This window comes from Lottia gigantea (assembly GCF_000327385.1).
Source record: "Lottia gigantea unplaced genomic scaffold LOTGIsca_18, whole genome shotgun sequence".
Taxonomy (NCBI): domain Eukaryota; kingdom Metazoa; phylum Mollusca; class Gastropoda; family Lottiidae; genus Lottia; species Lottia gigantea.
Genome location: NW_008708301.1, coordinates 158517 through 230605, shown reverse-complemented (window position 1 = coordinate 230605; position 72089 = coordinate 158517). Strand labels below are relative to the sequence as shown.

At 31.7% G+C, this 72089-nt stretch overlaps 6 protein-coding genes across 6 annotated transcripts; 3 read left to right on the top strand and 3 right to left on the bottom strand.

The window, feature by feature from the left end:
* Positions 1–2956: 2956 nt before the first annotated feature.
* On the bottom strand, positions 2957–3301 carry LOTGIDRAFT_113939 (hypothetical protein; the record flags this gene model as incomplete). The annotated part of the gene is made up of 1 exon (XM_009052113.1): positions 2957–3301. A coding segment is annotated over one exon (345 nt), but the record flags the coding sequence as incomplete, so codon positions are not given.
* Positions 3302–5756: 2455 nt separating this feature from the next.
* Positions 5757–18544, top strand: LOTGIDRAFT_231139 (hypothetical protein; the record flags this gene model as incomplete). The annotated part of the gene is made up of 13 exons (XM_009052112.1): positions 5757–6759; positions 7029–7115; positions 7446–7610; positions 8137–8271; positions 8442–8610; positions 9001–9049; positions 9646–9772; positions 13442–13546; positions 13660–13773; positions 14824–15048; positions 15282–15382; positions 16703–16789; positions 18449–18544. 13 exons carry the CDS (start codon positions 5757–5759, stop codon positions 18542–18544), a joined length of 2463 nt encoding a protein of 820 aa, XP_009050360.1.
* Positions 18545–33994: 15450 nt separating this feature from the next.
* LOTGIDRAFT_158663 (hypothetical protein) lies at positions 33995–35401 on the top strand (the record flags this gene model as incomplete). Its single annotated transcript, XM_009052111.1, has 4 exons — positions 33995–34154; positions 34372–34550; positions 34978–35088; positions 35348–35401. The coding sequence occupies 4 exons, from the start codon at positions 33995–33997 to the stop codon at positions 35399–35401; spliced, it is 504 nt and encodes a 167-aa protein (XP_009050359.1).
* A 1486-nt stretch (positions 35402–36887) lies between these two features.
* On the bottom strand, positions 36888–39412 carry LOTGIDRAFT_231138 (hypothetical protein). Its single transcript, XM_009052110.1, has 2 exons — positions 39349–39412; positions 36888–38919 (listed from the first exon to the last, which is right to left on the bottom strand). Exons 1-2 carry the CDS (start codon positions 39401–39403, stop codon positions 36956–36958), a joined length of 2019 nt encoding a protein of 672 aa, XP_009050358.1. The 5' UTR covers positions 39404–39412; the 3' UTR covers positions 36888–36955.
* A 2762-nt stretch (positions 39413–42174) lies between these two features.
* Positions 42175–60798, bottom strand: LOTGIDRAFT_231137 (hypothetical protein; the record flags this gene model as incomplete). Its single annotated transcript, XM_009052109.1, has 26 exons — positions 42175–42315; positions 43427–43492; positions 44802–44857; positions 45158–45274; positions 46199–46285; positions 46602–46701; positions 47087–47191; positions 47473–47631; positions 47844–48058; positions 49794–49898; positions 50483–50843; positions 51179–51286; positions 51629–51769; positions 52296–52401; positions 52612–52723; positions 52917–53034; positions 53213–53287; positions 53329–53550; positions 53631–53855; positions 55093–55231; positions 55379–55586; positions 55769–55935; positions 56726–56830; positions 57612–57723; positions 57917–58009; positions 58365–60798. The coding sequence occupies 26 exons, from the start codon at positions 60796–60798 to the stop codon at positions 42175–42177; spliced, it is 5877 nt and encodes a 1958-aa protein (XP_009050357.1).
* A 990-nt stretch (positions 60799–61788) lies between these two features.
* On the top strand, positions 61789–64407 carry LOTGIDRAFT_231136 (hypothetical protein). Its single transcript, XM_009052108.1, has 5 exons — positions 61789–61950; positions 62463–62578; positions 62787–62947; positions 63204–63350; positions 63661–64407. Exons 1-5 carry the CDS (start codon positions 61876–61878, stop codon positions 63813–63815), a joined length of 654 nt encoding a protein of 217 aa, XP_009050356.1. The 5' UTR covers positions 61789–61875; the 3' UTR covers positions 63816–64407.
* The last annotated feature ends 7682 nt before the right edge of the window (positions 64408–72089 follow it).

Here is a 72089-nt window from a genome sequence, read left to right as displayed (position 1 = left end):
TAAACATAAAGAAAACCACTAGCATCAGGCATAATTGTGCAAAAAAAACGTTGTATCAGACATAAGTAAGCAAAATCATTGTACTAAACATCAGTATGTCAAACCATAGCATCAGCATCAGAATATGAATCCATTGCATCAGTATCAGAATACAACTCCTTCGCAATAGACATCAGTGTGTAAAACAATCGAATCAGACATGAGTGTGCAAAACAATCGAATCAGACATCAGTGTGCAAAACAATCGAATCAGACATCAGAATTTCAAACAATAGTATTTGCATCAGTGAAAAACAATCGCATCAGATATCATTGTGCAAAATAATCGAATCAGTCATTAGAATGTCAAACCATAGCATCAGCATCTTAATGCGTCGCATCAGTGTCAGAATGCAAATTCTTCGCATCAGACACCAAAATGCACAATAATCGCATCAGATATCAGTGTGCAAAACAATAGAATCAGACATTAGTTTGCAAAACAAAAATAGAATCAGGAATCAGACTGTCGAACCATAGCATCAGAATCAGCACGTCAAATCATTGCATCAGCACCAGAATACAAAACTTTCGCATCAGACATCAGTATGCAAAATCATCGTATTAGATTTAAATATGAACCATTGCATCCATCGTAATATACCAGCGCATCTGAGTTGGAAGAAATTGCTCAATGCGACATAGTCAAATAGCAGACAATACGTTCAACCTAAAGAATAAATTATACAGTGACTCAATACTTACGTAGAATAACTTCCTGACTACATCCTTACTTCAATCATATTTCAGCTTTAATTTCTCCTAGCACACGTAATAAACAAGGTTCATCAAACTTGGATTACCAAACCAACGGAAATATTGTCTACTCGATCTTGTAGTTGCCTATATTATAACTTGACAATTCCACTCCGTTCAATAAATGTTCGTGTCTTTACCACACACTCGCTTCATAAACCCGTTATCTGAAGAGCTAAATTGAAAGAAAAACGTTGACAAAGCAGAAATTCAGAATTTAAAGTGTAGTATGGAAAGTATTTCATGACAATTGTAACCATTAACCAGGACATGTGGATGTAATCAGGTGAGGTCTGAAAAAAGCAAAATAATTGGCAGTATTTTTTTTTGGAAATATGCTCCAATTTATACACATTGAGGTAATGGTTTTGTTTTAAGCAAGTAAGCACGTAATGGATGTTTTGACATTTGTCGGCTGGAGTAGTGTCAGAAGAATAAGACCCTGTTAAATTTTTCACACCTCCAAAGAAGCGTTTTCTCTAAAATAATATTGAATTATTATATATTGATAGATTGACATGACATAAATGGTGTAGGGTGAAAATGGAGGTATGACTGAACTACAAAAATATTCATCTTTCCAAATATACCTGGGTTTTGCAGATAAATAAGTTCAAAAGCCCCGAACATAGCCTAATAGCTGTCAAAGGCTGGAATAGAGACAGATTTTTCGATCTACTAATGGAGCTGAAAGGTTGAAATAAAGGTTTTCTAAATATGCACCATTCCTATTTTTAATCAGTCCTCTCTTAAGCTAAGATTCCATATATACGGACATATATGCGGACATAAATGGCCCTTGCGGATCCGTCATGCGTCAAATATGATTCCATATGTGCGTTAAACGTATGCGTTATCTTTCTTTTGACGCACCGACTTCTAGACATATGGATGCTTTGGTGCATAATCCCCACAAAATACGTCACATTTGGGAGATCTCCGCACGGAAAGACGTCCGGATGCATCAAAAATCGCTACACCCGGCGATTTTTTTTTTGACGCATGACGGAGACCATTTGACGGATACCGCTTCCGCATATTTGGAATCATACCCTCTTAAACCAACCATTTCGATTTTTAACGCATGACGGATCCGCATGACGCGTATATGGAATCTTACCACAGATGTCTGATTGAAAATTGGAATGGTGCAAATTGTAACTATCTGTTGCCACTATACACAGAATTATTGTTCTTTAGAAAACCTCTTTAAGGATTCTCTATTTCATTCAAATTTGAATATTTATATGTGCGAGAGGTTGTATGAGACGGTTATTTGTTTAGACCGCCGGGTAACTATAACTGCACTAACCACTTTCCCATCTGCTTTGTTTACTTAAGTAGTATATATCATTTTCACATATTTTACTATGTACTACAGTCAGATTACCATCCTAATCTACTATCTACCGCAAATCATTTACCACATCTTTCACTATCTACCTCAATCAAGTTACCACCAGTTTTATTATCTACATCAATCAATTTACTACCTGTTTCACCTTACTTAACTATTTACCACAATCAGTTCACTCTTTCCTACCCAAGTTCACTTTATTCTATGACTGGAATCAATTTACCACTTGATTCACCTAGTTCACTGTCTTCTGCAAATAATTTACTACCTGTTCCACGAGGCTACTTAACAATTAACAACTTGTTCCACCTAGATTATTACCTATTGTAATCAATTTACCACTTGTTCACCTTGTTCACTATCTACTCTCGTCAATTTGCCACTTGTTTCACCTTGTTCACTATCTACTCTCGTCAATTTACCACTTGTTTCACCCTTTACTCTCGTCAATTTACCACTTGTTTCACCTTGTTCACTATCTACTCTCGTCAATTTACCACTTGTTACATCTATGTTCACTATCTACATTCGTCAATTTACCACTTGTTTCAACTTTGTTCACTATCTACATTCGTCAATTTACCACTTGTTTCAACTTTGTTCACCATCTACTCTCGTCAATTTACCACTTGTTTAAACTTTGTTCACTATCTACATTCGTCAATTTACCACTTGTTTCAACTTTGTTCACTATCTACCCTTTTAAATTTACCACTTGTTTCACCTAGTTCACTGTCAACTATTTTCAATTTACCACTTGTTTCAACTTGTTCACTATCTACTCTCGTCAATTTACCACTTGTTTCAACTTTGTTCACTATCAACTCTCGTCAATTTACCACTTGTTTCACCTAGTTCACTATCAACTCTTGTCAATTTACCAATTCTTTCACCTAGTTCACTATCAACTCTCGTCAATTTACCACTTGTTTCACCTAGTTCACTATCAACTCTCGTCAATTTACCACTTGTTTCACCTAGTTCACTATCAACTCTCGTCAATTTACCACTTGTTTCACCTAGTTCACTATCTACTCTCGTCAATTTACCACTTGTTTCACCTAGTTCACTATCAACTCTCGTCAATTTACCACTTGTTTCACCTAGTTCACTATCAACTCTCGTCAATTTACCACTTGTTTCACCTAGTTTTCTATCTACTTTCGTCAATTTAACACTTGTTTCACCTAGTTCACTATCTACTCTTGTCAATTTACCACTTGTTTCACCTAGTTCACTATCAACTCCTGTCAATTTACCACTTGTTTCACCTAGTTTACCTAGGTCACCACCTATTGCAAGAAATTCAACATCTGTTCCACCTAATTTATTATCTACAGCAAATGTGTTACCATTTGTCTCACTTAGTTCATTATACTGCAATCAATTTACTAATTGTTTTTACGTAGGTCACTATCTACAGCAATTGTCAATTTGCTGCTCGTTTCTACCCAGGTCACCATCTACATCAATTATCAATTTGTCACTTGTTTCACTTGTACAACAAATACAAAACAGGTTAAAAGTGGATACAAGGTGTTCAATTTAATCACTGGTCGCATTCATACATTTGCCACAATAGTGACGAATCTGATTTTGCAATTGTAAAAATCATCTTATGGTTTGAATATAATCCTTTCTACCAGGAAAGAATGTTAGTTTTAATTTTTTGTTGGGAAATTAGATTTGTACACGTTGTAACCAGTTTCTCGTAGCTCTTTCAAAACAGAATGTGCGATTATACGTGTGTTGTATTGTTGCCTGAGCACAAACAAAGTAAGTTGAACCTTTTTTCTTAATTATTTAAATAGACATTGCATTTCAGGAGAAGGAGTTTGCGCAAAAGAAAGATAATTCTTTTCACGAATTGGTGTCAGTTTTTGTAAAATTGAAGAAAGTATGAAAAATGTTACAACTATAATCCCGGTCTCCCCTAAGGTACATCTTCTAATAATTTACAAAATTTACTGTTTTCAAAGGTCTAAATCAAGTAATACAAATTTGCATGATATTCATCTACTTGGTCGTCTGTCTCTAAAATACGTAGACCGTCTTCATTAGCCCACAAGGTGCAGAAAAGTAGGACGTAAAACTCCATTCAAAATTCAAATCTAAAATACGTAGTACAGTCAAGTAACCTAATTTCGTGCTAACCTATTTTTCGTGCATCAGATTAATAATTTACATGTGCGACCTCGCGTGACCTCCGCATTTGCTTGTTTTGATACAAATGGGTTATCTGTAGAATGTCATCTAGTAGAATGAATTCAGTAGTTTCAAGCAAGGTAAAATGTATCAATGTATACTTTGACAGATACAAAATGGCGGATTTCAGTTATTACCAAACGTCTCAGTTTTTTTATCGGCCGAATTTCTTTATAATCCCTAGCTGTAATCGGAATTCCAAAGTGTCGTCTGCTTGAATATAGTCCAACGAATGAAGTCATGTGATCGACTATCGGATTCCGTGTCAGCAGAAAAATTCTATGGAACATAATGTGGGCCGTATTCTTATGTTGTTTCAATGACTTTTAGCAATAAATTCGGTGGGTTCGTTTTGCAGCATTGCCCAACTTGCCGCATCGTGCCAAACTGCACAAAAACGACTTGTAATACGAAACTAAAGGTTTCTGATAAAATCCGGAATGGTTCAAACATTGTACACGAAAATAAGTGATGCATTTTGCCGCCGTTGTTGACTTGGTTACTCATGAAATATGGGTCAAAGTGAGGGATTCATAAAGAGAATCGAAACAAACCAATTTTAATTTTTGTACGATATCTGAGGAAACATCTAAGACATAAAAAAAAATTCCGTTTTTTTAACTTTGACGAAATTCGGTGTTGAATCCTCATATGCACGAAAATAGGTTACACCACTGTCGTACTCCTTTGGTTTGAAATAATTGACTTTTATCATCCAGACTTTTATGCCATGTTACATTCTGTTGAAAATGTAGAAGTCTGGATGACTAAGACTATGTTTTGAATTAACCCAAAATTTAAAAGTCTTTCGCGGTTGACTATTTGATCATTTAATTGAAGGTATAATCAAAATCTTTAAACTGATAAAATGCATAAAGTTTGGTTCTGTAAAGGTCCACATCGGATATCTATCCTGACCAAGAACACAGGAATATATTCCTATATATAGTAGGCTCCTTTTGTAGAAAGTGTTCCGGCATGACCTTTTTTTGAGTTTGATGCGACAGTGGAATGACCATGATGATAATGATTGATGCACAGCAATAAAATGATGTTATTGCTATGCGAGCAAGCTGAATCCGATGCCTAATTATATTATTAATTGATGACGAAATAAAGCCCCATCACTGCCTTACTATTTAATAACAGATATAGGATAGTATAGCCTATTATGTTATATTGATATTGGTACCGGTATGTTGAAAACAAAACTGCTAGGCCTATATTATAAGTAAGATGTACAACGTATTATAGACTACATCACATCACATGAAAATGTGTCTCGAAAACCATCCTACTTGCTATTAATCAATAATAGTATAAATAGATGCTGTTTTCTTTATTTAAGGGTATGGTAAGGATAGTTTGATGAAGAGTTTGATTGAGAAGTGAAATTAAAATGGAAAATGAATTAGAGGTGGTAGATAGTGCCACACAGCACAGATCTATAGTGGAATATCTATCAGAAGTTTGTGGTATTAGAACAGACAAAAGTGCTAGACTTGCTGCTATGACAATGTTGTCTGACCTCCTTAGATCAGTTCAAGTTTCTGTGTCAACCAAACGCATTTGTATACAAAGTGGTATTTTAGAGAATCTTGATGATATTCTAGACCTACCCACCTCGGCAAGTTATATTGATAATATGAGTATACTACATATTAAATTAGCCTTACAGATTATTTGGGAATTGTCTTTTGCTCCTGTTTGTGTGCAGGAACCTTTGGTTGATAAAAAATTCCTAGCTAAGATAGTTAGCTTCATCAAGCTAGCAGATAGTCCATTGTTGAGATATGATAAGGCTGGTACACAGTTCCTCAAAAAACTTTGTGAAGGAAAGCAGATTATTGGACAAATCAGTGGAGAATTTGTACAAATGGAGATGTCGGTTATTGATAATGAGGCCAATTATTTTATGAAACAAAGTATGATGTTATGTCCTTCTCAAATTAAAGAATGTAGGTTGTTTGATACATGTGGAGAAGATGATGTTGATATATCTGATGTATTTATTACAGAAAGACATGCTATTCATAAAGAAAGTAAACTGACATTTACAGATGACTCTTGGAAAGACATTCTAGTCACAAATGTTGTTGCCGGACCTTACTTTTGGGCTCAAATTGGTGAGAAGGTCATTTTGACTGCTCAGAAAATTCAGTTGTTGCTAGCTTCTGACGATTTAAAGTTAACTACAGCCCATGTTGGTCAGTATGTAGCTGTTAAACATGATGATTCTTACTTTCGATGTCGAGTTTTGAATAACTATGGAGAACATGTAGTTGTCATGGCAGTAGATTATGGTATGGTTGTTTTGGTTGAAGAATCTATGGTATTTGCGTTACCAGAATCTGTTGGCATTATGGTTTATCAACCTCAAGTCAAATTGTACTGTCTCTCAGGTAAGCTGATGTTTAAAAAGTTATATTAATAGATGTCCATCCATGAACATTTCATAACACAAATAGTCCACTTAATTTTGTGACAGCGAAACTACCAATTTCCCCATCACACTATAAGGTTTGTATAAATATATCTTACCCAAAACAAACTCTGCGTTTATCAAAACGTTTGATCACATTTACTTAAATAACAGCATTTTATCTCTGCCTGAACAATACAAGCATTTGACCAGAAAATATTTTAGTCTTATTAAACAATTTACTTTCAGGAGTAGCTCCCCCTTTATTAGATACAGACATTCAACAAGTAGCTTTAGGTATACTAGTTAATTTAGCTAGACAGAAAGTAGTTATTGGTAAGAATGTACAATCTTTATTATCAGTCTAAAGTGGATATTTATTTAATGGCCTTTCAAAAATGAGGATAATAAGAGCCAGATAGAGACATTTAGAATAGACTTTTGCGTCATTTTTGGCCTCTTTCCTCTACCAATTCAGCTATAAATGGTTACAGAAAATACAGTATAGACTGACATCGATAATAGATTTCAGGAAAGGGAAGGTTTGATTCTCCCAAATGTACAGGCCCAGGATATAACAAATACTTCATCAAATTGATATACCTTTCTACATTCTTTTCCAGTAATTGACATACTTAACTTATATTATTTTAATGTTTGTTGTAGGAATTTCATTAAACAACATGAAGATAATGGAAGTTTTAAAGAAAACTTTATTCTGTAAAATACCCAGTTTAGTTCTACAGTCTCTTAGTTTACTCAATAATTTATTAAGTAATCCTAGAATGGGTAACAAACTACCAGTTGTTGATATAATTAAATGGGTATTAGGTAAGAAATAAATAACAGGCATATTTCATTATTGTTTTTTAGCTATATTATTTTCTAGGGAATATTTAACAGGATAAATTGAAAAATGAGAATTGTATATATTTAATCAAAGAAAAATGTACTTACTGGGCAGTCAGTAGGCCTATCTAGGTCTTTATTAACTTTCTTTCATGTAGATATTACAGATATAGTGAATCCATTAGTAATAATATGTGCATTATAAGGTTAAGAAGGGTTTGGACTTTGGTATTTTTTTGCTACTGTTGAGATTCTGAAGAGCAATACAAACTGAAATTAATAATGTCAACTGGACTAGTGATCTGGAATGGTTTCTTGTTCACTTGAAATTATTTTTTTTTCACCATATTCTGAATATCAGTGACCTCCCCTGTTTATTGCGTCTAATTTTCTAACCTAGAAATAGTATAGGGACGTATTACTTGCCCCTGATACACAAATAATACACAAACATTACTAGTCAAACCATTAGCTCATTATTAGATATTTTATTAAATTTGTGTTCCAGAAATTTGTGAAGATGTTGCTAGTTTGAATGTGAGTAAAGCTCTTCAAGAAAAATTATCAGCAGCATGTTTATCATGTTTATCTACATTATTATTTAAAAACAGACAGAAACGTAATGACTTCTATCTTAATCATGGTAAGTTTCAAATCAAAATAACAATATTTTAAAGAATTGAGATTAAAATGATTCAGATAAGATAACCGCATACTAAGGAATTTGATGCAAAAAAATTAACTAGATCACAAACATTCTGACAGAGTTCCATAGCTTGTATTGTTTATTTGGTAAATTGTTTATGTTTAAAGGTTTAGAAGTGACTGTAAGGCTAGCTGGAGACTATCCTAAACCATCTATAGTATACAACAGAGTTGTTCGTGTATTAAAGAATTATATTATTACCTTCGATAAAACAGCTAGAGAAAAAACACCACCAAGAAAAACACAATATGATGATATTAGTCCTATTCGATCCAGGTAATTTAGATATTAAGTGTTGATTGTTGTGAAATTTGCTGATGGTTGAAACTACTTCAAAAAATGAATAACAAATATGGTTTTCTTTATTGAAATGAAGCAAAGAAATACTTAATTTTTGTCATGCATGGCACTATTCAAATTTTAAAGTATTGATACAGTGTTTTAAGGAGGTTAATCACATTAAATCATGATATCCAAAGACCGAGTGATCATGAAATAGGTTGTGGACAAATTGAAATGCTCAACTTTATATTGATTATGGATTTGATTAATATAAGATTATATTCAATACTTAGATAATGATTGAATTAAAGTTGTTGGTTGATGTTAGTGTGGTATCAGAATTCATTATTTTAACATTATATTACATGTCAGATTTTCTTACAGACATTGTAGTAATGAGAATAAAGTTATATTTAAATCTATTAGCATTGAGGTAAGTGATTTATCATTAATTTGCGACAATTGTTTGATCCCTGAGGCTGTAAAACTTTTGCTTGATATAAGAACCAGACATAGTTAAGAAGCCAACTTACATCATTCTGTATTTAATGTAAGTTGGGATTAAAATAGCTGGTTGTTTCAATTGGAAGCTGTCCAGTATAGAGATCCCTTGAAAAAGTATTTCCTTTGAAAAATTTCTTTCATTGCACACTGCATTGAATTTTGTTGAAGAGCCAACAAAAATAGGACAAGTCTCTTCTCATTTCAACTCAAAAGCTCAAAATAATATGTAGAGATTAAAGGACTACTTAAATGCATTTTGTGATGCAGCTTCTTAAGTTTGGAACTGCAGAAAACTACATTGATATAATGTTATCATTTGATCAATAGTGGCAATACGAACATCATCGTCAAATATCGTGGTTTAGCGCTTATGGACATTTTTGTCTTGATTAAGTCATCTTCACTCATAATTCCAGTAGTAAATGGGTACGAATAATTCAGGAAAGATCCGTGCCTAGAGGTTTGTCCAAGGATCAGCTGGTGGAAGAATCATTTGTGAACCTAAGTTGTTATCTTTTTGTGCAGGACGAGAGTTCAAGTGATGATGAAGTAAACCATTCTGAACTACCTAGATTAAATATATCACATTCAGTTAATACAGCTTTATTTTATAATGATACTTCTACTGATACAGATATAAAATATATCAGAGGTTTGTTACTGTTTAATACTTATACAGACATGAAATATATCAGAGGTTTGTTACTGATTAAAATAGATACAGGTATGAAATATATCAGAGGTATGTTACTGTTTAATACTGATATAGGTGTTAAATATATCAGAGGTTTGTTACTGTTTAATACTGATACAGACATGAAATATATCAGAGGTTTGTTACTGTTAGATTAAATATATCAGAGGTTTGTTACTGTTTAATACTGATACAGACATGAAATATATCAGAGGTTTGTTACTGTTAGATTAAATATATCAGAGGTTTGTTACTGTTTAATACTGACATTAAATATATCAGGGGTTTGTTACTGTTTAATACTGATACAGACATGAAATATATCAGAGGTTTGTTACTGTTAGATTAAATATATCAGAGGTTTGTTACTGTTTAATACTGATACAGAAATTAAATATATCAGGGGTTTGTTACTGTTACGCTAGTTAGACTGTTAGCTAACCCTTTATATGACACGACAAACTAGGAGAAACACAGATCATTAAGAGAACGTTTATTGTATATCCAACATGGAGAACGAAATCAAGGGATATAATTACAAACAAAGGGAGTGAACTACAAACTGTGGTCTACGACAATACAAAGCCACAAACACCAAGGCATGACCACCTTTTCTTCTTAATTAAATTATTAATAAACTTAAAAAGCTTTATTAATGTCATAAGAAGATAGTACTAAAATAGAATAAAGTACTTAATGTAAAGTACTCAGTCTAGCAGAATTTTGAGATGATATGAGGTCTTTATCCAATACGGGTATCTGCTCGTGAGTTAATTGGTCACGTTGGGTCCACATCTATCTTGCGGACAATCCGCCATGGCGGAAGCGAGTATTTATTATTGCAACGACTACTACAAGATCTGTTGATGATATGGGTCCGCGTCATGGATCTATACGCAAGATTTCCAATTCCAATTCTTGTATAGCTCTTTCTGCAACGGGGTTTTTATTGATATTTTTAATCCTTCCTATTACGATACAAATTCTGTGTTTCTGCAGCAACGCGTCATTCGCTAGACTTTGAAATCCTGGAGCCGCATCAACACGTATGACGCACGGTGGACCGTCAAGGGGGCGAAGCACAATACATTGACGGATCAAAGCATTTCTGAGTGTAACGGCTTTCTCGTCCTCTATTAGGCAAGCTGTGGTGAAAGAGGAAACATATTCTCTCAGTGTCAGTATCATTTGACGATCCCTTCGTAGGACTTCGGCAGCAAAGGTTATTCCAATAACTTCTGGTGGCATGGAAGAAGACTATTCTGTTTTGGTCTTTGGAATCTGTTTAAGGGCTGCACAATGAAGAAGAAATTTGTCCAATTGTCTTATCCATATCTAGAGCGAAATAGTATCGGTGAAGCACCCTTTTCAATTGATATGCCAAAAGATGGTTAAGACGTAAGTGTAATGCAGTGATAATACCATCCAGGACCTGTCGAGGGACCACGATACATTCTCATGGAGGTTGTAAAAGGTCTGCATACTTCACAACCAGTATACCATCTTTAGAAATAGTAGCGACAGCGAGATATCTTTTAATGTCTTTCATGTTAGTGTGTTTTTTGATGGACGTGTCCATTGAGATAAATGTGCATGCGTACGTCTGAGATCGGCGCATTCTCCTTGTAGTGACCTCCATGTGCTTCTCGTCAGAAATGGTATGCGGCTTTTACCAGATAGGATATCATCTACCAATGTTTCTACGAAGGAACATTTCTGACATGTACTATCCGGACATTTCTACTTGAAAAATCAGACGGAATATTGGATTTCCCGGCCAAATGGCCTATGGTGGCTTGAAATTTGCTTGCCACAGATAGAAATGTAGATACACGTGGACTGAATGAGAATTCTCCTCTACATAATTTGCGATACGCTAGAGTACACGGCTTGCTGTCAGTTAAGATATGGGCTTTATGTCTGGACTGGATTATATACGGACTAAAATGCTCAACTGTTACAGCAATCGATAAGGCTTCTACTTCACACGGTATCCGTGATGCTTGGCGCGGCTTTAGCTTAGCTTTGAAGAAACCAGCAAATTTCGTTTTACCGCTGCGAACCAGGTACAATGTTGCACCGATACCTGGTTTATTTACTGCAACGTCTGTTATGATCCACAGTTGGTCATCGGGTCAGGGTAGCGTAATTGTTTTGTCGGGTGATAAGTGCCTGTATAGTGCCCTCCTGCCACAGCCATCCGAGAATGTTTACACTTCGTTGAGCTATAAGCGTTTTGGTTAGTGATAACTTTAAGTTGTTAGCTTTCAGTGCGGTTAACACCGAGCGCCAGTTTTGTTGTAGCTCCTCTGGTGTTGAACCTCCACAATAGAGATCATCAACTAGTTTGGCTACCGTTCCTTTGTCGATTAAATCACCCAAAATGCGGCACATTGGTTCCTCGAGAGCTGTTTCGCTGCCTGGCATTCCCATTGCAGATCGAGCGAAGTGCCCATATTGACTGATGCCTGGAATGGTCCAGAAGCACCATTGCTATCACAGATGGGAATGAAAACGTCATCAAAGTCTGTTAACATGTCCTTAAAATCTCTTCTTGTTTCTGTGGATAAGATTTTGTGTGGGTCAACCTGGACGTTGGCAGAATGAAGATCCGAAGGAGTAGTATAACTGGTTTTGACAAGTTATGAGATGTTTCGCGTAGGTCAGGAGTGTATACAGGCCGTACCTCGCAAAAAATGTTCATGTTGCTTCAAAGTTTGTGGAACGCCTAATTCGTTTGGGATCCTTACTTATCCAGCTAAACATGGGAGTAGACATGGGGGTGGCCATGTTGTAGTACTACTGTAGTTGATGTATTGTGGTGTCTGGTGTCCTGGCGAGGTTGGATAGCAACAATATTGTCACTTACATACTCAGATGGCACTTCAATTAACTCTTCTTTTGGAAAGTAGAAGTTTGATTTCGCATGACTTGCACCTCCTCGGCTGTACGAATTTCCTCAAGTAAAGAATCGAGAGCCTGTGAGATTTCGAGCTTAATAGAAGCTAAAGTTCTTGAGCGCAATTCGGCAATTCCACTAAAGTCTTTGTGTAATAGGCGTAACCAGGTAAGGACGAGCATTCATCTTCCTCGTGAATGGCATCACCGTGGTGAGTTATGCCAGAATCTCATTAGAGAAGATTATCTTCTATAAGTGCAGTCAAGCGTTGGTAGAAATCTTCAGGTCGTTCTTCGACGCCTAAACTGATATCATCGAAATCCAAGAAATGGCTTTCGGTTAACTGGAAACCATAGTGAAGACGGATTGACTGCCATGTAACGATGTAGAGTTCTGGACAATAGATTTCCTTGAAATCAAGGGGCAATAATTGGCAATTTGTCCGAGCATTAATTTTAATGTTTTAACCTTTTGTTGTGCAGTTTGTCGTCTGTTTTCTTACCCCCTCTCCGTCATTGTTGAATCCCCTGTTTGGGGTTTGTTACTGTTAGATATGAAATATATGAGAGGTTTGTTACTGTTTAATAATGATACAGATATTAAATGTATATGTTTGTTACTGTTTAATACTGACATAGACGTTTAATATATCAGAGGTTTGTTACTGTTTAATACTGATACAGATATAAAATATATAAGAGGTTTGTTACTGTTTAATAATGATACAGATATTAAATATATAAGTTTGTTACTGTTTAATACTGATATAGACATTAGATATAACAGAGCTTTATTAGTGTTTAATACTGATACAAATATTAAATATAACAGAGGTTTGTTGATGTTTAACACTGATACAGAGAATAGAATGTGTCAAAATTAAAGCTATATATTTTTTGACATTTTATGAATTGATGAATTACCAAAGTTTATGTTTATTATTTAGATAGTGATACAGGATTAAGAGATAGTGTTATAGTTGAAATTAGAGAAAATACAACATTAGAAACTATCTCTGTTGAATCATTATCAGAAATAACATGTGCTATGTTTAATTCAGGTAAGTTGGCTTCCCTTATTATCTTAATTCCCCAGAAAACCTTGTAGATCAGGCTTATAATTGGTATAGTGGTTTTTGGTGTTGGTGTGGCATATTGATATATTCGTATTGCTAAAGTGGTATGTTATTGTAGGTAAGGTGGTACTATATATATATATATATATATAATATACGGTACCTGAATATATAGTATAAACTTTACCTACATCACAATATATATTACTACCTTAAACTACAATAAAACGCCACAATGTACGATACCTCTTACATACAATAAAATGTCACAATATATAGTACAGTACAGTACCTGCAATAGAATACCACTTTTATAATATCATATATATATATATATATATTCGATATATATATATATATATATATATGATATTATAAAAGTGGTATGTCACAATATATAGTACAGTACAGTACCTGCAATAGAATACCACTTTTATAATATCATATATATATATATATATATAAAAGATATATTAGATATCAGGTACCGTATATTATTGTAGGTAAAGTTTATACTATATATTCAGGTACCGTTTATTATTGTAGGTAAAGTTTATACTATATATTCAGGTACCGTATATTATTGTAGGTAAAGTTTATACTATATATTCAGGTACCGTTTATTATTGTAGGTAAAGTTTATACTATATATTCAGGTACCGTATATTATTGTAGGTAAAATTTATACTTTATATTCAGGTACCGTTTATTATTGTAGGTAAAGTTTATACTTATTCAGGTACCGTATATTATTGTAGGTAAAGTTTATACTATATATTCAGGTACCGTATATTATTGTAGGTAAAGTTTATATTTATTCAGGTACCATATATTATTGTAGGTAAAATTTATACTATATATTCAGGTAGCGTATTTTATTGTAGGTAAAGTTTGTACTCAATGGTGTCGTATGTTATTGTAGGTAAAGGTTGTACTATATATATGGTATGTAGGTATAAGTAGTATTATATATAATGTGGTATTTTGTAATATGTAAATGTGGTACTATATATGTATCGTAATATGTTATTGTAGGTAAAGGTGGTACTATATATTTTGGTATCAATAAAGAAGGTATTGTAAAAGGACTATATCTAAATCGTGATGAAAGAGATGAATTAAGAATGGGTATAGATCAAATGATGAATGAAAGAATACATCCATCTATACTACATTATCAGTTTACAGTATCTTTAAAACCTGTTATTGATGTTGATGATAAAGGTGACCAAATTAAAAGAGAAGATCTATATGTTGTTGGTATGTTAGTTTATGTCATAATCAAGGTAAACCATAAATGGGGATTTTGAATGATATAGTATAATGGCATGAAATAAAACTTTATATCTGATATGACACTATGATTCGCTTTTTCATTGACTCTGGTAAGAATAAATATATTGGGATTTGACGGGGATATTGTGTGGTTAAACTTTTGTTTTATAGTATCAGATGTTCCATGCTTAGCTAGTCAGACTTTAGATTCTTTACAGAAATTTACCTAGAAAGTAAACCTGGTATGTTTTATTCATGTAATAGAACTAAACGATGTTTCTATAGATTTGGAGATAAAACAAGTCTCATACATACTCAGGTTAGTAAACATTGAATTTCTATATGTTTAAAGTTATCAGGCCTCAACAATAAGGCATAAAATTATTGAAATATGGATAGAGAAATACAATATTATCATTCAAGCAGATATGAAATGATATTGCAAAAAACCTATAGACAACTTATATGACTTGTTGGAAACAGTTTGTGATAGCTGAAAAGTTATATCACTTAAACACAATTATGCAATCGGATCAAAAATTGTATTTGCCTAAACCAAACTTTTAGCTTTGACAAGAACTTATAGTTCATTAGAGAACTTATTATCTATGACTATGAAGTCATCTCCATTACTTTATATGTTCAGAATTATGCTGAATTAGACAGAGTTACATTAAGTATATATTTGATTTTTCTTTCCATTTTATTGCATGTTTTAAATAGTGCTGGTTATCGCCAATCGATACAAATCAAGATACATACAATATAGGCTAATGGAATAAAAATTATTATTTCATCTTCAATGTTTTTATACATATATTAATTTATAACTTTGTAACTGTGATATTTGGTTATGTAGTTGCAAGGAGTGGTTAACGTCTACTGTTTTATGAAAAGATTCCAACAATTTCAGTCAAGTCAGTAAATAAAAGTTGTGATTCCATTCATCAACTTATAAATCCTCCCATTGCTTAATTATCCCATTTGACATTATACATTACATAAAAAATATTGTCTGCTTTATTATTTTTTTTATAGAATTTCTTGTTCAATAGAATACATGTTCCGAAGATTTTTTTTCGCATAAACAATATTTTAGAATATTTTTATTTTATTTTATTTTTTTAATTTATATATTTATTTATTTAAAATTATTGAGCTAGGTATAACATGAATTATTATAATTATTATAAATCTTGAAAACAGACCAAGGTGAAAATAACTTCTTTAAAGTGTTTGTAAAGAGGTTTTCAGAATTGTTCATGTGATTAGGGAACACTGATAGCATCAATTTGCAACATTCCAATTTTCAAACAGAAGTCTGTAGTTCCTGTAATTCGGCTAAAACTAACATTTTATGACATCACTTATTTGAGAAAGCATATTTGTTTTAGTGGCATTACACGAATCACAGACGTCTGATTGAAAATTAGAATGGTGCAAATTGATGATGTCGGTGCCACTGATACACATATAAAAGTTAGAAAACCTCTTTACAATCCCTTTAATGTCAAAAGATAGCATTACTTGTCAGTTTTACTTTAAATTTTGGATGAGGTAAATTTGATGGAAACTTTTTCATTGGAATGATTGTAATGCTCTATATAAAGTTTATCTTGATGTATTAAATATATTGTAGGATATCAGAGAACTAATTGTTTTAGAAGAAGAAAGTAAATATAAGAAAGAGATTACAATGTTAGAAAAGAAACTGGAAGAGTTAAAGGTATATACCTAGGTTTGAATAAATTGGCAAATATCTCAACATTCAAAATATAGACATGAGCGTTTATTTTATAGGTAGTTTAAGTTGTAGTATGAACTCAAAAGGTCTGGCTTGATAGTTTCAAATACCACGAGTTTTATCCTGATACAGAATTGGTAGACTGATCTTGCCTATGTTCATGAATACAAATATATGGATGTTTTGTCTATTTGTAGGTAGTCTCACATCAATAAGTGCTAAATTAAATACACTGTATATACGAATTAAAAACGTTCCATATCTCTGAATTTGGCAATTGTAAGACATTTTGTGAAATTAAGAGTGTCTTAAAGCTTACTCTGATCGAATCTGATATAAATATTGTCATTTTGTTTGTATGTACCAAATTTACTTTTTTCATTATGACGTGTGTCAACAGAGCTGTACCATTAAATTTTCATTAACCGTATATTTTCGTGTATAGTGCGCAGTTTTTAAAACTTTTTCACAAGAGCTTACCTGTCAACATAAGTTTCTCAGCGTTCTTTTAGAATAGGATGTGATTAATTGTGTTTGGAAGGTTTGGAAGGAACATTTGTTGTCTTATTTTATTACCTTGGTGCTACAACTGTTTTACTTGTTTGTTTCTACTTCAGGAAAGTAGAATATGTTTGAAGGGATCTAACCAATTAAGCATTTTAAAATGAAAATTTAGAAAAATGTCTTCCGTCCATGTTTAAGGTTTTTTTAATTTTATGATAGTGGTGCCCAAGAAGGTTTAAACATATCTTAACCAGTTTTGCAAATGGCAAAATTTTATATAAATTTTATGTTTGTTATTGTTTAAGAATTATTTTATATTTTAGTATATTATGCAAAATGATACATATTTGTGCTTTATAATTTTCTTTCTAACTTTTTGGAATATCATTTTAATATCCATATATTGTTTACAATTTTTCATTGAAATTTGCTTCAAATATAAGACACATACATGTACAAGGTGAATCATGGAACAAACCAAGACTTCCATTGTTAGAATAATATTTGGCATTGACATTTTTCATGCTATATTTTCAGGGTTTAGAAAGTTCTAGAAAGAATTCCAAATATTATTTTGTATCATAATTTCTTCGTTATTGCTGATATTTTCTAATGCAAATAAATATTTGTGAATATTGATATGTATTATATTTTCACATGTCTGTTCCCATCCTAATAGCCAGTGCGATATATCTTTTTGCAGGAGATTTCGATTGATCAGGCGCCACAAGATCTGTCAGTGTTTATGAGGATGTGCTAATCTCACCCCCTTTTATCTTTATACATTTAAAATGTTGCCGCCTATTCATGCCATTGGAATGTAGATCTGGATTGTGAAATGTGGTGTCGCTACGTAGTTCGTTGACCCTACCAGGCGTTCGTCAGTTTCCATCGGTGCATGTATGCTGAATTTCGCCGTAGTTGAAGGGATAAAGGCTAAACGAACCTTCTGTCTGGTAAACGCAAAGTGTAAGGATTGCCAATAAGACACCGCGGGATTTGCAAGAACAAATATGAGTGACTGATTGACTGACGTCAACTTAATTCCTGTTGATTGTTTGGTCCGCGATTGTCTTTTGAGATGATGTTGGATTCATGCTTTCATGTGACAATTTACTAATACTCTGTCAATTGCAGATTATGTTGATCTCGTTAAAGCGTATCAAACCACATCTCCAACTCTCAATGACAGAAAAATTCTTTCAAAATGCGTTGAGTCGAAAAGATGCTTAATGTGAGCATAACTTTGTGATTAAAGAAAGGGATTTCCAAAACAGATTAGAGATGTGGTCGTGCATCATTTTATAAAAAAATTGATCGTGTTTTCATATTTCCTTCCCAAGTTGAAGTAGTTTGATTATATACGTCATTGATATTTCAAACCTTTGATCTATAGATCTAATAATACACATTGGAACAACAATTGATACAAAACTCTACAAAAAAAACATCATTGATTTGCTAATAATAAACAGTACAAATAACAAAACGCGTACCTTCTCCCTTTTCAGGTCGATTTTTCTTCCAATATAACTAATTTCTTGATGTAATAGATTTATTTTCATATTCATATATCTTGTATGCTGTAGTTGGGGGAGGTAAGATCTGGATATCCATTGATTCTAATCACGGGAACATGAGTTCAGAATGCAGATAACATGTCATGGTACTTATTTAATATAAAGACCAGGGACTTAGTTATAGACTGGTTTAAGTATATCAGGTGAACGTTTTTTTCCCGTTAGGAGCAATTAGTACAAGTATAACTTAATAAAGAATTTCAAAAACAGTGAATGATGGTACACCTCGAAAATAATTTCCTGTAGGCGATTATTGTATTCATAGTACAGATAAAAATTGCCTTCAATTCCAAAAATTATCTTATCAAGATCATTCCAATCCTCTTGTACTTTTCTGTTTCTAGCACCGAAATAAGTCACTTGGTACATTTCCCACAACCATTATATAACAGATAACTATAACATTCAGTGATATTCGCCCACATGGTGAGATAACAAAGCCATTCCATTATCAATTCAATTCTTAATAATTTACGAATTATAACTCTATTTCATTTTTTAATACATGTAGTTTTTATTGTTATGTAATTATTTTATAATAATCTTATTCATAATTACATTATCTCATGCTATAGAGACTTTTACAAGGTGCCAAACCTTTTTGCCACTGAGATACTTATTGATACACTATAACCCTCAGACCTAACAAATTAAATTGCGTTGCCCAATAACGGAGCAAGACGGTTTTACATATGCCTGCTTGATGTCGAGAAGGTTCATTATCTTTTAAATACATTTAACTTGAATTATATAAACTCCAAATGGACAATGAAATGCCAAAGGCCTAAATTTGTATAGATTACCACAGACTTTAGAAAAAAAAGAAAGTCTTCAATATCCGTTATTGAAGTTTGTGGGAATATCAGCTTATAGCCAGTGAAAAGTTAAACAATAATCGTTAGTAACATGTGTTAAACCCGAATCCAAACGTTATGAATTCTAACTGTTAACATGAAACACTCATGAGACTTTATCGACAACAAGTAGGCAGGGCTAACTTCTCTTTTCAAATCTATTCTATCAATTGCATTATTCATGACTGACGAACGCATTACGCTAGAATGGAATTGAACTGCCGAAATGATTTTTTTCCTTCAATGTTCTGAATGCATGTTGGTGCACTCGACGACCGAGTGGGCTGGATTTTAACTTTCGTTCTTACAATTAATTTCAGACATATATTTAATAAATGTGTTTTTTGTTGTTTGCGTTGTGGGCCAATTTCTCTCGGTATTTAACCAGCATTGAAATCGACTAAGATTTCATTTTGAAGAAATTCTTCGTAAAGGAAAATCGCTGTTTGAAATCATAATACGTTTGACACAAAACTCTACAATGTCTTTGGATAATTTTATTGGAAGTTGGCAAGAGGAAAAGAAAGACGGATTTGAAGACTTTGCCAAAGTGATAGGTATGTACTATTAAATACTTTACGTAAATAACAAATTTTAAAAGAATTCTGAAGTTTCAGAACTTCAGAGCTGAAAAACAATGAACCCAGGTGTAAAGCTTATTGATAATGACTTTAACATTATGTATAAAAATATATGGTACTTCTGTACCAATTCTTCAATATAATTGGAAACACAATTTACGTTAGATAGATACACCATTCTAGAGTGATCAGATATAGAATTCAATTGATAAAGAATTCGAGGGTGATCAGATAGGGCCTACAGATCTCAATTGATATAGAAATCTAGAGAGATCAGATATAGAATTCGAGAGTGATCAGATATAAAATTCAAATGTAGAATTCTAGAGTGAGCAAATATAAACTTCAAGAGTGATCAGATAAAATTCAATGGAGATCAGAAAAAATGAAACAAAATGAATGGAGTTTTAAGTCCTACTTTTCTGCACCATGTGGGCTAATGAAGATGGGAAACGACATGCAATCTGCAATGAAGGACATTTTGCTAGGACAGCTGCATTAGCCTTTTTTTCGATATCAAATTGCCGAGCTCTCTTTAACGTGCACAGCCTGTAGCACACGGGGCCTCGGTTTATTGTCCCGAATGAATAGACGCCCTATTACCTGCAAATGGAGATCAGGTATAGAATTCTTCTTAAGAGATCAGAAATACAATTCTTGAGAGATCAGAAATACAATTCTTAAGAGATCAGAAATACAATTCTTAAGAGATCAAAAATAGAATTCAGAAATAAAATTCAATAGAACTCAGTAATAGAATTCAGTAATAGAATTCAGGAATAGAATTCAGATTAGAAGTAGAAGTAGAATTTTGTAGAGATTTAAACATTGGTAAGATACTTAATGCTATAGAGATCAGATAAACTTCTATAGAGGTAAAGATAAATAATTCTAAATCAGTTATAGAATTTTAAAGAGATCAGTCCTTTACATGTGTATCTGCGTTAATGTACATCATGAGGATAAAATTTGTCGGCAAATAATAGCATCTATAGAATATTATTATTGAGAATAGGTATGTGTAATGAGCATTCATACAAAATACAAAAAAGATCAAATTGTAAATTCTCCTTCATAATGAAGTATGTATGGCATAATTTCAACAGACGAACGAAGAACGAACAATTTTACGAATGTACTGTGCTTACAAAAGGCAGTCCATACGTAATTTATTTTTTTTTTTTAAATTCTCGAGGGGTTTACATCCTCAGAAGGCCAAAGAGTAAGACGTTCATCCTAATTCGTACAGGTGATAGTGTAAGTGTTTCAATCTCATTCTAGAAGGTGATAGAGTAAATGTTTCAATCTCATTCTAGAAGGTGATAGAGTAAATGTTTCAATCTCATTCTAGAAGGTGCTATAGTAAATGTTCCAATCTCATTCTAGAAGGTGCTATAGTAAATGTTTCAATCTCATTCTAGAAGGTGCTATAGTAAATGTTCCAATCTCATTCTAGAAGGTGATACAGTAATTTTACATCCTTAGAAGGCCAAAGAGTAAGACATTCATCCTAATTCGTACAGGTGATAGTGTAAGTGTTTCAATCTCATTCTAGAAGGGGATATAGTAAATGTTTTCATCTCATTCTAGAAGGTGATAGAGTAAATGTTTCAATCTCATTCTAGAAGGTGCTATAGTACATGTTTCAATCTCATTCTAGAAGGTGCTATAGTAAATGTTCCAATCTCATTCTAGAAGGTGATAGAGTAAGTTTACATCCTTAGAAGGCCAAAGAGTAAGACGTTCATCCTAATTCGCACAGGTGATAGAGTAAATGTTTCAATCTCATTCTTGAAGGTGATACAGTATCTCATTTTAACAAGTACTGGTGATCAAATCATTCCTTCCACTCTTGTTCCTCATATTTAAAAGCTGATAGTAATGTGTTGAAGTCCGCATCCTAGGATATGGCAAGGTCATGGTAGACTGAATTGTTCTTAAAGGAATCAAGTCTAGGAGGTACCGTTTCATTCTAGGTGTTGATGAAGTCTATGTTTCCATTCTCACCTCAGAATGTAGTAACGTCCCCACTCTAGGCGGTACAGTTGTGTTTACGCCATCGTTAAAAGATGAAAGAATATTTCAGTCCGAATCCTAGAACGTGATATAATAAGTGTCTCCAAACATTTTTAGGGCGAAAGAGTAAGTGTTTTATTCTGATTTTAAGGTGAACGCATTCTCAAGAATGAAATTTACTCTTTGCCATTTTCCACATGATGTCGGCAACACATGCCACCATCTCATGATGATGGAAATCAATTTTTCTGTGGTCATTGTGGGTATTTCAGTCCCATTTTTAGAAGACGGAAGAGTAAGCGTTTCATACATTTGATTTTTGCAATAATCTGTAATCTATATTAAAAGAAACATTTTCGAATCCAACATCAATTCTCGAAATCGTACATGATAAAGATTACAAGATGTATACTATAGTAAGATAAGATAAGGTCAAGTCGGAATCCAATACGGTTTTAGTTACATAATCAGTGTGTCTCATCTGAGACCAGTCTCAAATCTATTAACATATCATCTGTTTTATTTCTTTACTAACACATTTTACTTTGATCTTCAGCCCTTGATATTTACCGTTTCTGTTTTTAAAACGGAACCACCCATAAACAGAACCATGTTTTTGTAGTTGTATCTGGAGATTAATTGGTAGAGTAAATGTTAATTATAATGGAAATGTGTAGTACAGACCAGTTAAACTTTATTCATAAAAAACACATGCTCTACAGATTTCTTCTATATCATATGATATAGCAAATGAATTAAAAATCAAACTTTCTTGGTTCACATCCAACTCAGTCAACATCTAACTAAAATGTGACTTTACTTTGCTTCGTACGATTGCTTTAAACGTAGACCTGCAAAGTCGGCGTCAGTCACTGTTGCCCTGCGACACGTTGGAATAATAAATATTGAACACAAAACATTGACTTACCAAGGTACAACTAAAGAGTGCAATATTCTGGTTTGTGTTGACCTACTATGTTATCATGCACTAGCAATGTTTTAATAATTTATCCAAATACATGTTTTATACAGTAAATAATGGAATCACAAGGCGAAACAAATCTTAACAGAAAGGTATTAGAAACGTTCAATAGTGCATGTTTAGAATTATGAATAATAGCTGAGATCTGTTCATTTCCTTATACAATATCTAATGGAAATACGTCGATTGAAAACATATTTTTCATATTAACTGTTACGTTATGTTGGTTACGTACTAGTGATTTTAGATTAAAATATCGAACTAGTTGTATTTATTGAAAATTAAATTAAAATCAGTGTCAATTATGTAAGTTATAGTCTAGTCGGAAATTATATGCAATATATTTAATATCAATATTGGTTTTTCAATGAAATTATTAATCTTGGAATAGCATAATGAATTAAGTCAGATTATTGGTTCCTTTTTCATTTCCCATAGCACTTAGTCTACGTCAATCAGATTGCTGTACTTGCATGATCAGCAGAGTCATGTACACAATTAAGACACTACAACCAATTAAATATTTTCTGGCTCAGATATCAATATGTTGTATTTCAGCGGTTGCATTGATGAGATATTATTTCCTTTGGCTAATCCAAATTGCTTTAAGGCTAATGACTTAGTGGTGTACAAAATTGGTAGGAGGTCTATGCAAACCTTTTTCTGTCTCTACACCAGCAAACAACTTTCAAAATAGCTATCAGAGGCTGGATTTGAGGCAGATGTTTAGATCTAACTAACTTCTATACTTCATGCTGCTAAATTGGTCAAAGTCATTTGATTCTTGCTATTAAAGTAAGCTCATATTTTTGAATCACAATAAAAGGAGAATACAGCACCTTTAATGATACACATGTTAAAGATGATCTATGTGGAATGGTGCAAGGACGGTTAAGGTTTATTTCATGTTTTCATAAACGTTTAACATAAACGTAAAGAATTTCGCTTTACATGTTTTGCGCAACAAGCAATTTCCAACATATTGATAAAATCTTCATTTTACAACCAGATTCGATAGGAAACGGCCATTTCAAAAGATAGGTTCATAACAAATTTTAATGTATTACAGAATATTGCCGACAATCTGATACAAGATATAATTTAAGCATCAAGATTACGTATTCAGCAGAAAAGCGTTGCCCATATAGCCAATATCAATACTCTTGCTAAAAACATCATCGAGGAGGGATATGCACTGGTTTGCGAGAGCTCAAAATGGGTTAAATTAAAATATTGGTTAATAGAAGATTGTTCATCACGAGAAACAAATATAGTAACCATCTCTTGTAGTGAACAAACATGATGTTCTGTCTTGTATCTAAAACCTTGATAGAACCGTGAACCTTTAATATTCTGAATGTCATTGGCCTCATTTGAAATTAGTATTTAATTTATGTTAGGTTCATCGAGATGAAGAAGGTTTTGTTTGTCGCCATGTAAGACATCAAGTTCTTATATCATGTTCTGTATGAGCAGGATGACGCTGTTGCTGAATAGTATTTATCGAGCTATTTACACAATCTCTCTGAAGTAAACGTTAATAGAAATAGTGACTATAATATATATCTCGATAGTAGAATACTATATTTATATAATCAGTCAATTTTAATGATTAACTTTCAACTCCAGTTGTGCCGTTTTATCAAGTTATTGACTATATTGTCACTTATAATATATCATACATTGATATTTAGATATTATTATAAACGGTTTGTAATAGATATGCACTTACAAACCTTCAACCATCGGGAACCTCTCTAGTTGACATCATTGAAGAAAAACTTTGAATGGCTTGTTCAATTCTAATGTATATATTTCGATCGAGGTGAAATATTCACTAATGTGAATTAATGCCTTGAATAATTAGGTTACTTTTTATCAAATGTTTAAACCTTGAAGACGTATAAGGACGATGAATATGAATGCTAATCTGGCAGACTAACCTAACGTAGACTGTAACACTCTGAAAAAACTTAATAATCAGATGCTTCGAACCCTTGTTGGCTTAAATTTTATTTAATGTCTGTGTTGCTTATCGAAAGAATCCCGGTCAAAAGAGTAGTTCGGTATTATGTGCTCTGAATTCCCAATGTAAAGGCGTTTTAATTCTGGTAATCAGATAAACACCAATGAGATCTTTGATGGGAGTAGTTCTGTTGGAAAGTCTACTTCCAGCGGACCACTCGAGCACAATTTCGTTCTTAAGACTCCTGTATAGATCTATTTATGTTATGAAAATCGTGTTATATCACAATCGTGTTGATAATAAACAGTAGTAATGTAAGTATACGTTCTGTCAGAGATAATGGTTATTTCTTCAAAATTTGTTCTAGCGATGCCACGTTGACCTGCTGTAAGGTATTTACATGAAATATAGTTATCTTGTAATATAAAAACATCATTGTAGTCGCGTACTTCATGCTCTTTGCACCTGAAAACTGTTGTTATGTGAATACTTTCGCTGCACTTTTTAGCCTTTGTATCTATTCATTGAATTTGACGAGGTCCCCGAGACAATTATTATTATATTATATAGCTTCGGCAAAAACAATTCTGTTTGCCTATAGTGCACGGATTAATTATGAAAGATTATTTTGTACTTATTATATACCTAACTCGAGGGACAAATAAAGGAAGACTTACATTAAAGGGATATTGTCGTCAAAATAGTTGTTTTGTTGAATTGTAAGAGGATTTGTATTATAAAATGTGGTATAGATAGCTGAAATTTTGCTTTATGAACTGGTCTTTGACAACTCTTTCGAATATTCTAGCAGTTGTATGGTATCGGTGAAACGTATAGCTTAAGTTTGCAAATCTTTCTAATTTATATAACTTTCATATAACCAATTTTAGGTTCCTGTTGCATAATATATTTTCCTATATAAGAATACGAATTTCATTAAGAATGACAACACCAGTAGATAACATCCACACTGCAGGAATGACTGAATGAAGTTCAAATTTCTTAGAATGTTCCACTGATTACTCTTATGTATATCGTATATAGCCATGCTGATTCAAAATAATAATTACTTAACATTTCCATATACAATGTACAAGATGTTTATCATATGGTTATTTAGAACATATTCTTTGTGAAAATAAATAAACATGTCAATATAATGTAATATATGTCGTCAAGGAATTCACTTCTAGAATTGTTTGCAAGATGTATGTAAAAATCTACCACTGAATTTTTAACGAATGCGATGCAATCCGAAAGATCCAGGTTTGAATTCAGAGGTCCATAACTTCTATTTTCTATTGTATCGATAAACGCACATTCTACAATATATAAGACACCATACCTCGTGGATTCGCACCTTAATTCACCAGAAAAGGATGGCAAACAATAATCAAAAGCAAAGATTATGATTATTTTCAAGTAGCCTCATAGAACCATGAAGGTGATAAACTCAGATCCTGCATCTTCCTCCATAGAACTCGGTCAGAAAAAAAATGTATCTGCAAGATGACTAGGAACAATCGCTGTATCAATTCTTCTGAACACTGAACGTAATTAAGAGCGATGGTGTCGAATTTTCATTACCAACATGTAGTTGTGATTGCAAATGTGGCATTAGTTTTGGCTAGTCACGCAGCAACTACTATTTTGTTTATATAATATTGTGAACATACTGGTATTTATTGGTAGCAGAATGTACAATGTTGTAGGTAAAAATATTTATCTCAATTATCTATAACTTGTGTTTCAACACCTACTTTTTATTCAAGTGCCAACTTACTATCTTGTCGTTAAATAGTTTTTGATTGTACAAACTTTCAACAGAATGTAGATTGTATCACCAAGACGATGTCAGGCATGCTGATAAAAGGATGAATACAAAATATAATTTTCATAACATTTTCATCATCAACCATATTTTTGTGGTTAATGATGAAAATGTAGATTATATTTATTGCTGATGGATGAAATTCATCTAAAATATGCGATGGTTGTGGTTTCCTGGAATTTAATTTGAGATTCACGTAACAATAACATGATTGGAAAATTGCTGCCCTGTTCCATTAACTGTACATGTTTTTAGATATCATTTGAAAAACACTAGATCGTACAGTCAGGGATCTGATGACTTCAACTTTTAATGTTATTGGCCACAAGCCACTGATATTATAAAGTCTGGTTTAGAATCAAATGTTATTAAACCAGAACTAGTCTGCAGCCCATGCATGATTCTATATTGAAAGTAATAAAACGTGTATCATTGAGATTGTACAGTTTGACTGAAAGATCTTCAGTATAATCAATGCACTATTTGTTTTATTCTTGGGTAATCTGTCTCACTCGAAGGTAGCTGAAAACCACCCAAAATGTAATCTTCTTGTTTCTGATTCTGGCTTACCGACATCAGTCCAAATGACTGTAAGGTCCCTAAAATATGTCCTGGTTGTGTCATAATATGTTCCAGAGGATGATCTTTTGCAGGCATTCAATATCGGTATTTGGCTAGAAGAAGGATTTAATTTAAGAGAATGATGTTTATTATTCTCTCAGTCTGGTGTGTAATTCTACACGTAAACACTGTCTATTATACATGCTGTTTTAACCTGAAATTGTTAAATTTAGATCATTATCATAACTTAGTTATCGTGTGAGATAAAGCATGATGTTTCATGATAGAAAGTTGAATAGTATGTGATGATTGAATTGCATTTTCTGCCAACTCTTAGGAACAAAATCTCAATCACGTTGGTTGCTTCGCGGTGTTTAATTTCTGTGCTACTAGCTCAGTTGAATCACCACACCCCAGATCAAGCTGGCTATTTGAATAGTATAGTTCCACAATATATTGAAACAAACAACGAAAAAGATGTTTCAAGGTCTGCTTCTCTGATCTTGGTGAGGAATATTTGAAACGAACCATCCTAATGTCCCGTACTATGATTTTCAATTGGTTGCACTAAGTGTATTATCACCCACCTTGATAATATATCAGTCTAAATTAGGTGTGTCGTATGATCTCTTCTAATTACATGTACACTTATTCTCATCATCATTCTTAAACAGATGACCTGTAGCATTAGGCATTGTCTCCCTAATCTCTGCTATATTAATTTGAAGCTGTGCCAAGATATGTCTGGTGTGTAATTTACTGGTTTATCATACGACCACACAAACATTTCTCTTTTAGACAGATCAGTCAAAGACAATTATAATTCCGGTGCTATCTTTAAATGGGTCTGTGATTGGCAGTTCTTTTTCATTCCCTGCTAGTCTTGAAAATTACAAGAAGATTAGGCGTGTTACCTGTAGAGCAGAATGAAATGAGACATTCTCTATAATCTAAACCATTATACCATCGAAATAATGGGAACTATACATAAACAGATTATGTAACTGTTAAGGTGATTAGCACATCAATTTGGTTGTGTGTAATATTTAGACTTGGTGGATGTCACCATAACCTCACGTGGTATGAGAATTATGTATCGTTTTGCATGTGTACTTGTTAGCTTATTAACCCTAGGATTATAGAAATTGATCACAGAACGTCACATCCGGTGCACTTTATTGTGTTTTTATTATGATATTTAATAGCTCCAATTTAGGTTCATCTTACCCCTTACATCTATTGTAAGGTGTGTTTTACTATTAACTTTATTAACAGATTCAAACGATCATCATCAATCATTTCCTTGCTTTGCAAAGTAACAGCTAAGTACATACTGAAACGTGGTCAATTTCCGGTGTAGATCCGTACATGGGAAAGAGGAAAGAAAATTCAGAGAAACTTTGCAAGTCGCAAAACATTTTAAAGAAGTTTGGTCCATGGGTAGCCGATAGACATCATCCCCGAGAAACTATCCTTTCTTTATAACTCAACTAACACATCTGTATGTCGTTCAGATAAATGCTTTTTAAATGATGTTACGGAGACCATAAACAAATCCACTTCGCAATAGTCTTAACAATAAAAGCATGGATACCCCACATGTTCAGAACAAACAGTATATTTCTTCCCACAATTTTTTTTTGTTTTTGTTACCTCATGAAAGGTTCATTAGTTTTTGATTTTGGGTTCGGTTTTGCGATTCGAATCGTTAGTACTTAGATATTTCTTAATATACCATTCGATAGTGAATGTGGGGACAGAAAATATTAACGATTCCTAGGCAGTGGTGTCATTTAAATATCGAGACTTTAAAAGGATTGTGAAGTTCATATTGTTAAGTACGAAGTGGCATATGGTAACTATCATAAAACTGTATAATTTGGAATCATAAGTAGTTATTTCCTTTATAATACAGATATCACCCATTCTAATGATTGTTTGAGATAAGAGAACTATAAATTTACACAAGTAGATATTGCATGAATTTATTGCTCGTGGCTGTCTTGATAAGTTTATCTCATGAAGAAATTATGAGCAATTCTTATATATCAATTAACGTTGATATAAATGCATTTAATACCCTTTGTTGGTTTAAAGTATTTGATAGACCGATTTCATATCTCTCTGAAATATATTCTAAAAAGAATCAATTCTGATAACAGAAGGGTTTGAATCCTGATCAATGATATGTAAATTAGTACTTAACAATCTCCTCAACAATATTATTACTTAATTATTAATGTATGTTGTAGTTTTAATTGAACTAGAACATTTTACTTCAAATATGGAGTGATTGAAATAAAAGTTTACATATTTCGTTAGCTATGAATCTTCGTAACTACACTAATAGAACAAGAAAGTCTAGTTTCCTGTATTTTTGTCCTACCTGCTTGAAAAAGCTATTTTGAATAACCGAACCGTGGTTCATCCAACTTGATAATTATGTCCCTTGTCCATATATTTTGAATTTTGGAAGGAATACTATACAATAACCACTTTTTAGGGTCTGAACTACTTTGCTTGAAATCCGCTGTGTATGATGTAAGCTAATGTTTCGCTTATTTGAACATCTCAGTAATGTGTAGTGATACCTATCCAATAAGGTAACATTCTAGAGATCAAATCCTGGTTCAGGATGACAGTTGAAAATTTGTTGTTGAGTAATAATTCAGTGATAGAAACCAAAATATCTTACGTTATTTTGAAAAAATAAACTGATGATTCAATTTACCTGTTTCTATTTTTGAATGAAGATAAACACATGTGAACTTAGATATAATTAAATAATGAAAAACATAAAACATGCTAATTCTCTTAGAGTGAGATGATAATAATCTCGCCAAACAAGGTTCGGGGATTAGGCTTCACCAATTAAAATCTGTGTATGAATCAATTGCAATGCAAAGCTTAACACTTCTGTTTAACTTCCAAAATTCTTCTGCAGCAGTAATTGTTGTCGCTCCATCATCAACGTTCTAACATGGAAACACTAAAAGCAGATGTGAATATCAGAATTATCTCACTAAGTTCATAAAGTTATATTCATTCTCAATTCTGCAACGTAACAAACTGATGATGAAGCGTAAAGGGACTGGAAAGAAAACTCCAGATTTGATTCATTCATTACCGAAGTACTTACGGAAACTGCAGAGCGTTTCAATCTACTCAAGGTACTCCACATGCATGAGTTTTCTTGTACGTATCCAAAAAATCTCTGGAAGAGTGACACACATTTTGTACCTTTTTTTAAAAAAAAGTTTGAACCAAACTGGTTTGACACCTCGATCTTAAAACCGGCTAGATTTTAGAAACTACGGTAATAAAAACATGTAATGTATGCACTAATTATGGTAATTATCTTAATTGACGTGTATTTAAAATTCTGATTGCATGGTACGTGTACTTTAATACATTCTTGTCTAGAGGGCATCGTTATGAGAAAAATTAAATGTCCTAACAGTAGATGCTATTTGAATATTATGAATACATAATGTATCAGAAATTCTAGGAATTTTCATTGAATTAGCATAAATTGTAACTAAGTTATGTTTGGAGAAAGGGAGGTGGGTAAAAACTGCATTTAAAGACGAATCTCGTATCGATATAGTGTAGATTAATAAGGCGTTCATTTTGACTATGTTTTGGTACTATTTTGATTCTCACGGTTTCAATTCATTAACCTTGCATATTATGATTAAGTTATATTGTAATTGTAGACATGTTAAAGAACTGGAAGTATATCAACTGGTATTAATTAGCTAATTAATAAATAATAGATTAATTGATGTTAATTCTGTAATAATGTACCTGTCTAGACAAGTATATTAATGAAAAAGGTCGGGACGAGCTAAGGAGAAAGGTTAATGGTTGGAAAAAATGCCATTTCATGTGAATTTGATACCTCTCTAAATTCATGTATAGGAATTGGTGTTGATCATGATGTCTCCCTTTCAAATTAGTATTTGGCTTTGTCAGGTTGGGATGTTAGCTGAAAGTTGGTGACTCGGATAAGCATTATGGACAATTGGAAATATGTAGAAATTATACCAATGATATTTTTATTGATACCAAACTCTATTAATTGATGATGGTTTAAAGGAGTACATAGACCAAACAATTCGAGTAGTCAGGACGATTGAAAACTGGGCATATGGTTGAAAATCGGAATTGGGGATTTCATGGCTTTACAAAAATAGTTGGAAAATTGTTATTTTCATACTATAGATATCCTGAAGTTATAACCGATGACTCTAAGAGGAGTTGTGATCAAGATATTCATAGCTGAACATTTAGGTTCAAACTTTGATTATATTGTTAAGTGTAAATTTTTGATAGAAAGAACAACTATTCTAGTCTATCAAACTTAAACGAAGCGCGAAATTGTTTCAATTTGCCTTGATCTTTTTGTGGCTTATCAGTATTTTCCTAGGTTCATTTTTTATAGAACAACCACATTTGGCACGATTCGAACATCATTATACAATAATTACTGAACTTTTGTCATAAAAAATTCAAACTTAATCAAACCCTCATGATCTTTTAAGTTCAAAAACAACCTGCTATGCTAGATATAATACACATTATTTAGCTACACTTAATATTTTTAAGAGCTCTTGTGAATTCCGTAGTTGAAAAAATATTTTACTACCTTTACATGTACTACACATCGGTTAGTATAGTCAAGATGTTTACAAATCACATAACAGTTCATCAAGTATTTTATTCTACAGTCCATGTAACCTGTTATTCTACAGTTCATATAACCTGTTATTCTTAATATCATGTGACCTGTTATTCTGCAGTTCATATAACCTGTTATTCTTAATATCATGAAGATAAAGTGGTCGATGAGATTGGGAAAAAAGGAATTCTTCTAATATTTTAGTCTTTTCAATTTTAAAACCCTAATCTAAAATAACACTATTAGTCTAAGCAATCCCTTCAACAAAGCATTCACGCTAAATTTCACCCCAAAGATTCAACGAACCTCGAAAGAACCTAAATCGAGAAAAGACAGAGACATTTCTGTTTTTATAATTTTTATACAAGATTAGTAATTAGCTTTATATTCCATATCGTTGCAGATCGTTCCGAATAATTAAATCTTTCACGAAATTAAAAGAGTTAGTAATTAGGTTTCATTCATACGTTTCACTGAAGCTCAGTTGATGTATAATATGATGAGTATGAGTGTTTTATGACATACCATGATTGTTGTATGTTAGTGGGAAATGTCAGACTGTCCTGGTATTTTGTTGATTATTCCGATTAGCAAATTCCCAAAACAACATAGTAAAAACGTGCCATGTATAATGAGTTTAAAGAGGTACAGCAAGGTTCCAAATTTTTAGGTTTAATCAGTAGATGCTTTAAATGGGATTCAATGTGCACTGTGGTCTCATGATATTTATGGTTTTAGGTTTCTTGATGAAGCATTTATTTAATATAAGTTTTTACAGTTCAAATGTATAACCTTTTCAAAGAGAGTTTGACTCTATGATTGAAACTGTAACAGTTGTCAAAATGAAGTTGAAAATGTCTCAAATTGTGGCATCAAATCTAAATGTATCATATAATCGGAATAATGCGTTTTCTCTTGCCAATCGACTCAGAAATATTGTTTCTAAATCAAACCGTTTAAAACTGGAATAGATTTCTACACCCCGAACATAAAAAGAAGAAAGAATCGAATTCGATAGTTGAACAATTACTTCAACAATTTCTGAAAACAGTTAAGAATTTTTATCAGTTTTCTCGTTGCATTTTATTTATAGAACGTACTCACATTTCCTGCTATTTTACGGTCATTAAAAGTCGTTTAACCGATATGCTAGAGTATTATTAAGATACAAAAATTACTTTGTGAAATTTAATGAAACATAAAAATACCCCACACATAGTCTCTTTTTATAATGACATTAGTCTATCTTAATTACTAAATGTTCACATTCGAAAGAAAACTGATTGTATTTCATGATCTATTATAAGTGATTTAATTAAGGTGGAAATTCTTGTATTTATATAACATGGAATTTAACAGAAACACGCCTTTAATATACACAAATTATTTACAACATTTTACAAAATTCCATAAAATATTTTGTATAAAATATGCATGCCATTGATTTTCAAGATGGCCGGAATATCCATAAGGCAATTTGGTTTCCTGTTAACAACACTGATACGTGGATAGATTGCAAGGTTTTGCAAGATAGTTTGCTATCTGGACGCATCTGAGAAATACATGCAATCATGACGGAGCCAATTTACACAACAAAGAGATGGGACAGTAATAGATCGATTCGCTAGTGAATGGCAGGACAGAGACCTTCACAGTTTGGTAGCTTGGTGTCTCTGGGGATGCTAAAATTAATCGAATTGTCTGAACTTCTGTTGACACTGTGTGATTATCCATTTTGTTTTTTGATTATTATAAGTTTTGTGGTACAAGTGTATCAAGTATCCATGTCAGGTTAGAGAGACAAGATTTAATCCTAAATATGATGCGTTGGAATACAAATAATTGAGGGCAAACTCTCTTGCAAGAGCTTTGGAAATTCGTCTACCGTGCGACGTGATGGGAGTTCTAAAATCACCGCTGATTTAGATGACCATTGCTTTGCCCCGCCCCTCTTTTACCTCACCTGTCTTTCAGTGATAATTTAAATGATACATGTTATATATTTCAGGTTTGCCAAATGATAAAACACAATGGTACTCACAGGCTCAAACAGAAATATCCTACTCACGAGATGGGGACGACTGGGTTATTAAAGTAGGCATAAAAGGCATTCCAAATGGTCGAGTGTTCCGGTTTAAGTTAGGCGAACCCTATGATTCCGCTGATATAGACGGATCACCAATGAAAGTAAGAGTCGTTACCATTTAATATTTAGTTTCAGGCGGAGTTTGGATGAAGATGTTATGGGAGATAACACCGTGAAGTGTTCAGTATAACATTGCTAAACGAAGGAATGTCGTAGAATCCAACTGCTCTAGTCCAAAATAAAATCTTTTTTTCTTTCTAGAAAGTAGAATTAAAAGAACATGAGGCAACTGCTATTTTTGGGCAATGGTATGTTAGGGCTGATACTTTGATTAGATTCTCCCACATGCCGCCAGTTTCTGGAAGTGGTTTAATCAGGTTTCTCTCTGATGAAGATGCCGACTTGGTCCCCATTTAAAACATCAATATGTATATGCATAGCTTAGAAAAAGCTCCACCAGCTTTTAAAGCCAACAAATAGACAAATTTATTCTACATATTCTACAACTCTGCATGATATCTTTTGTAGAGTTTAATACAAGCGTGTGGAAATAAGTTTCAAGAAAAACACAGTGCTGCTAGTTTACAAGGTGAAGAAATGGAAATAGAACGATGGATAGAAAATGATAGAATGATTGTGGTAAATATCTTATATGTTTAATAACCTGATACGTTTTTTCTCCAAAATACGTGACAGAATGTACATAATCAATTCAAAAAATTTTTCTGGCTTGCACCTTTGCTTTTTAACAGAGCTGCAACATTTTGAAACTCGACAGTATAAGATATCCTATTTGTACCCCTAGTCTCGGGAGGCTGGCGGCGCCATTGGTGTTGAGGTCAGAATTCTTATAGTTTCTGCTAAAATTCTGTTAATCTGTATTTTCTGTATATTTCAGCAAACAAGTTGTAAAGGAGCAATGATGAAATCTCAATATGTTCGTGTAAATTGATGGGTCTCAAAGCTTATTGTGCTCAAATTTTAATGCTGTGTCGTGGCAATCCGACTTCATTTACATCTGGATCTGAAATAGGCAACTATTTCTGTTGATTTTACTGTTGCTATTTTCAATATGAGTTTGTATGATGGATTAAGAAAGATAATCTGATTGATGTTCAAGGTGTAAATGTTTATAATAGCTTATTATTATAATGTCGCTATAAATGATTTTTTGAAATGCTTCAATATTGACATTCATAAACTTAATTTATTTTCAACATAGTAACTTTCATTGGCTTCATTGTAATGTGTATGTGTTAGAGATATAGCATTCGTGTTGCGAAGGTTTTTACATTCTTCTAGGTATTTGCTTAAAACGATTCTTTACAGAGGTACGATAAGCAGAACAACATCGGATAACCGATAGCTTTAAAAAGACTAAACGGCGTAGAGATATTAACAAGAGACATTTAGAACAGATCTTTTCAAACTAGATAATAATAGAACATTTGATCGAGTGAATCCTAGCCCTTGAATTTTTTGGAAGATAAGAAATTTCATGTTAGTCATATTCCTAGGTTTTACGAAGGAGGTTTAACAAACTATTGGTCCTTGGTCTATACAGATATTTTAGCAGCTGCAGGCTGTAAACCTCCAAACTGATATCATGTTGGTTATCTCTACTAGAGTTCAGTCCCATGAAATATATATCTTTGCACCTTTATTTCTAGATGTATCAGTGTACGGTATATGGAATATATCAATTACAACCTCTGTCTCAAACATTGACGGAGCCGAAGGGGGTTGGGGTTGGGGGCCTTCTAGTTTGACTTTACAACTAATTTGCTACGAACGATTGGTTATTTTCTATGCCTTTAGTATTATTATATTGTGAATAAAATAAATATCTATGACTGATAGTATTTACTTGTGAGTTAGTTGCTTAAACAATATTGATTCATTTTCATACTGAAATGTGTCAATATCGTTACCCAAAAGTTTAGACGACTGTTAACCTTTATATCACATAACTTAGTGATGAAAGAAAACGTGTGCGCTGATCAGTCGAAAAAAAAAAACAATCCTCATCTGAAATCCACTTTTCCTGATTGCGCATAACATAATATGCACAGTCGAGCAATGATTATGTGTCTATTCAGGGAGGAATAAATACGTAACACAATCAGGCCGCTAATTTTTGTAGATAGTTCTATCAATTATAATGTATTAGAGGAATCAGTGGAAAAAACGGTAAAAGCACAATCAAAGTATTTTGCATTGGCTTCAAAGCACATCCGCGTATTTACTGTTAGAGCAAATGAAGAATACGGATAAAATTTTATCAATGGTTATCAGCGAGACAACCTACACCATACTCCAGATGAATGAGCAAAATTAACAATCCTTGGTTTTGCAAGGATTTCACTACTGACCCTTTCTCTCAACACTATTTAAGTAAACAAAGAAAATCCCAATGATCTGATTGAAAATTAAACATTATTATTCCAATATTTTATTAGTCCACCAAGTATTGTATTGCTATATATAACAAGCTACAATAAGAGTTTCAGTCTTCACATTCCTCATAATCAAAATCATATTGAAGATGTTCAGATGGGTAGGGTGGAGATTGGGGGTGTCTTGGAGGTGCAGGTGGTATTGGTAATTGGTAGATAGGATAGTTGTGACTTGAAGCGGATGGAGGTGAGCCTCGAGAAGGTCCCGGTCCGCTTTCTGGTGGATGAGATTTCGAAGGACGAGGATCGTGAACTGGTCCCGGCCTGTTCTGTGGTCGGTGAAGTTTTGGACGGTGGGGTTGGGGACGTGGAAAAGGTTGGTGAGTCTGTGGGTATCTGGATAAAGGACCATGCCCAGGTTTCCTTCTTGGTGGAGGTTTCGGTTTTCTAGGATATGCAGTTTGGCGGTTGTGTTCAGGAGGGGGTTGTTGTGGACGGGGTTTCGGGTCAGCTGGTTTGTATGAACCCTCGTCGGTAAGCTTATAATCATTGTCGTCTGTGTTATAAGTGTTATCGGTTTCATCAACATCACTTTCGTTGTCACTATTCGTTGCATCGCCATTATTCCATGAGTATTGTTCATTATTGCTCCATGTATCTGTTTGACTACTTTCGTCATTGTCATCATCGTTCCAAGTGTAATCGTCATCATTATCGTCATTGTCTAAAGTGTAGTCGTCATTATTATCCTCATTCTTCCATGTGTAATCGTTATTATTTTTACCACTATCCCATGTTTCAGTTTGACTGCTTTCATCACTGTCATTATCATCATAATTCCAGGGATCTGCGTTGTACTCTTGTTCTTCCCCACTTTCGTCACTCATCTCACAATCCTGACAGTCTCCATTATTTTCCGACCACCTTTTCCTTCTCTTATGGTCATCAGTTAAATCATGAATTATATGACCCCCTTCCTTATCGCCATGTTCTGGGTCTTCATACTCTTCTCCGAATTCCCAATCACGAATATTATCTTCATCAAACTCCCAGTCATGAAAACGGTCTTCATCGTCAAAGATGGTTCTTTTTTTTCTATCTTTGTGGAAGTATCCGACGGTTTTCCAAAATGTTGTTGGCATATGTTGGTAAATGCTATTTTCTATTTTACCTTCTGTCAAGTATTGATTTTTATCCACGTATGGGGAAAAATTATTGTGTTTATCGGATACATTGCCGGAAATATGGACAGAATAAGATGGTTTTCGCTGTTCAGAAGATATACCCTTCATTATTGATGGCATGGAAACCACTGAGGAAATTGGTTTAGGTCTTGGATTGTAGTGTGGAAATCTCTCTGGAATTACTCCAAGGAATGGTGGTGGCGGTGGTAGAGGAGCCACTCCCGTATGTGTTGGTGTAGGTAAGGGGGCTAATCCCATATTTGGTGGTGGAGCTACTCCATGATGTGGTGGAGGTGGTGGAGCTACTCCTTGGTGTGGTGGTGGTGGTGGAGCTACCCCTTGGTGTGGTGGAGGTTGAACTACTCCTGTGTGTGGTGGAGGTTGTGAAGCTACTCCTTGGTGTTTTACAGGTGGTGGAGCTATTATTGACTGTGAATGTTTTGGTGGGGATACTCCTGAGTGTGACGGACTTTGTAGTGGAGCTACTCCTTGGTCGTTTGGTGGTGGAACTACTCCTTGGTGTGGTGGGGGTGAAATTGGCCGTGTGTGTGGTGGAGGTGGGACTACTCGTGTGCGTGGTGGAGCTAATCCTGATTGTGTGTGTGCTTCATTCTGATGTAGAGATGGTTCAAAGCTTTGTGATGGATAGCGGTTTCCATGTTGGTTTTCTTCAAAATTAGAATCTAATCTTTCCGTTTGAAAAATGCTTGGCGTATCTTTATAGCTCAGATAATTTGGTCTGTGTTTGACTGCAGGGAGCACGGGAGTGGTAGGTTTATTAGGTTCTCGTCTGTTGTAGTATTCTGACCAGTGTTTATTACCTCTTATCAACCGTGACGGTAAATCAATAATATAACCTCTATTCTGGTTAGAAATGTTGGCTCCATTGCCTAAAATTTGAAAAGATCACCTTTTAGAATTGGTCAACTAAGTATAAAAATATATATAAAGAATAAAAACCGCACCAATCATTGAAATTCACCATAGTGTACTAGCATCGATTTTTTGAGATTTCAAAGTCGATGAAGGGATAAAATGTTCCAAACAATTAAAGAAAACATAACAAGCATGAAAATATGCAACTCAAAGATTCTTTCTATCATTAAAATTCTTTTACACGTAAAAGTGAACTTACTTAACAATTTTAATTTATTTATCATATGAAGTATATAGTCTCATAATAAAAGACGCATTCATTGCAAAGTGAAATTCCATCATAAGTATTTCGTTTTATAGTATATTGAAATTGTTTTCATTTTCTTACAAAAGAAAAAATAGAACAGAATAGAAATGCTATATTAAATTAAACTAAATTTTACCTGTCGAGAATATTTCCAATACTACAATTGCTAATATACCCAACACTAGCTGCATACTTTAAACAATACTGAACAATGTGTTTATTAGGTTCATTTCTTTAGTTTTATACTTACCTGGTTTGTTTTTTTACAAAATCTTTTTTCTAAGAGTTGATAAAAAGACAATGGACAACTCAAACGATAATTAGAAAACTCTTTGTACCATTTTCCTTTTGACAATTTTGATCTTTCAAAGTGATGTCTAACCTGTGTCGTTTGGTACATCCCTGATTTACCATAGTGTTCAGAAACATAGTACCACGATGCAAATAGATCATTTTGCAGTCTAATTATATCCGGTATAAAACTTTCAAGACAACAAGGATACCGTTGCGCCATGATGCTCATGTTTGACAGAGAAAAACGTTATCATTGAACATGGTAGAAGTATTTGAAAAATGTCCCAGCTCGAGACAATCCAATCTACACAACTTTAGTACGGTTATCTTCAAAGACGATGACATTTCTTCTAAATAATTAGCTACACAGAGCACATGTACTTAGACTAAATTTTCTCTGAAAAAAATTCAACCAATTGACAAGTATATCGCTTTCTTTAGACAATTTGGTAGCAATAAATTCCTAAGAAACATTTAATATGAATTTATAATAAATTCCTGCCCTATACAACACTAGTTTTGTACACGGAACGGTGTATTTCGAAAAGCATTAGACACTGAATGTACCCTTTGTTCGCTTGACAAAATCCCAGTTTGAGAAAGGGCAGGAATTTGATTGGTTGGCGGTGTCATTAAACAGAAGAATGTTCAAGAAAGATGGTTATTTATAAAAGACATAAAATTCATTTCTATATTCTAAATCTAAAGAATATTTAATGGATGTCACCATGTTACGTCGAATAGCTACCAACATAATACTTTTCAAGACTCATTGTACCTTAACTTCACACATCTTCATTTGCACACCTTCACACATTTTTCAACAAATAATTTAATATCGAATTGCACTTTTGAAAAAACAAAAATAAAACCGTGTACAATAAGGGTAAAATATCACTTTATTGGCCAGTATAGACACATACTATATATTACATTGAATGGTTCAGGTACACTTCACAAAATTATACTTACACTAAGTTCTTCAAGAGAATGTTGGATAAAATATCCATAACTTTAATACTATCAAGTAGTAAAATTATGAGAATAAAGTTATTATATTTAGCCAACAATAGCCTTAGGCAGTAAGCGGCATTTTAGTGAAATCATAGAACTATCTAAATCATACACCACACATTTCTATAAATACAACAGAATTCATAAATTCAAAGTAAGTAACTTCAGAATATAAATTGTACATATTTTGTATAATTATTTAACTTTTCAAGATAATTTTTGTTTTCTTAAATAATGGAATGTAAAATACAACTAGAAGATTAAATTCATGGTGTTTGTTAAAATAATGTGTACTAGATGTATGTTTCAATTAAATACAGTTTTTGTTAATATCTCATTTGCATGTTCTAATAACGGATAGCATAAAAGAATTTATTTCAAGTTTAGAGATTTTGATAGCAATACAGTCAAAATCTCCTGGAAGTGGTTAATTATTAGAAAGAAAAATCTGAAAGAATAAAACAACATCAACAATTTCAATAAATAATAAATTTTAACAAATACAATATTTATAACAAATTCAATATTCTTATTACTCTTATTTAAATGAATATCATGCATCATGACAATATGGCTGAACAATATGGCTAAATTTAACCCTCCTAAAATCATATACCTCACATTGAAAAGTAGTATTATTAAAAGCATTAGTGTAGATCATGCATAGACATAGACTTACTTTTATAACCAATTAAAAATGAATTATATTTGCCAATGAAAATTAAGGTAAACCACATGAGCACCCTAACATCCTTTAGTTTGTAAAATAATTGAAACAGTTCTCCTTTGTTTTTTAATAACACAGCTGTTTCATCATTATAATTATGATTTTACTTATTATTATAGTATATACATATGACATGTGATATTTTAAATATAAATGTATCTGATAGAATGACAATGACTCTGATTAAATTATGGTAGTTTGATCAAAATTATCAGAATATATATCTTAACAAATAATACTAAATCATACCTTCATAAAAAAAACTTCAATCCTCTAAATATTATTGCCCTTGATTCAATCATAAGTAATGATAAAATATAATAAAGGTATCGAGAGACCAATTTATTGTGATAAGCTTGTATATGACTGGAAATTTGAGAGACAAGAAAAAAAAAACAACACCTGGCCAACAGACATGATAAAATTAAAACTAAATATATCTCATTCCCATTCCCTTCTCTCAAAATATTATATCATAAATAATTCTAATATAGCACAATAATATATACTTCATTATATACACTATTTACATATATTAACATCAAATTTACATATTTAATTTAATCACATTTCAGAAAGGAAATCTAACATGCAGCAGAAAGAAGATCAACAAAAATATCAGAACAATAAAATAATATTAAAATATATATCAACTGTCAAATGATAATTCTGATTATAAAATGTAGTTAACATCAAAATTGGTCAGAGCTATCCTGAATCATTAAATATATAACTAGTTTTCTATTCCCTTCAACCATCATCTTTAATTTATACAGTCAAACCATCAACATTTTGTCCATCTAAGTCTATTTTGGTATATGTAATCACTATCAGAATACCACTCTATCATATGAAGATTAAAAACCTCAAGAATAATGTGCAGCAAAATTACTAAAGATATGGTGCAGTACAGTCAAAGTAAATGCCTTATTTAGGATATTTTCTTCGTTGTCCATATTTCATTCCCTGGCTTGTATTAGGTTGTGTAGTGGCAGTAGATTGTTGAAACTGGTTAGGATCAAATAAAACTGGCATACTAGATGCTGTTTGGTTTATAGATTGGTTCTTCTGCAAAAAAGGGAAAAAAGAAATCTTAAAATAAGAAAATTGAATTAAATAGATTTTCATACAGCAATTTCTTAAAAAATAGGCAAACTTGAAAATTCAAAGCATATTTTGACCAACCATCTTAATTTCATGTGCTATAAACTATACACAAACGAATTGCTGAAAATTTGTATCTATAAGCATAATAAGTACCATTAAGTTAACGAATAATTCACATGCTAATAGAAACATGCAGCAGAATTAATACAAATTCATCAACACAAATAACAGTCTACAATGATATATTCCAACTGCATGCTTTTGGTAAAAGGAAGATTTTTGTATGCATGTGAAGCACATTCAACTAGATTCAAAAGTAGGCAATAAATGTCAAATCAGTTAAAAGCCAGAATTTAAGCAATGCATCAAGAAAAATTGAAAGGAATGTACATGCAGTAATAACTTGCATGCACAAAGGAGATATTGGGATAATTAAAGCAGTAATAATAGCAATCAAACAAGATTCATACTAAATGAACACAATGCTATATATTATGATTTGAGTGTTAAGATCTGAAGTAGTACTAAAAGAAAGATTGTATAGAAATGTATGGCTATAAAGAAGATAATACAAGATAGATACACTTCTAAGTTAACCTCATGTTTTTAGTATTTTATTAACTATTTAGTATATTATTCACTTAGTTGTAAACATTAATGGATGAGCAAATATATTTAACAATAGATTCTGAGGGCCATTTTTATGATTCATATTAAAACAAAAGTTCAGCTATTCAATAGTTTTCAGCCTATTCATGTGTATAAGGTTCATTTATACACACTATTTTCACCATAGAGACTTCCTGTCAGACATCTGGATTATACCATTCAAGACCTGTGGTTTGTTATCACAATAGTGAAGTCTAGCACTCAAACTTATTCAATAGTAGCTAAACATGTCCCTTAAACATGAAAAATTCTTTTTAATCCATCAATATTAATATCTTTGCTGCATCCAATAAAGCAAAGATTAAAATATGTAAATGAAAAGAGAACAAGTTCTGAAGTAAATACAAAAATAATAATAATAATTAAATAATTATATTAGACAGTCTGTAGATAGATCATATACCTGTAGATCAGTTAATTCCTCTACTTCTCTTGATAGAGAACTTCTAGAACTTGATCTAGATATATTCTGTAACAAAATTAATACGGTCTAATATCTTATATTCTTATCAAAACCAGGACAAACTCCATTCTCAGAATGTAAACATAAACAATTAACAACATATACATGACAATTTTTAATGTTATGTGTTATGTATAAACAATGTATTTGTTATTTTTACACAATGTATATGTTATGTATAATCTATATGTATTTGTTATATAAACAAAGTATGTGTTATGTCTACACAGTGTATTAATTGTTATGTATAAATAATGTATTTGTTATGAATAAATAATGTATATCTTAAGTATGATCAGTGTATTTGTTAAGTAAAAACTGTGTATATATCTGTTAGGTTAATAACATTATGAACGTCTTTTTTTTTACATGTATAAATAATGTATATGTTCTGTATAAATAACGTATGTATATATTTGTTAGGTTAATATCATTTATGAACGTCTTTTCTCACTTCTGAATAATGTATTTGGTTTGTTATGTAGAAACAATGTATTTGTTATAAATCACCTAAGTATCTTTTATGTATAAAAATATTATTCTTATCTATAAACAATGTAACTTCCCTTTTATTATTAAATGCTCATCTTGTATCATTTTCTGCTCATCTTTCATCTTTGCTTGTTATTGTTATATCTCTGATCATTACTTTGATAGATTTACCTATATATCTTGTGTTGTTAATCATTTAACTTTACCTGCATCTTTTGAAAAGTAGTATGTAATAAATTCAGTAGTAGTATATCTATATATCTTGTGTCTCTAATTTATTTGTTATTTATAAACAATGTATTTGTTGTTATCTAAACCTAGCTTTTGCAATTATTGCAATACATTTTTTATTTACTTTTATATGCTTTTTAATCATCAACAACCTATATTTGTTATTTGGACATGTTATGTGCTTCAAAATCAAAATGTAATCTTATTTTTGTTTTTTAAGTAGCCATATCATTTCTTTGTTATTTAAAACAACTACTTAAGTCAATTAAACTAAAAAAATATCTTTAAGTTTATAAAACAGTCTTAGCATTAAACATTTGTGAAATGTAACAGGACAGAATACAAAATAAAAATAAAAAATTAACAATGACTTTAAAAAAACTGAAATCCTTGAAATAATGTCAAAAGCATGCAATTGATTAGAGATGTTGAGAATGATCAATTTAATGTTTGGAATTACTAAAACAATCAAACTTAGCTTACACAAACAGCATGCATTATTTACAAATTCACTGAAATACGGCAAGTAATCTTTCAAATAACAATTAAAATTATAAAAAAACATGCAAAATAAAGACATTGATTATATTACCTGAGATGATGGTGGGATATCTAAAGATTGTTTATCATTTACTTGACTAGAACCAGCTGAAATAATCACAATATACTCTTGATCAAATTCCAATATAAATACTACATATTTTTTTTTAAGGAGGCCCAGTCTGTTTTCTGTTTGGTAATATATGAAATGTATTTATGATTTTGCATACTGAAAATTCACTTTGCTGAAAAAGTTTATGAAATGAAGCTGAAAGATACACAGCTGTTTTCAACCTGCTTTTAATTTCCTTTTCTTCAGATTTAGAAGAGGGGAAATGAAAATTTATTCACACTTATAAAAGAGAACAATTATTTTAGTTAACAAGTGTACAGTAACTAAATACTTACCTGAAGGATTATATATATTAGTATTTGTATTTATACTAGGTGCTGTATTTAATAAACTAGTAGTAGATACTGGTGAGGAATCAGATTTTAGTACATCAACATACTGATTTCTAGCACCTATAAAATATCATGCAAGGATGAAACAAAAATTTCTCACCAAAATAACAGAATATCATAATATAGATACCAATTTTAATGTTCAAATTATCTAGTGCATTTTTAAAATATAATTAATCAATTTTTTTGTTTTGATTAAAAGATGGGAAAGAAACCTCTCCAACATAAAAAAAAATAATGATTAAATAAATGCATAGAAATTCCCATTTATAGTTTTAATTACTACTTGTAAAGTTGAATTTTAAAACATATTTCAATTGAATCTTTATGTATATGAATTTCTTTAAATTAAGTTAATATAATGGCATAAAAACTTTCAAATGGGGGTAATTTTGAAACAAATATGTATTACTGAAATTTCAAAAACAATCAACCCACAAAGATTTATCCTGTTACCAAAGAAAAGAATAAAGAACTATCTCTCTAAGAATAATAATTTGAATCATGACTAAAGGCACATTAAATTGTTAATCAGTTTATTACTAACAAATCCCTTAATAATTCGTATTTCAATATGTCACTGTAATTTTTTACAGATGTGCAAAAACAGATAACAATCTTTTTTTTTAATTTTCAAAGCAACTGAAACTGTTCTACCAAACTGTCAGTGATTTCCAACATCTAAATTATAACCCCTAATTTGATTATGTTTGCACCCTAATTTTCCACAATGATAGATAGAGAACCTGACAATACCCATGATACAGTGATATTAAACAGTTACATACCATCTCCTGATACATCAATAATTTACAATTAAAAAATATATAAACATCATAAGAATGTCATAGAACATGAAAGATTATCACAATTTTCATTTATCAGTTAAATAGTTGCAACTGAAGCTCAAGATAACTTACAAACATATAAGTAATTTAAAATTTGAAGCTGAAGAATTAACAGTATGAAGAGATATGTACTTACCACCAGCACTTTTTAAAGAAAATCTGTTAGTACCATTAGCACCTGACATCATTGGTGGTGCAGAGCCATTCATACCACTACTTTTACCTATAATGTAAGAATTAAGCAATACAAATTTTATCATTATATAGAGACACAGCTTTATGGAACAACAATAACTATGTCTGCGGATGATGTGGAACACATTGAAACTTTTCATAAAAATTGTCATAAATATTCATATTTTCTGCATAAGGGAACTTTAGCGACAAGTTGAATATCTGGTGCCAATTACACCAATATTATTTATTGCATTGTATACATACTTAGGTTCAATTCTAATCTGAACAGTGTATTTGATGGATAAACTAAAGGTTGGCAGGTATAAAGACATCAATAATAAACAAATTGCATGTTATCTTACCCATTAAATCTATATCTTTAGGAGGTGGAGCTGCTGGTGTGGACGTCTCTTCTTCTCCCCCCTGATTTGTCCATTTTTTATTAACAGGATCCCACACAATCTGTAATATTATTATATAATAGTTGTTTTAAGAAGTTCAAGTTAAATTCTATACCATGCTGGTTCCTGAATCTAGATATAAAACTGAGCACAGTATTTTTAAGTTTAACATGCATGAGCACAATATCTAATGGCAACCAAAAAAATTGCAACAGATTATGACTTTGTCAAGCTAAGATTGCAATATACTTTCTAAATAGGGTTTTGATTTTGTGTTATCTCAAATATGAAAAATATTGAAAACTTATCACTAAATGGATATAAAGGTCTAAATATTTATTTAATCAGCTAAAAGATCTAAGTCAATAACATGTAAAGTTTTGGAATGAAAACTGAAAATGAAGCTAGATATAAGTATCTCGTGCAGTAAGAAATTAAAAATGAACCTTAGGATTCTTATCATCTGGTAATATAATTTCTTTATGTTTTTTCTGTTTAGGTTTATTTTTTCCCCAACCAAACATATTGAGCCATCCACCACCTTTCTCATTCTACAATATACAGAATAGGTGAATAACAAAGCTTGATGTGGTTTCTCTTTAAATCTTACCATTAAGTTTTCACAGTGAAATTTAAGCTTTGCAAACTTTGACAATCTTTCTTTCTCCTAGCACTCCTCCGAATAAGAGTATCACTATTGCTATTAAATGCAATTAGGATGGACCAATTTTGATTTGAAAGAAAGGACTTTCTTAATCTCAATCCTTTGCAACCAACCTCCAGAAATATTCAACGGTTTTGTTCACATTCTATCCACAAATACTAAACTTACATTTTTCTGCTGTTCATTTTTCTGATTTTGTTTGGTTTTAGGTTTGGGATTAGCAGCAGACAGACTACCAGTACTACTACCAGATGTGGTACGTTGTCTCGGTGGAATACCAGTAGAACTAGTAGAATCTGCACGGAATCTAGATGGTGGAGCTACAATCTGAAACATACAACCAAATAAATTAGTTACAAAAATATTGCAAGCATACGAGGCATACATATTTATTTATGGAAGAAGGTGGAACAGTCGAATGACAATTAAATACACAAACGTAAACAGCTGATAACTTTTTAAAATAATAATCAAAGTCAATATTGGTGCACAAATCAAGATGTCTCAAGAGTATTTAGCACTTGAAACCTTATAAATACCTTTTGTGATGTGGCAGCACCAAAATAATCAAATGATCCTGGAGGAGGTGCATGATTTCCTCCATCTGCTTGATCATCATCCTCTTCGTCATCATCATCATCATCATCATCTTCCTCTTTTGGTAGACTCTGTGTAGAAGATATACTATTTCTGGCTTGTTGAGGATTATAATATCCTTGCTGTTGGTTCTCACTACCAGTTGGTTGATAATATCCTAAAAAGGGTTTAATGTGCAGAGATTTGTCAAGTGAACAGAATGGTAATTTGTTTGTTATTCCTCAGGAATCTACCATCAATATCATCCTTTAAATAATCTTATGGATACATCCCCTCAGAAAAATTACCTTCATAAGCTTATCCAAAGCATGGATATACATCAAGTGAAACATTGCCACCATAACTGTAAGATAGCTTGCCAGGCAAGGTAATATACGCCCACTGATAGCTTTGTTTGAAATTGAATATTTGTTAGAAAATAGCAAACATAGACACCAGGAAATATTCAACTTATACCCAAATCCATCACAAACTGTGCCATCACAAGTTAAAAATCAAACACATTTGTAAGAATAACGGCAATAACTTGTATTTTATATTTCAAAAGGTTTAGTTTTGATTGTGATCAATTTCATCAAGTTGTCAAATTTGTTTTAGACTTCTGCTTTGTAGAATAAAAATTACGTGTTTTACAAGATTTTTGATCAGATTTATCCTTGGGTGATTTCAATAAGTCTGTCATGAATTGTGTATTTGCAGATTATATTCAAGCAAATTAGGTTGAAATATTTTTTTAGAAGTTTTATGTATCGAGTTTATGACAGGTGGGAGTTGCTAATATTTACCACCTTTTTTCTCCTGTTGAATTTAATCTTTTTATATCCTTACATTTTTTTTCTCAAAGATTTGATTAGTTTGCATGAAATGCAATGGATTTGTAAGTATACTTGATTGCAGCTGTCTTGGCTAATAAGGACAAGAAAAGAATTGAATTTTCCTATTATGACAGTCAAGAATTGTGCCTCCTAGAGTGTTTACGAGCTAAAAATTGAACGCGTTTTCAAGAACAAGGGCAATAATTCATACTACCTTTTTTTCGATTTCCCTGATTTTTCTATAGGGTTTATCCTTGGGTGAATACGAACACTCAAACCAAGTTTCGTCAAAATCTGTCAAGAATTGTGCCTTCTAGAGTGTTTACGAGCTAAAAATTGAACGCATTTGCAAGAACAAGGGCAATAATTCATACTAAATATTTTCGATTTCGCTGATTTTCAATAGGGTTTATCCTTGGGTGATTACGAACACTCATACCAAGTTTCGTTAAAATCTGTCAAGAATTATGCCTTCTAGAGTGATTACGAGCTAAAAATTGAACGTGTTTTCAAGAACAAGGGCAATAATTCATACTTAATATTTTTCGATTTCGCTGATTTGCGATAGGGTCTATCCTTGGGTGATAACGAACACTCATACCAAGTTTCGTCAAAATCTGTCAAGAATTATGCCTTCTAGAGTGTTTACGAGTTAAAAATTGAACGCGTTTGCAAGAACAAGGGCAATAATTCATACTAAATATTTTTCGATTTCGCTGATTTTCAATAAGGTTTAACCTTGGGTGATTACAAACACTCATACCAAGTTTCGTCAAAATCTGTCAAGAATTGTGCCTTCTAGAGTGTTTACGAGCTAAAAATTAACAAGGGCAATAATTCATGCTAAATATTTTTCGATTTCGCTGATTTTCAATAGGGTTTATCCTTGGGTGATTGCGAACACACATACTAAGTTTCGTTAAAATCCGTCAAGAATTGTGCCCTGTAGAGTGTTTACGAGCAATTGTGGACGGACGGACGGACCGACGTCCTCACGGACCGACGGACATGGGTGATGACAATATACGCCCCCCATTTCATGTGGGCGTATAAAAATCTACTAGCAATAAGACATACCTTGTGGTGGTTGTGTATAACCAGTATTTTGACTAGTATCAGATTGATTATTAGTAGTATCTGTGGTCTGCTGTTGGTTCTCTGTATAATAACCTTGCTGTTGAGCTGATAACAGAGATGGATATTTAGTTCCTTACATGACGAAATATCTGCATGCTCTAACAAGTCCCAACTATTGGGTTTATATGGTAGACATTTTTCATATTGTCAAAGATCAAAACCATTCCAATTCAAACTCATTAGTTAAACAATAAAACCAAAAGGTTTGAAACTTAAATAAAAACGACATGATTCCAGGAAATATATTAACAAAAAATAAGAATGGAGAGAAAAAATAAACATGGGATACAAAACTTCATGCTATTTCAAAATGGTGAAAACACATATTTAAGTTATCTAATATAGGATAATCATGCTTTTGAGAAAACCAACCCAGTTGAATCAGCCAAATGTAGTATGTAGTGATACAATACAGAAAAAGTGAACTCACAAAAATGAGACATGCTATTACCAATTAGTCGAATAGGAAGGCTGCATCAATGGCCAAGCTAGAAATTTTCATGTAGGATTTAACATTTACAAAGAATAGAAATCAAAGTAAAAATAAAACCTGGGAAATAAGGCGATAATTACTACACGACACCATGCTGAATAGCTTAAAGTATATATACCATAGTTATAGGGCTTACTGTATTGATTCCACTCAGCATTGTAAGCTTGTAGCTGATGTAGATAGTCAGTTGTCTGTCCTTCTGTCTGTTGGTCTGTTGTTTCTGATGTCACATTATTACTCCCTGTCTGTTGGTATTGATTCTGATAGTAACCTTGACCTTGGTCATACTGGCCTTGACCTTGATTGTACTGATTCTGACTTTGGTCATATTGTTGATTAGAGTCAGTATAAGTACAGTCTTGTTGATAGTTCTGGTACTGGTTAGTATTATAAGTATTACTGGTATATTCTGCCACTTCACCACTATCACTGCTAGTTGTGGTGCCAGGATAACCAGCTGGTGTAGCAGTACCTGATATAGGTTGTATACTTCCATCCTATAAGACAATGAGAAAGTGAGTCAAATTGGTGTTTCACTTCAAACTATAAGACATGCTAAATTCAGTGATTGTGCTATTTTTGACATCTAAGATTTACTGTAGAATTGGAAAGACATAGAAGAGGACTATTGATGCTGTAGCCTACTGTTACATTAGCAGACAAAATTCAAATATTTCAGAGATAGCTGCCCTTTTTATTCCATTTCCATTTCCATGTTAAGTTCCATCAAAATGTTACAGAATATGTAACAGACTTTACATAAACTTCCATGCAAGGGTTAACAGCAAGATATGCAAAAGACAACATCAAAAATATAACATTTAATGCTTACATCATAACCATGACAAACGACAGATAAATGTTGTAACCAGATAGCATCCTCAGCATCATCACCTTCATGTTGTCTAGCTGGATCATGATATTTTAGTCTATTAGACAACTAAAATAAAATAGATTGAAATTAAAATGAAATTTTCTATTCCATAAAATTTTCTTGAACTACCATTGACAGTTTCATATCAAACAGTGCTGTTGATTTGGCTCTACTTTACAGGTATTACTGGCAGGAAGGCTGTAATGTCTGAGAATCAATATCCTCTGTCAGACATCTGTTTCTCACATAGAGAAAAGATATTTTATACTAACACTTTATAACCATTACATGAAATAATGGTTTTTGCATGCCAATCTTTCATTCTGTACAAAAAGTCAACATCAGAAAGCAGAGGAACAGATTTTTCAGTATAACGAAATGATAACTAACAAAAAAAAAGCTCATTACCTCATATAATGATTTAACAAATGAAGGTTGATAGTAAACTGGTGACCGCTGTATATTTTGACTAATAACTTCACAATAACGTAATGTCTCTTCTGATAAACCATATTCAGCAAGTCGACATGCATAGATAAACTTAAATACCTACAGTATACATATTAACCATTGTACAGATTAGCTTAGGATTAGCAAACTATATTCATCAGCAGCAAATGATACTTCATAGGATAAAAATAGTTTCACAGTTATTAGACACAATTCTTGATAACACCAGAAACTTTCATGACATGAAATTTATGCTTATTATATAACATACAGAATATAAGTTTATTTACTGTACAAACTAAAGCAGCCACAAAGTTCAAATACAGAATATGGGAATCTGAAGGGGCACAGTTTAGTTCTTAGATGTTCACAGTAGCCTCAGCTTTTCAACCTTGTTTTCACGTCAGCCCTTTTGGTTCAAATGAAACAATAAACCATGAATCATGTACTATATGTGTGCATGTTAAAGATATCTCTGACACAGAATATTAAAACAGTATGCTAACGCTTCTGTATTGTCAGCAGCCTCTCTTTAGTAGATGCATCAGTGAAGTAGAATGTAAAACTCCATTTCATTAGAAGAGTTCACAAGCGTATCAATGTATTTAATATTTAATTTATTTACCTGTAGGTGTGGTAAGACAAATGAAGTATTTCCTAATGACATAGCATACTCATAGATCTCTGTACATTGTATAGCCTCATTAGTAGCAAACTCATCTAGTGATAAACTGTAAAATAATTAATCATTAACATTATTCATGCATTTTTACTAAAACAACTATTAGATTAGATGATGTGATGTTAATTGTGCCATTTGCTTTACTATTCGGCATGGCTGAAATTGGCTTTTTTAAATATCAATTTGTAGACAACACAGCATTCTAGATTGCACATAATTTTCAGAGAGAAAATAATAGAATTAGGAATTAAATACTTACTTATGACTTGAGCCTATTAAAACTATTTTAGATGTTTTCTTTGTAAAAACACCAAAATTGACTTGAGCCATTAAATAACAGAAATGACTGGCATGTAGACATCCTTTAGCAGCTACAAATACATATATATCATTGTTTAATTACATAGTTATAATATGATTAAAATAACACAAAAACATTTACAAGATGTATCCCAACATTGATTTGACGGAAGTCATAAAACTGTATAAGGCCATATTACAATGTCACGACAGTCTATACATCAGTATTTTAATCTATACCAATAATCAATAATACATACATACCCAATGTATCTCCTAATGTAGTAATAGATTTTCTATCAATATCTGATTTAGAAGTATGATTTGATAAGATCATAGCTAAATGTGGTCTCCAATCTCCCCATCTTTCATCAGACATACACTAAATATATATAGTATATCATAATGTAGACTTTATTAATATTACATAATTCTTAATTCTAAAATTTTATCTTTTATAATTTGTATGCTAAATTGATTAAGGAAATCAAATTAAAATACAAATTTAGCTCAACATATCTTCACATACCAGGGAATTTTCAAGTTCAGATAATTCTTACCATACATTGACTAACAGAAACACTCAATGGACCACAGATTACAGCAACACATTCTACATATTTAGAAAAGTGGGGCTGAAAATAAAACTTAAAAGATAGTTTAGAAATCTACTTACAGTGACTGCGGCAGGTTGTCTCCCTGACATCAATTGATATAAACTTTGTAATGGATCATTCATTTTCATAGCACTATTAGCAAATTTAGTCATCACATTAGCATGTGTTCTTGTATCCATTTTACTAGCTAGAAACAATGCATGTCCCCATATACTATTCTTCATAGCCCACTCTAAGGCATCCTGTAATATATTGACAGTTATCTGATAAGGTACTGGTACCTATAAATAAAAGTATGAAAGTATGGTGCCATAGTAAGGTTCAATTAAAGATTTCATTTGAAGATTTCCTGAATTCTTACCTTTTTACGACCATATAACAATAGATGTCTAAATCTATCTATTAAGTCATCTCTAGTTTTATTATTTATAGTAGTTTTATCTACGGTAGTTTTAAGATCGGTATCTTCAGCCAGTTGGATGTTCTCTAAACTACTAGCTATCTTCATACCACCCATACTATACTCTTTAGTAGTTGGTTCATGACCTTCTAATAATAAATCAGCTATATCGGTACCTATCACAGTCTATAATAAATAAGATTAAATTATAATCAGGAATAACATGAAATATCAAAACAAAATAACATAGGCCAAATCATAAAGATAGCTTGCCAGGCAAGGTAACATATGTCCATTGGCAGCCGTCAGAAATGATAAATCAGTCTTTGGTGACTAAAATATGAATTTTCTCATATTAAAGTTTGAATTCAATGATATATATATTTACTGTCAGTTATTTATGCTGAAAAATACCACAAAATTTTTGAAAATCAATATCAATAATCCAAATACATCAAATTATCCATCAATATACATGATCACACCATGTTTCATCAAAATCAATTGAAAATTGTAGTCTCTTATGTCACATAAGTTATGTGTTCACAAACAAATTTTGACCCGTTTTCAAGGGCAATAGTCAAGGACAATAACTCAAAGACTGTTCATTGAAATATCAAATTCAAACTTGTTCAAGATCTCATCAATATAAATGATCACAACAAATTTCATTAAAATCAGTTGAAAACTGTAGTCTCTATTGTGTTCACAAACAAATTTTGAAGTGTTTTTTCCTAATTCAAGGGCAATAACTCTAAACCGTTCATCGAAAGATCGTCAAATTCAACCTTGACCAAGATCTCATCAATATAAATGATCACACCAAATTTCATTAAAATCAGTTGAAAACTGTAGTCTCTATTGTGTTCACAAACAAATTTTGACCCGTGTTTCCTAAGTAAAGGGCAATAAGTCAAAAACAGTTCATCGAAAAATCATCAAATTCGAACTTGTCCAAGATCTCATCTATATAAATCATCACACCAAATTTCATTAAAATCAGTTGAAAACTGTATTCTCTATTGTGTTCACAAGAAATGTTGACGGACCGACAGGGGCAACTACAACATATGCCCATAGTTACGTGGGCGTATAAAAAGCTTATCATTGAAATATAGATCTCCCAACTGGTAAAGCAAATATTTAGATGAATTTATCTCTGTATGTTCATATATCATATATTTCAACATGCTCATTTAAGTCTTTACATAGCTTAAGTGGTGATTATCAGAAGAGACCAAGTTTGAGGTAATTGAACTTATAAAACCTAGTAATAACTGGAAACAAAGGAACAATATTTGTTCTCCACAGAAAATTTGAAGATAATCCACAGCACATAGAGAGGAAGAAGAAATATCAATTATACAGAAAGTAGACAATATATCATCTTCATGATAATAACAGATAGGAAGTGGTTACTTACTCCATTTTGTTTTATCAACAATTCTAGAAGTTTCCAGATTAATTCTGCTGATTCTCTGTCCATCATATTGATTTCTTCAGCACATTTCTTAGCTTTTCTTTGGCAAAATAACAATATATCATTCTTATGAGTGTCACCTCTGGAAAAAAACAGAAACATTTAATTCAACAGGAAGATTGTAAAAGCTTTACAGTTTCTGTCTGAAGTCCATAACACCACAAAAATAAACACTTTAAAAGATAAGCACTGATACAGCAGTAGGAACAAAAACCATTTAATCACAAACCTTATTAAAGGTCCAGGGAATTCTTTAACCTCTTCAGCACCAGTAGTATCAGCTAATACAGACTCTACTTCCTGTACTTCTACTACAGCTGGTTGACCATCAGCTGGTCTATTAGGTAGAACTTTTATTAACTGACCATTAGGTCCAAAACATGCTTTCATATGTGGTATAGAATACTTGGGTGGTGTAAGTCTTGAATATGATGTATCTACAAAGATATCTATAGTGTAATAGGTCCTCTAAATAAAACAATACTAATTCCAAACCAAGTACTATTCATAGCATTGGTTTCTAACAGTTCTCGTATAGATATACACTCAACTCAAATTGTTGTCTGCCAGGTGATTAAATGTTGTGAATTAGTAAATATACAAACCGGTATAGACTTACCGTGATAGTTGGCATAAGGATCATAAGCATAACCTTGATAATAAGGATCATAACCATAATGATCATAATATTGACTATATCTTGGATCATAATGATCCTGTTTATAAGATGATTCGCCATAATCTTGTCTACTACTAGGTCTTGATAACCGTCCTTGACTATCATAACTACAATCAAAATAACGGTAAATTGATAATTTAGGCAGAAATTTAGTTTTGGTAAGCTTTGAAAATTCATAGTACCAAACTCAAGAAATAATCTTGTTACTTGCCATACAATGCAGAATATAATGTATGTGTTCCATATGTTGTCACATAGCGCACAAGTTGCATACATATCATATTGAAATATCAAATCATTTCCAAAGAGCTCATGCAGCACAGAAGAATTTCCATATATCCAAAAAAAAGTAATTTTGCAAATTTTAAATTTGATTAATATATGTAATCAGGATTTTAAAAAGAATATATATATATATATATAATATCTAAAAAAAAGTTATAACCAAAATTTTACTATAATAAATTATGATTACAATAAGTAAGGTAGATTGGTTAATACAACAAGTTAATATATCACGTGTTAATCTAGTTAAATGATGAAATAATATTAAATAATATACAGCCTCCAGATATAAACACAATATCAATCATTTAAACATGACATATATCATCACAGCTAAAATATTACTTTTATTTGAATCTGAAGCTATTAATTTCACTGTAAAAACCTGAATAAATTCATAACTTCTGTCAGAAATTTGTCATTGTAAAACTCTTTTGTTAACAATAATTCTGTGTCAACCTGTTGATTTGAATAGTAATATTTATCATTTTGGTGAATTCTTTTACAAAACAGAATCTTAAAATCTGTGCAAAACTCATTTAAAAAAAACAAAATAAAAATGCAAAGCAAACAAAGCAAACGATGAAATGAAAAGCATGCTTTAGAAATTACCTTGGTTCAGTTTCATCTAAGGCTGGAGTTTGAGCTCGAGGAGAGTTAGAAACATGACTATAGTTATCTCCTACTGTGTATTGACTGCGATAATAATCATTGTACCTGTAAATGTTTTTATTATAATAGCTCTTCTAACATGCTTTTAGTATGGTAATTATTCTTAAATTGTCAAAATTAGAATTTCAGAGATATATAATTGAATTAAATTTTGACTATTTAAATCATATTACCATAAAATCTTCAACTATTCAAGAAACATTTTTTTAAATTTCCAAAGCATGACATAAGAAATAAATTATAAGGAAGATAAGACTGAAGGACAAAGTCAAAAAAAACTTTTAAAAAAAAATTGTATGGTTAAGAAGCCATGTTCTACACTATTAAGCATGAGACAAACCCCAAATTGTTTAATGTCCATTTTAAAATCACACAAAAACACCTCATCACACATAAACACAATACAATACACAGCTTTGAAAACAGCTGATTTCTAATTGATCAAAATGGTAATTACTCAGGTAAATACTCCTTTTTTTCATAGTCAAAATTTGAATTAACATGAAATTGAAGATTAAAATGATGTAATTTATTTGTTAGCTCTTGATTATTATACAGAATTACACTTAGAATATCTAATACCACAATATCTGGTCATTGAAACTGTAGACATGATTTTTGAAAACAGGAAGAATTTCTACATTGTTCTTTAGTAATAATACATTGTCATTCAATCCTTTTTTGATTCTTCACTTATTATCAAAATAATATCAAAAAGGTACAAGTTGAATCTAATGACCAGATATAGAAATAGTTGTAAAGTTAGAAGTAACATGCATTAAATGCTTATCTAGTACCAAGTCCCAAGAAATATAGTAAAACTCACCGAGCGCCATAGCCTTGATTACCATAATATTCATCATAATAAGCTTGTGTATATAAATAATCATCATAACTATATCTATCATCATGCCTTCTTCGGGCATCATATTGATAACCTGTTCATAAAGTATACAGTAGTTTATATATCTATCATACACACTTTTGAAGAATTTTTTTTTAATTTATGGATGCACAGTTAATCTGTGAAAAACAAAAAATACATCCTGATAAATCTTTTTTTTCTTAAATATTAGCAGCATCAATAAAACTTTGAAACAAGTCAGTTAGAAATTTGAAATAATAATTTACCCCTATATCTGTCTCTATAATAATCTCTGGAATCTCTATCATAATCAGTTCTAGATCTCTGGTGATCTGTTTCACTTATTTCTCTCTCTTGAGCTGAAAATATGATCAGATTTTTTATTCATAACAATAACAATCAAATAATATGGTAAAAGAAAATTCTGTCTAAAACACTAATTTAATGTTGTTTAAAGATGACTGACAGAATTGAATTTAATCTTGTTCTTTTCTTCAAGCAAGAATATCTTATTGACAAGGGCTGATCACATGCTGTGACACATGACACATGTTTCAGATACATAATCTTGAACAGGACAGCTGGTTTTGGAAATGGGACTCAATTGTGTTCAAAATTCAAATTGTTTTATCATCATATTAAACTTATGACAAATGTAGTTAAAGATTCCTTCAAGGAAATTCTAAAGGAACAAATTTAATATTATATACTTACACTCAGTATTTCTGGATCTAGGTCTATCATATTTTTCATTACCATAATAATCTTTATCAGCATAGGATCTATAATAGGGATCATCCCTATATCTTGCTCTATAATCTTCTCTGTAGTCACTTCTACTCATGGGTCTGTCTCTTTCATCATAGTATGAGTGTCTACCTGCATATTTCTCTCGATACCTACGCTCCCTATAAGCATCCAACTTAGAGTTGACTTCATCCAATGAATCCAAAGATCTATTGTCATCATCCTTCTTCCAACTGCCAAGCCTTCTATCTCTATATCTACTTCTAGAATTATCTGAATATCCTTCACTGTCACTGCCTTTGCCCTCACCATCTCTTTTCTTAGACTCTCTGGCTGACGATCTAACAGGGGAAGATGATCTGCTTTTAGATACTGGTGAAGCTTCAGTTACTGATGGTGCAGCTGGAGCCAGTATAACACCTGTTATTTTGGGTGGAGAGTAATCATCCCATAAGGATGTAGCTGGGGACATGTTGTGTTTGGCACGATGTACAGGTTTGAAAGCAGAGTTATGTTTCCTTGGTGAATTCTGTGGAGTATCTTTTGGGATTGGCGGCTTTGAAGAATCTTTACTTGAGCCAATATCTTCCCTTTTTTGGTCCCCAGGAACTGACTGGCCTTTAGCAGGGCTTTTTAATGTCTTGTCACTTTTTGGCTCTTCTGCTTTATTTTCTGTTTTGGTGCTTTCTTGCCCTGAAAAGGGGATTTTAGAGACAGACTGTTCTTGGAGATCATCCTCATTTGTATCTTTGGTTGAATCTTGGCTGAGAATCAAAGGATGAAATATGGGTGTTGGAATCAATGGACTATTTCTCTTTTCTGCATCAGGTTTAGTAGGTTGAGGACTGGGTTTACGGAAAGGGTTTGAAGCAGCTGGCGATGTCTCGAGGGTCTTTGGTGGCGCCTTTGGGGGAGAGAAATCAGAAGTCTGTGGGTTGGTAAAAGATGTTCCAAGGGATGATGGTTCTGATGTTGTAAAACTGCTACTTGAAGGATTCACACTTGAGGAAAAAGCAGAATTACTTGTCTCTGTGTTAAAGGATGCAGAAATGTTTACATTAAAAGGGTCTATTGGTACTGTTGAATGTTGTGTCTCATTACCTCCACTTAAAGAAGCTATTGAGGTTACAACATAAGATTCAGACTTATTTTCAGTATGATGTATGTCAGAAAATGGTTGAGGGCTAGGTTGACTAGTTAATATATTAGAACTATTCTCTAAGGAACTTTGTCGACTGTGTTGGGATGATGATGAAGGAATTGAGTTCACAAATTCCCAGTCATTGAGTGGGCTCTGTTGATCTTCCTCTAATTTGACATCCTCAACAGATGTTTGGTCTGGCACAACAGTTTGGGAAGGCTGATTAGAAGTCACTTCTGGTAAAGGCTCCAATGATACATTTTGCAATTGTCCAGACATTTGTTGTAAGATCTGATCTTGGTCTAAACTTGTGTTCGCAGAACCTTCGGTACATAAACTAGCATTACTAATAGCAGAATCAGTCCTATGAATAATGTTATTAGTATTTAAAAACTGATTGGCAGTCACATTAGTAGACTGAAATGGGACATTAGTACTATTTGATAGATCACTATTATTAAAATTATTATAAGCACTGTTCCTGTTTTCTTCTTCAAAACTGTTATTGTCAACATGTTCACTTCCTTGTCCAGTATTACCAGTACTGTTTGGTGACACTGTTTGTGGTGGAAAGTTTGAGGGTTGAAAAGAATCACCTAAATAAGAATTATACTGATCAGGATGTGGATTCTGTTGTTGATCACCTGACTGTTCTAATCCTACACTCATCTGTGTTGTATTTTGTTGATACTGATGATCATTGTATAAGTTATGCTGTGATGTCTGTATCATGTTTTGGTTTTGGGGGTATCCTTGCCATTGATTCTTGGAAGTATACTGGCTATATTGTTGATCAGTTTGTTGTTGGTGTTGATACTGCTGATGATGATGATTCTGTTGTTGGCCATCATCAGTTTGGAAATTCTGTCCATGCTGTATCTGTTGTTGTGTATTAGGATCCCAATAGCTTTGGCTGTAGTCCTGTTGAGCTTGTGAGGTATGAACTGCACTAGCTTCTCCTCGGCTATGTGCACTGTAGGACTGATTTCCTGTTACACTGTTCCCTTCTCCCCATGATCCCCAGCTTGTCCAAGAATTATTTTGAACTTGTTGATTTTGTGTTGAATCAGGAAAGGTTTGAGCAGTAGAATAAGGCTCATATGCTGATGTTTGTGGAGAAGCTGCAGAATGTTGAGAATAATTCTGCTGATTAACATTTGAAGCTTGACTTGTTCCAGCAAACTGTGATGGATCAAACATTTTCACACCACCAGCTATTGGTTGTGAATTGTGTATTTGCCATTGTGATTGTTGACTCATTCTGAAACAAAAAATTGATTTGTCACAAAATGTTATAATAATTAGATCTAATGCAAAATAATCATACTAAATATTCTTACAACTAAAATTCTACAAGCTGATAAAAAAGAGTGATGGCTGTTTAAGTACGGTACCATCCCAGTAGGTGATCAGTATGCTCACACTTTACAGACAGATCTTTAGCCAACCAGGGTTTTTTACATCCATGTGTAGGCCTATCAACTATTCAGTCCATGGTATTGGATTTTCTTTAAAATTAAGTCGTCTTCACATGGTGCAGAAAAGTAGGACATAGAACTCCATTCATTTCGTTTCATTTAAAAATTAAGACAGGAAATACTGCCGAGGAAGATGAAGTAAAATAAATTGGGCAAATTCAAACATCAAATGTAGTTCAAGAGTTCAAGTATGGTACCAATAACTGAACCAAAGAAATAGTTAATTGATCATCTAATGAATTATAAATTTAGGAGAAACCAGTTGTTCTATTTGGATAGATGCAGATGAACGTGTTCTGGGAATAGTCACTTTGACTTAGTCAGTAAATCAAAACACTGACAATATTGCAGTGCAAATTGTAAACAAACAGACGTCCACCCACTTCTTTTCCCTGAAAAGCAAGATAAGAAATCTGTTCTTATTCATATTTTCCAAACCATAACATCCACAGATTCATCGGGCAGTAATACTTACTTCTTTAACTTAGCCAATTCATGTAAATATTGTTAATTTTTTACACGGAAGCCATGGTCTTGAAATGATTACGTGTGACATTAAATGTGCGAAACTGCGCATTTATGCGTTATGAAAAAGTCCAAATTTTGACTAATGCAATTTTATTTGACAGTATGATTTTGATAAATATTTAAAGACTTTTAAATCTATTCTTTAAAGATTTTAAGGTTTCATAGTCTAAATACGAAAATTTACCTGCCAACTCTTTACTTCCTTCCAATGTAGACATGCGCAAGTCATAGCCACGTCATTTTTGTCTGTTTTACGTATAAATTTGTCAAAAAAGTTGTTTTATTCTTAACATAAAGGGTTCTTCGTGATCCCTTTCATAGATATTCAAAAATGGTTCTGTTAACGATGATTTCCCGGGTTGCTGATGGGCTTGCACTGGCAGCTTCTGTACAAGAGGATGAACAAGTATGTAACTATTTGGTCATAAAGGGGGGGGGGGGGGGGGGGAAGCTGTTTCTTTGTGGTTAACTAGTGCAGCAGTTGGAGAGTCTCATCATGTTGCCTTTGGTTTGGCCGTTGCTTGATATTTGGACAGATTTGGAAATATTGATTGATACGGTACTATGAAAAGGAGAATTTTCAGTAAGCTTATACAAGCTATGTCCCAATCAATTCATTTATACATTTATACTTGTGCAAGAATTATCAAGAATTCTACCTTGTGAACAGTTCTTTATCACAATTAATACTCTATTCATAAAAGATGATCGTACTGATTTTTTAATCAATTGAAGAATAGAACAAAATAGAAACTTGTCAGTCAAGATTTACATACTAGTACTAGTAAAAAATAATCTAGTTTAGAAGCATATATTGAAACATTTTAAGCACAATAAAAGGATATCACTATTGATATAAGGAAGTGTTTTTTGGTTTAGTATTCTCATTTTACCAGTGATTTATTTTATTAAATACAGGCTGGTAGAAGCTTAATGGAATATCAAACACAAGCTAAACAGTTATTTCGTAAATTGTCTCAAGATCCTCAACCTCCTACCAGATGTAGTTTAGAAAGTGGTCCTTATATATTTCAGTAAGTAATTTCATGGAAAAGCTTTTATATAAATTGTTAATTAATTATTCCTATACCTATCAAATCATATGTGTATATGTGTAGATTAACTTTTGAGGTCATGAGAATTGTCATAAATTAATATATAAGATAGCACTGTATGTCTATGCTTAAGTGTGATTAATTTGTATAGAAAATTTAAGCCTTATTTGTATTTTACATTTTTCAGTTATCTGATAGAAAGAGGTGTGTGTTTTCTATGTCTGTGTGATAAGAATTTCTCAAAGAGACTAGCCTATACATTTTTAGAAGATTTACAAGTAGAATTTATGAATCAATATAGTTCTAAAGTAGAAACTGTATCAAGGCCCTACAGTTTTATTGAATTTGGTAGGTGTAATTAATTATATTTAAGAGACTTTGAAATGGTACTGATGTCACTGTCAGCTGCAATTAAACTGAATAAAAACCTTATTTCGTGGCATGTTATAATCAGATCAATTGGTAATGTTTTTATTGACTTTCTATTTGAAATTGTAACTTATCTGAGTACATTTAGGTTATTTAAAAGTTTGATTTTGGACTTGTTACTTAACTTAAACTTGCTAACTTAAACATATCATTTACTAATTTTTTATTCTTTCAGATACATATATACAGAAAACCAGAAAATCTTATATGGATTCCAGAGCTAGAAGAAATTTAACCAATATCAATACTGAATTACATGATGTACAGAGAATAATGGTACAAAATATAGATGATGTTTTACAGCGTGGAGAAACTCTATCAGGTACTCATTCACTTTGCAAAGCAATAAATCATTATAGATCAACAGTTTCTAAGGTCAAAGCAATCTTTTGATCTTCTGAATGGACTAGATAATGAAGCTTCATGAGTTTTATAAGAGAAGTAATAGAATCTTCATAGGTTTTTAAGAGCAGCTATGCTTGTGTTGCTTTTAATTCGAAAGAGAACAAAATTGTATGGGTTGTTTATGGAGGGTCATCTTGTCTTTTGATATTCTGTGTTAACACAATAGGTACATATAAATATATTACGTACATTACATAATTGCTAACATGATTTATTTTTTATTTCAGCCCTAGATTCAAAAGCCAGTAATTTATCCAGCTTGTCTCAGAAATATAAAAAAGATGCCAAATATTTGAATTTACGGTCGACCTATGCTAAAATAGGAGCCATAGTTATTGTTATTATTGTTTTCTTGTTATTTATTCGTTATTGGATATTGTGAATCCAGTTCTTTTTTTATCTTTTCCAAACAGGGGAGTGTTCTAATGGAGAATCTTTCATTAGAATCAACGTCTATTCTTCCATGAGACTTACACAATTTCTATCACATTTTGTGCAATTCTAATAATAAAAGTGTTCTATAATATCATGTTAAATATTGGTTTCAATCAGTTCAGTCTTATTTTGCATTGACAAAAAATATTGTCCATGTCTAAAAACATTCAATTGACAAAGCTCAAAGTCTTACAAAAAGCACATGAATGAATGTGTGTTAAGAGTGAATGGTAAATTTTCATTAATGTTGTGTTGTCTAAGATTGTATCTAGTCTTATTGTATTGCTGGGTTACGTAATGGTAAACTCTTTATGCCAAATAGCCAAGATTATAATAATATGTGTATGCTGCAGAATAAATAGGTTGTACAAGTAGTCTAATAAAATTGTAATAACGTGAACATCTGGATGAGAGTTTCTAGAATAATTTGTAAATAAACATTGTTATGTTATTGTAATCTGTTATCATTATGTAAATTATTCATTGAAAATTCTTATCTTGTAAATAATAACATAAAAATAAATGCATTTTAAACTCTTAGTTGTGAGCATTTAATTTAAGGAATACTGCCTCTTAGATTGGACATAAGATTTAAAACTTGATCAGTAAGTGTATAAGAGAATATATTCATCATTATTATATAATACATATTTAATACAACAGATATAGTTTTTCACATAAAAATATTTATCTCTATTGGTTATGAGAGTGACACTTTAGAAGGTTCAGTGATCTGGACTCATTTAAATTTTAATCTGTGAGTTGTGTTGATCACATTTAAAATAACTTGCAAGATAAAACACTTGATCTGTTTATTAAGCCAAAGATTAATCCTTGTTCAGGGCAGTCCATTTCTGTGGCTTAATAGACAGTTTTTATAAACTTTACTGAATGAAGAAAAGTTATTACTTCCCTTGGCCCAATAGTAATCAACTGCACCTACTTATTACCACTAACATGCTATAAGCTGTCTTTATTAGGTGGAAACCTGACCAAAAAGAAAGAATATGTTCATCCTGTTGGTAAAACAAAGGTATATTATTAATTTGAATTATTCGGATGTGATTCTCATGTGCTTTGTTCATTTCATTTTATTTATCATCCATTTCCCACTGTACATAGACAATTTGAAATATTATGAGTAAGATCTACATTTAAAACAACTTATTTTGATTTGTATGTTTTATTTCAATTCATTCGGGCAAACTATTTACAAAATGATAAATAAGCCACAAATTTAGCTTGATCTTGTAAGGCACACACTTGTTGAAGAGTGTATTTACAATGACATATTTACAGTTATATCTCAATAACACATCCAAATTATCAAACAAATTACCAAATATTTGTCAATTTTGTAAATGTGGAAACAAATGATTTTTTAGGTTTTCATGTCCCATGTAATCAAAAGGTACATTAAGAATCCATTCACCTTCCAGAATGTGAGACTAAATTCCCTATATTGAACATATTTTGGCAACTCTGTAATATACAATATTATTGATATTATGAATAGAAAGTGACTATTATTCAATAATATCACAGATTATTGAACCGGGGCATTATTAAATAATACTTCATTATTATAATTATTGATAGTGTTAGCAACATTCAATCATGACAAAATAGCATGTTTATCAAACAAAGTATGCATACCTATCACTATAATTTAAAGACAATTTTTAAAGAGAAATACATTTGCTACATCTCTTTCAGTGTATGTACAATCAAATTTGCTCTTTCATTATTTTTTTGCACAATATTTGACATACTGAAATTGGAAAAGAATAGGAAAGATATTTAATTTTTGTTTAGTGTACTATAGTTGTAGTCACAGTATTCTGATACAAATTATGATTATGATGATTAACAATGCTATGAATATTATACAAATAATATATACACATTAGGTGCTTATATACAAGTCTACATATATGAAATGAGGTCTGAAATTTCAGCCCAAGCCAAACATTTTTACTTATATTTATAAATATTATACATCCTAAAATTATAAATTAATATTATTATATATTTATATTTATGCAAAGATTTTTGGTGCTTATAAATATGAAGTAAGAAATTGATATGCACACCAATTTAAAGTTCTAATTACAATTATTCCTTCATTTCTAAGATCCAAATTTTAAGAATTGGATAATTATGGAAATAGATTTCCCCTGATAACAATAATTTACAAATAGTGTCATTAATATTTACAAAGATAAATACAATAATATACACCAAAATAAATATATTTATACAAATTATACTTTTTTATTATCAAAACCTAAACCTAAATTAACAAATTTTGACCAAATTAGGGAAAATTTCAATTTCAAGTTTTACCAAACATGTATATTTTTTTATAAAGCTTTTTTTTACTATTGATTTTTATAATAGTTGGCAAATCAAACATTTTCCACCAAAGAAAAAATCAAAATTTAATGGTATGATAACCAAATACTATATTATGCCTATTAAGAGACATGAATGGAAGTTTTAGAAAGCTCTTGGCCTATGTTATATGATTGACTAGATATTATTTTATATTTTTATGCTACAATAAGTAAAATAAATGGAAAGGTAAACATATTAAATGTTAACCTAAAGTAATAGGTGTGTAAATCTATCACTAATTTTTTATATTTCATGAAATATGAAAAGCATTTCATTTACAATGTATAATTTTCTACAATAACAAAAAAATTCACTCTTGAAATAGTCCTCAATACATCAGTTGTAGAGCAATATAGAAATATTCATCTTTTGTAGAATTAAGTCTTTGAATGGCATTTAGCAATTGTGAGTATGATATATAGACACAGCTTTATGGAACAACAATCACTGGTTAGGATTTATCAAATGTTTCCAAGTGTTTCATGTCGAAACTTTGCATAAAACTTTAACCAGTAATTGTTGTTCCATAAAGCTGTGTCTACATATTCCAGAAACACATAATGTTAATTTTACAATACTTTAAGACTCATTATGCAAGAGAACCTAAAATAGGTTTGCTGACAAAATACACAAGGTATACACAAAAGGAAAGATAATACATGTGATTATAATTTGGCTATAAAATGTGTTATTAAAGAACTTGAACTATGCCAGTAAAAAAATCATTATAAGCTGTTATTCAAAGACACGATGCAATCATTAAACCCACTATACTATAAGCTGGAAAGTATACATTTACTACATTATTATTCTTATCATTATTATATGCATTATTATTATCATTATATTCACCCGTATATAATTATCGCTTATTGGAATATAAATCCAAATGAATTTATTCAGTTCATTGCAGACTTGTTATTCATTTTTTGTATTAATCAATTGTATTATAATTTTTTTCTAAAGCTGTATTAACCTTTAATACTATATAATAATTTTACATAGAAAACATATCTTGTTGTAAATTTAGACTTATTGACACATTTTCATCTATTCTGAATGAAAAGCAATTTATTTGCAAAAATTGCTTAGAATACCTTTTGTGACACAATACATAATAACAGTTACTTTGGTACTTCCATACTCTTGAAAGCTTGTTTAAGCTAGAAAACGCAATATATATTATTTCACTAGTTTGCTTTCTTTTCCAAATTTTGAAGGATAGTGTTTGGGGGCATTGCAATTAAAATTTCTCAACTTCCACTGTTAAAGAAATAGTCATAATATAATTATTCTGTCTATGATTTGTTAATAGATTATCCACACATCACATTATATTAGGTAGATCTTTTAGGAATCACTGATTAAAATGTACCTTAATAATCAGTACGTCTAATTAGTCTGCACCTCTATCATTATCATTTCATTTCCATTGGTCTTTGTTAAATCTCTTGTCACTTCTAGTTAGAAATCATGTCATTGGTCATAGGTTGGCATTTATTCTCACTCAGACCAACCATATCAACCTCGTCTTGCCATAGGTCTGGCATTCTGCAGGAATCAGAACTTGTATATCTGACACACTATCTCAGTGGTACATAAATACACTTCATTATTTGGTTGATCCATTCATTATTTCATTACTTGCTCAGAAATATTCAGAATAAATGTTAGGGTCTACATAATCTGGTCTAGGAATTCTAAAACGATCAGTGCCACTGCTTAATTTTTCTAAGCTGAAAAATATTAAAATTTTAAATTAATTTAGTTCAATATAAGGCAATGGGATACCTCAGTGTTGAATTGTTAAAAAAAGGCTCCACTGTACATGCATTGTTCATTTTCTCAGTGGGACAAAGTGGTCTAAAACTTTTCTTCACCAGCTAATGGAGCTCAATTTCAATTAAAGAGTGAAAGTTGCAACATTCGGTATAGAATGAAATGATTAAACTACCTCTCTAAAAATGAGGGATTTTTAAAAACTGGTTCTGGAATGTTAGATGGATGGGGCGATGGAGTAAATATTTCTGGTAATTCCACAATGCCTTCAGAATCATTCCTGAAAGTAAATACAATTAATAGTAAACATTTTGGTCATTGATAACACAAAGAATGATTTAAGACCATAATGAATGAATCTTAATTGTTAAACTTAAATTGTCCATGAAATAAATCTGCCAACAAAGAAAAATCTAGCAATTAAGATCATAATTTACTTATATTTGGAAAAACTTATTTATTTATTTATTCTTTTTCTTGATTTTCCTTTTTGAATAATATTTTGTGATTTTTTATACTCTCCATAATATAAATTTAAGGGTTCATTTTAATTAATAACAAGAAAAAAACATCAACTTACTCTTCAACAGGTTTTCTATAAGTATGTTTTTTACAGACTTGTTTTATGACTAGGAATACTATTATTACTACAATAACCAATCCACCTGCAGTACTAATAGCTATATAGACCCATGGTAATTCATCTTTTGTTGGTACAGCTAAAAACAGGAATAAGACATCAAAGATTAAGATTGGACAATATTTCCTTGTATTTTCCAGAATAAAAATATGATATACAACTGTATGATATACAACTGTATGATACACAACTGTATGGTACACAACTGTATGATATACAACTGTATGATACACAACTGTATGGTACACAACTGTATGATATACAACTGTATGATATACAACTGTATGATATACAACTGTATGATATACAACTGTATGATACACAACTGTATGATACACAACTGTATGATACACAACTGTATGATATACAACTGTATGGTACAAAACTGTATGATATACAACTGTATGATATACAACTGTATGATATACAACTGTATGATACACAACTGTATGGTACACAACTGTATGGTACACAACTGTATGGTACACAACTGTAAGATATACAACTGTATGATACACAACTGTATGATATACAACTGTATGATACACAACTGTATGATATACAACTGTATGATATACAACTGTATGATATACAACTGTATGATATACAACTGTATGATATACAACTGTATGGTACACAACTGTGTGATATACAACTGTATAAAAAGAAAATAAATGCTTAGTCACACCATTTTTTATGTCAAATTCAAAACAATATTTGTTACTTTGTAAGCTACCTTTTTTGGGCTCAATTACAAAACGATCAGAATGTAACTTTGAATGGCCTATTAACTTGAAATAAAACACTTACGCTTGCCACAAATTGGAATTTTTCCGCTCCAGTTCTCATCATCCTGACAGACAACAATATAAGGTGAACCAGAGGGTGAGATCTCATAGCCCCCATTACAGAGAAATGTTACATTTGAACCCACTTTATATCCTGTCACTGTTCTATTACCATTAGGTATTTCATCAACATATGGGCAGCGTATCACTGAAAAAATATCAATATTCAAAATTTAGTCATTGAATTCTTGCATTATCAGAAAATTCTATCGGCAATTTGGAGAATATTATTAATTTGAATAGATGGTTCTATCAAAGCCTTAATTTTCTTGAACAATTAAATTTTTGTAATTTCTAAATTTGTGTGAAAAATGGAACTTAACATTATTAAAAATCATAATATCAGTTTGAATGCACTTCCAAGAGTCCAAATAATCAAACTAACATAACTATCTACCAAGGTGACAAACTCAGTATCAAGAATTGTATCAATGGATAACAGGTGATTGAAATGTCCCATTTACTGGTGACAATAGCCTATAATTAAAATATTTGTAGACACAGACAACATAAGATTTAAAATAAAAATTTACTCACCTCTCTGTGTATCTTTCACTCTTTCTTTAAAACGTTGTTCAAACTTTTTAGTTGATAGAGCTATAGATTTTTTACGAGTTTGGTTTAAATCATAAATACATTGTACATTATAACCACATACATCTCTCACTTCACTACTAACATTCTCTGTAACTGTATCAATAAAATCAGGAACAAAAGTGTTATTGTCAGATTGCACACTATTCACACTGTTCTCCTCTTCTTTAGTAAATAAACTCTCATTACCAGAGACACTCCCTTTAAAAGAAATAAATTCGTTTCATTTTCAAGAATTCAAATCATCAAATAAGTTAAATTCATGAAATATTTCTGCTGTCTAATAAAAACTTTATTAAAAATGTTATGGGTGAGAGCTGACCTATACATCCATTGACTGAATTGAAGTTGTGAAACCTAATTGACAAGCATGTTCTCCTATTTAACTGACTTAGTCAATGATTCAATACATTAAGTTTAAATGCCAAACTGGTGTAAAAAATAAAACTTCTCATGACATGCAATATGAATCCTGAATCTTTTATTAAGCAATCAGAAATGTCTGAATGCTGAATACTCTAACAGATAATAATTCATCTGAAACTAACTACTAATTTCATTGAAATAGTATAAAATTTCTACTCACATGTCATACCAAACTTATAATGAATGTCACTCATAGTAGCTGATTCAGATAATTGAATACCATCACGACTTACAAAGTCATTAGATTTATCACCATTATAATCACCTAATAAACCTTCTAAATTACCTAAAATATGATAATATTGACATTCTGAATTTCATACACATCTTTATTGAAATTGAGGTTCGCTGATTGAAACATAGATAGTAACCATTCTATATATACCCAGATAGCTACTCTTCTATATTATATAAAATATACACTGATAGCTACTCTTCTATATTATATAAAATATACATTGATAGTAACCATTCTATATTACACAAAATATACACTGATAGCTGCTCTTCTATATTATATAAAATATACATTGATAGCTACTCTTCTATATTATATAAAATATACATTGATAGTAACCATTCTATATTATACAAAATATACACTGATAGTGACCATTCTATTTTATGTACATTATACATTGATAGCTACTCTTCTATATTATATAAAATATACACTGATAACTACTCTTCTATATTATATAAAATATACATTGATAGTAACCATTCTATATTATATACAATATACACTAATAGCTACTATTCTATATTATATAAAATATACACTGATAGCTACTCTTCTATATTATATAAAATATACATTGATAGTAACCATTCTATATTATATACAATATACACTGATAGCTGCTCTTCTATATTATATAAAATATACATTGATAGTAACCATTCTATATTATATACAATATACACTGATAGTGACCTTTCTATTTTATGTACATTATACATTGATATAAAATATACAAAATATAAAGTCACATTAGAGTAACTCTTCTAAAATTGTGTCTTAATGAAAGAATAGTAATAATAAATAATAACATAAATCCATATTTACCTTTTAATGAAGTTGATCCTACCATGATCATAATATTTAATAAATCTGGAGTTGCTACAACTAATACAGACATTCCTATCGAATCCATTACTACTGTGAATTCAGTTGTATTAGAATCAGTTTCATTCTTATATACTGTTAAACCTGCAAAATATATATACATTCAATTTTAAACCTGCAATCAAAGTTTAAGTAAGTTGTTTGTTATTCTTTCAATTAACCACACTCACCATCAATCATCCTGTAAAGTTCCTCTTTATTTTGACCATATTACAACACAATTGTTGGCATAATTCAAATTAACCAATGTCAAACTCTGTTTAAAGTAGGTTTACAATACAAGTCAATGTTCAACAATGAATATCCCAATTGTTTAACATTTATTAAAAACAAGTTTAAGAACAGAAAAAGCAGATTATAACATCTCGATCTGCATTTAAATCAGATTGTTGCATAGTTCAATAAAAT

Coding starts and splice junctions, on each gene's coding strand:
- LOTGIDRAFT_231136 (XM_009052108.1), top strand. CDS start 61,876: ATGGTTCTGTTAACGATGATTTCCCGGGTTGCTGATGGGCTTGCACTG. Junction 62,579..62,786: donor AGTGGTCCTTATATATTTCA/GTAAGTAATTTC, acceptor TACATTTTTCAG/TTATCTGATAGAAAGAGGTG. Junction 62,948..63,203: donor CTACAGTTTTATTGAATTTG/GTAGGTGTAATT, acceptor TTATTCTTTCAG/ATACATATATACAGAAAACC.
- LOTGIDRAFT_231138 (XM_009052110.1), bottom strand. CDS start 39,403: ATGCAGCTAGTGTTGGGTATATTAGCAATTGTAGTATTGGAAATATTC. Junction 38,920..39,348: donor ATTGGAAATATTCTCGACAG/GTAAAATTTAGT, acceptor TTCAAATTTTAG/GCAATGGAGCCAACATTTCT.